This window comes from Bufo gargarizans, chromosome 8, assembly GCF_014858855.1.
Source record: "Bufo gargarizans isolate SCDJY-AF-19 chromosome 8, ASM1485885v1, whole genome shotgun sequence".
NCBI classification, from domain to species: Eukaryota; Metazoa; Chordata; class Amphibia; order Anura; family Bufonidae; genus Bufo; species Bufo gargarizans.
In genome coordinates, this window is record NC_058087.1 from 66,009,320 (window position 1) to 66,081,408 (window position 72,089).

General features: G+C 45.5%; 2 long non-coding RNA genes across 2 annotated transcripts; both read right to left on the bottom strand.

Moving 5' to 3' along the window:
• Window positions 1-9,263: 9,263 nt before the first annotated feature.
• Window positions 9,264-18,738, bottom strand: LOC122945777. The gene is made up of 3 exons (XR_006391147.1): window positions 18,637-18,738; window positions 12,589-12,674; window positions 9,264-10,087 (listed from the first exon to the last, which is right to left on the bottom strand). It is a non-coding gene; the product is annotated as an uncharacterized LOC122945777 (long non-coding RNA).
• A 9,303-nt stretch (window positions 18,739-28,041) lies between these two features.
• On the bottom strand, window positions 28,042-58,782 carry LOC122945494. Its single transcript, XR_006391120.1, has 2 exons — window positions 58,696-58,782; window positions 28,042-28,527 (listed from the first exon to the last, which is right to left on the bottom strand). It is a non-coding gene; the product is annotated as an uncharacterized LOC122945494 (long non-coding RNA).
• Window positions 58,783-72,089: the final 13,307 nt, after the last annotated feature.

A 72,089-nucleotide genomic window follows, 5' to 3' on the forward strand; every position in this document is an offset into this window, starting at 1 on the left:
GTGAAGAAGTTCGGGTCTGGGTACCAAACATGCGCGACTTTTCTCACGCGAGTGCAAAACGCATGACAATGTTTTGCACTCGCGCGGAAAAATCGTGCATTTTCCCGCAACGCACCCGCCTCTTATCCGGGCAAAAAACATGACGCCCGTGTGAAAGAGGCCTTAGGCTGGTTTCACACGAGCGTGACAGATTGGGACCGGATGCGTTCAGGGTGCGTTCAGCCAAACTCGCACCATTTTGCAAGCAAGTTCAGTCAGTTTTGTCTGCGATTGCGTTTAGTTCTTCAGTTTTTTCCGCGCGGGTGCAATGCGTTTTGATGCGTTTTTCACGCGCGTGATAAAAAACTGAATGTTTACAAACAACATCTCTTAGCAACCATCAGTTAAAAACGCATCGCACCCACACTTGCTTGCGGATGCAATGCGTTTTTCACGCAGCCCCATTCACTTCTATGGGGCCTGCGTTGCGTGAAAAACGCAGAATATAGAACATGCTGCGATTTTCACACAACGCAGAACTGATGCGTGAAAAACAACGCTCATGTACACAGACCCATTGAAATGAATGGGTCAGGATTCAGTGCGGGTGCTATGCGTTCACGTCACGCATTGCACCCGCGCGGAAAACTCACTCGTGTGAAAGGGACCTTAGGGTGAATAGGACAAGGGATGAAAAGATCCCAGGTTTCCCCTAAGGGGGAAAATAGTTATTAAATAAAAACATCAAAGTATTAATTATAAATCACCCCCTATCCCACATTGACATATCAAATATATAAACATATTACATATCGCCACGTCCGAGAAGTCCAAGCTATTATATTTATTAATACAAAAATAGTCATATGCGGTGAGCATAACAGAAGCGTAACAGAAAAAAACTGCACGATTTTCCATTTTTTTTTTGTCTCCTTGTCCCTCCGCAAAAATAGGAACGGACTGTTCTATTATGGGCCGGACGTTCCATAAAATGCAGAATGTACCCCGTTTTTTGGGGTTTTATTTTTTTCGCGTGGTATCGAGTATCGCAATACTTTTTTATGGTATCGAAACCTAATCAAAATGTTGGTATCGAAACAACCCTAACGCAGCATGCTGCATTTTTCTCTCTGGCCAAAAATCCTGAACACATGCTGGCATTTTTTTTTCCATTGGAATGTATTAGTGCCATTAAAATTGCCGCATTGACAGATCCAGTCTTCCGGAGCAGACCTTTAAAAATGTAAAAAAAAAAAAATACCGGATCCGTTTTTCTGGATGACACCGGAAAGACGGATCCAGTAATGCAATGCATTTGTGAGACGGATCAGAGTTATACTTTTTACCTTAGATTGTATACAGTCTTGGCCCTGCAGCTGCCCGGGACTGCCTGAGTTCAAGCATTGTGGGTTGAAATGGGACTAAGATCACGTGCCCAATGTATGGCATGTGATCCCAGAAGTGCCCACTACAGAATTACAGCGGGAGCTCAGCGCTCATCCAATAAGGATAAAAAAATAATGGTCATCCTGTTCTTGTTGGGCTACAGGCACACGGAGCTTAGCCCCTCTTAGGCCATTGATAATAGTCATGACGTCACTGGGCTTGCGGTAAACAGCGAGAAGGCCGCGACACTACTGCCAGCACTGCTGCCTTCTCAAACAGCTGATCGGCAGGGGTCTTGGGTGTCGGACCCCCGCCTATCAGATGCTGATGATCTATCCAGAGGATAGATCGTCAGTTTAAAAAACTACAGAACACACATTTAGGGATTGAAGTCTAGGGGGGAAATCACTACATATAAAGGTGCAGAATCGCACAGTTGACATGCTTTAGATGTCAAAAACCGCACAGCAGGTCAATTTCTGCATGCAAAAAATATGCAATGTCTGCAGGAGCACAGACTGATGAAGGGGCATGTTACTTCTTTAAAGCATTTTACAGGCTTCCATGCATTGCCACAATGTGGCAATGCAGTGAGCGGTTGAAGCTGACGTGTATACACCTCTGCTAACTGAACATGGCCGTATTGCGGCAGTGCAAGGAAGTCTTCTGGATCAGCCGTGTAGGAGAGGCAGAGGAGCGGTCTTGGAGAACAAGATGGGTGTGAGAGCGGGGAGATGACTAGTATTAAAATAGCCAAGACGGATCCATGGAAAGTCCCGCTTCTCCACCATTACAGAAGAAAAACTCTCCACTCTACTCTCCAGATCACATCTCACCACCTGTGCACTTGACCCGATCCCATCCCACCTCATCCCTAACCTCACCGCAGTGTTTATCCCAGCCCTAACTCATCTCGTCCCCTCTGCTTTTAAACATGCCTCCATTACACCCATCCTCAAAAAGCCTTCACTTGACCCATCTTCCTTGTCCAGTTATCGCCCCATATCACTTCTTCCGTATGCCTCAAAGCTACTTGAACAACATGTCCATTCAGAACTGTCCTCCCACCTCTCCTCCTGCTCCCTCTTTGACCGCCTACAATCCGGCTTCCGAACCCACCACTCGACCGAGACTGCCCTTACCAAAGTCACCAATGACCTACTGACAGCCAAAACCAAGAAACAATACTCTGTCCTCCTTCTCCTTGACCTGTCCTCTGCCTTCGACACAGTTGACCACTCCCTTCTGTTGCAAACTCTCTCATCTCTTGGCATCACTGACCTGGCTCTCTCCTGGATCACATCATACCTCACAGACCGGACGTTTAGCGTCTCCCACTCCCGCACCACCTCCTTGTCTCATGCCCTCTCTGTTGGTGTCCCGCAAGGCTCTGTCCTAGGACCCTGCTCTTCTCAATCTACACTTTTGGCCTGGGACAGCTCATAGAGTCCCATGGCTTTCAGTATCACTCCTATGCTGATGACACACAAATCTACCTCTCTGATCCAGACATCACCACCTTACTATCAAGAATCCCACAATGTCTATCTTCTATATCATCCTTCTTCGCCTCTCGCTTTCTTAAACTTAACATGGATAAGACAGAATTCATCATCTTTCCCCCAACTTGTTCAACCCCCCCAACAGACCTATCTATCACGATCAATGGCTGCACATTATCCCTAGTCAACAAAGCCCGCTGCCTTGGAGTGACCTTAGATTCTGCCCTTTCCTTCCGACCGCACATCCAAGCCCTTTCCACCAACTGCCGCCTCCAACTCAAAAACATCTCCCGCATCCGTGCTTTCCTTAACTTCGAATCTGCGAAAATGCTTGTACATGCCCTCATTATCTCCCGCCTAGACTACTGCAACATTCTCCTCTGTGGCCTTCCATCTAGCACCCTCGCACCCCTCCAATCTATCCTCAACTCTGCTGCCCGACTAATCCACCTCTCACCTTATTACTCCTCTGCCTCTCCCCTCTGCCAATCCCTTCACTGGCTCCCCATTGCCCAACGAATCCACTTCAAAGTACTGACAAACGCATACAAGGCCGTCCATAACCTGTCCCCTCCCTACATCTCTGAGCTACTTTCCCGATACATCCCCACACGCACTCTCCGATCCTCACAAGACCGCCTTCTCTCCTCTTATCGCCTCTTCCCACAATCGACTCCAAGATTTCTCCCGTGCATCCCCCATACTCTGGAACCTCGGTACCCCAACATATCAGACTCTCACCTACAGTGGAATCCTTCAAAAGAAACCTGAAAACCCACCTCTTCAGACAAGCCTACAACCAATGACCCTGCTGCCTCTATACCGCCATGACCAACTTAACCCGCACCTACTGTGTCCTTCTCCCATACCATGTAGATTGTAAGCCCTCACGGGCAGGGCCCTCTCTCCTTCTGTACCAGTTTGTAACTCATCTTGTTTATGATTAGTGCAATTGTCTGTGTTATGTATGTGCACCCCTTATCATATGTACAGCGCTATGGAATGAATGGCGCTTAAATAATAAATAATAATAATAATAAAGTCAATGGGGGATGGATCTGTTTTCTATTGTGTCAGAGAAAACTGATCCACCCCCCTTGACTTACATGTCGTGCTTGCAGTGTTATTCTGCCCGCGATGGGGACGCAACCAAATGGAACGGAATACATTCTGGTGACTCCGTTTCGTTCAGTTCAGTTCAGTTTTGTCCCCATTGACAATGAAAGGGGACAAAACGGAGGCGTTTTCCCCCCGCTATTGAGATCCTATGACGGATCTCAATAGCCGAAAGGGAAAATGCAAGTGTGAAAGTAGCCTAATACGTATATAGTTTTCTGAAGCTCTACAGAGATTCCTCCCTTTTTAAAGGCACATCCTCTTGCCACCCAAGTCTTCTGCCCAGACAGTCCCATTGCTCCCTTACTAATAACAGACTGCTGATTGAGAAAACATTATATAACCACATCCATCACTGAAATGCACCGTACCTGCATCAGTTTCCTGTTTGCTGCAGCACGTTTCAATGGGGGTCACATCAAATAAATATCCATCAGTGGTCATATGCAAGATGGGAGCAGCGGGACTGTCTGGAAGAAGACTTGGATGTCAAAGGGGCGTTGCTTCATAAAATAAGATAACGGAAGAACTTCTGAAGACTATATATTAGTAAGCTGCACATTTCTCCATTAACCACTCGCCTATACTTATTATATACAGTATAAGGGAAGTAGTGTAATGGACTGTGCTATGCCATACAGCATGGATACAATGCCTTAAAGTGGTTGTCTTATTTCAGAAAATGGCATTTATCATGTAGACAAAGATAATACAAGTCACTTACTAATGAATTGTGATTGTCTCCTTTGCTGGCTTGATTCATTTTCCATTACATTATACACGGCTTGTTTCCATGGTTACGACCACTCTGTAATCCAGCAGTAACGGCCATGCTGCACATTAAAGGAGAAAGCAACAGACTATATCGCATTTTCCTGCTGCTGAGTTACAAGCGTGCGCTGGGGGAGAGAAGCAGTGGGCTTAATGACAGTACAGCTGCTCACTTACAAGTGTTGTTTGTGTTTCTGACCTATGGAGTGCGGGGCCACTGGACCTATAAGGTTCTGATCCAGGGACCCGGCTCGCTATTTAAATCCCCTCCTGTCCATTCATCATTGCCAGTGAGAAAAAAAGACACATGCAGCGCACACCAATCACTCATTGGACACATGTGGCACACAAGAAGCTTATACATGGCTCACATGCCACTGATGCATATGTCACATGCTGCACATACACCACTGGTACATAGACCATATATAGCACACCAATCACACATAGGAAACATGCAATGCACACACTAAGACATTTATGCCTAACCCTATTAGGTGTAGCACACTTAAAGGGATTGTCCCACTTCAGCAATTGGCATTTATCAAATCATAGGTGTGCGCACGGGGTGTGCCTGGGCACACCCTAATCACACCCCTGTGCTCCGCCTCCCGCCAGCCGCCCAGCACTAGTGTCCGACCGCACAGCTTCATGTCATGTATGAGAGTGACATACTGCGTGCTGGTCTGTAGTCTAATCCAGACTTCACCCCCACTGCTCCGCTGTACTCCTTGTCTGTCTCCCGGCGGCGTAACGTCACTCACCTGCTCCGCCTGCTTCATTAATAAAGTGGGAGGAGCATGCGCGTGCGGCGTGAGTGACGTCACGTTACGCTGCCGCCGACTGCCAGTGCCTATTTTGAATGTTTGAAGAGCGGGAGCCTGCCCGCGCCCAGTGTGCCTAACTGCCCCAGTGAATGGAATCTGATCTTGTCTACAGTCCTGACTGTCCCAGTAAGTTAGTGAAGTGATAGATAAGGATTATTAGATAGTAGTAATACTAGTACATACTTTGCACAAGTTTATTATTTACAACTTAAGCTCACTTACATAAGGAACGCGGGGTCTGTCTTACAATAGTTGCCGGCCTCCACCCCCCTGTTGGGGGTCAGTCACTGTCAGGGACACTGTTATGGGGTGGGGGGGGTAGATATCTGTGGATGATCATGACACATATAGCACAAGATGCTGGCGCTGCTATATGTGTGTCATCCACAGATCCCCCCCCAGCCCCCCATAACAGTGTCATCCACAGATCCCCCCCGCATCTGTTTCAGATTCCACACAAATGATCATGCCCCCATAATAGTGCCATCCACAGATATCCCCTTAACAGTCTATTAAGGGGATATCTGTGGATCACTGTTATGGGGGGGGGGGGTATCTGTGGATGACACACTGTTAATAACAATACATCATCCACTGATGCCCATAACCGTGCGTCATCCACAGAAGCCCCCATAATAGTGTCATTTACAGAAGCCCCCATAACAGTGCATCATCCACAGATGCCCCCATAATAGTGTCATCCACTGATGCCCATAACAGTGCATCATCCACAGATGCCCATATGTCACGCCCTGCCCTGTGGGTGTTCTGAGAAGATCTGTCAGAGTTGCTGCACGTGACTCGAGCTGACTGTTTTGTGTTTGAACAGAATCCCACCTCCCATCAGGTGTGGTTCGTTTGGTAATTGGTGAGGCTATTTATTCCTCCCGCTCCCTATAGCCTTTGCGGGTTATAGTGCTGGAAGTTTTGGTGGATTGTCTGCGCCAGCTCATCTAAAGTCCTTTTTCCTTTTGTGTCTCTTTTTCCTAGGCCCCTAGAGTGATGCTAACTGCTTTGGTGGTTGAAGGAGCTGGTAGTCTTTTTCCCTTTTCCCTACTGCTGAGGGTTTGGTCCAGTGTGTTTCAGCTTAGGTATGTGGGCATGTACAGTATATATATTTTACACACGCGTGGCGTGTGTTAGTGCTTTAGGGTGCACACCCTAATGCAATAGGCTGTGCACGCCTATGTTTATCATGTAGACAAAGTTAATACAAGGCACTTACTAATGTATTGTGATTGTCCATATTGCCTCCTTTCTATCACATTATACACAGCACGTATCACGTGCCGTGTAATCCAGCAGCAGTGGCCGTGCTTGCACACTATAGGTAAAAGGTGTTGGCCTATGTGCACTTCCAGCCTTTCCCTATAGTGTGTAACCACGGATACGTGCCGTGTATAATGTGATGAAAAGGAGGCAATATGGACAAACACAATACATTAGTAAGTGGTTTGTATTAACTGCATGATAAATGCCATTTACTGAAGTGAGACAAACCCTTTAACCCCTTTAAGCATAAATGTCTGACATGAAATTGACCAAATCTTAACCTTCTACATTATTATTAAAAAGGTTGTCCTACCATAATGACCTTGGAACCAGTTCGGGAAATGTTTTTTTACATCAGTGTTTTATAAATCAATTTCTAAAGTTATTACGCAAAGTCTCGCGAAACTTCGCCAAGTAATAACTTCGGCTCATTATAGCCAATACATTCTAATTCTGTACAGAGCGCTCACTCCATACAGTATTGAAACAAAGTTTTATGCAAATTGACTTTGTATGGTTCATCTGAAGTCTATTCGCTCATCCCTAATGCTGACCAACATCTCAGCACCTTTCATCAGCACCTGTTGCCCTCCAACTGTTGTAAAACTACAATTCCCACCATGCAATGCTGTAGGCAGTCTTTGCATGCTGGGAGTTGTAGTTTTGCAACAGCTGGAGATTTTCAGGTTGGCCATCCCTGATCTATAATCTACAGGGTGCTAACAAACATCTTAGCACATGTAATCAAATGCTGACCAACATCTCCAGAGAACTGATCACCCTCCATCAGTTCTTCTCTTATACTGCCGAACATCATCTATACCACCATTCTACAAAAAGCGGTCCACCACCTATCAGTTCCTCCTACAAATACTGACCACCATCTGTCAGCACCCTTCTGCAAAAATAAATTGTACGATCGGCTCATGCACATGGCCGTAGTAGTTTTTGTGGTGCACAAATTGCGGATCTGAAAAGCACGGATTCAGACCGTGTATGGTCCACATTTTGTGGAGCGGAACATCCTGACCTCTGTAGAACTGTCCTATCCTTCTCCGCAAAACAGACAAGTATAGGACGTGTTTTTTTTGTTTGTGGGGCCGCGGAACAGACATACAGATGCGGACAGACGGTGTGCTGTCCTCATCTTTTGTGGCTCCACTGAAGTGAATGGGTCCACATCCAATCCGCAAAAATTGTGGATTGGACAAAGACCATGGTGGTGTGCATGAGCCCTTATCAAGTGTCATCGCTGAAAAAGTTGAGCATAATCTATAAGTACCTGTTCATACCATCCTCGAGGTACATGTTCTATCACCATCTATCAGCACTTATTCATGAAATAAATTCTTTGACACCAAAGTAATATTGAGAGACTATTGATGGCATCACAACAAAATGTCCCATAAATGTGAACATTTGGGAGGAAAAGGGAAGGTTTGGGGCAGCAGACTGGTACCGGGCTGTACTTGTACATAACTGTATTCCCCAATATCAGTATGAACGGTTATGTACAGCTCGGTACTAGTCTGCTGCACATGTGCCGTACACAGGGGCAGCAGACTAGTACCAGGCACTGTTCATATTGATACTTAGGCTACTTTCACACTTGCGTTTTTCTTTTCCAGCATAGAGTTCTGTCCTAGGGGCTCTATACCAGAAAATAATTGATCAGGCATATCCTCATGCATTCTGAATGGAGAGTAATCCGTTCAGGATGTCTTCAGTTCAGTCATTTTGACTGATCAGGCAAAAGATAAAACCGTAGCATGCTATGGTTTTATCTCCAGCGAAAAAAACTGAAGACTTGCCTAAATGCCGGATCCAGTATTTTTCCCCATAGGAATGTATTAGTGCCGGATCCGTCCTTCCGGCCTGCGCAGACCTGTAAAAATGTGAAAAAAAGATACAAGACGGATCAGTCTGTCCGCATGACAATGCAATGCATTTGTGAGATGGATCCGGATGAGTCTCACAAATGCTTTCAGTCACATCCAGATCGGCGGATCCGGCGGGCAGTTCTGACGACAGAACTGCGCGCCGGATCACACTGCCGCAAGTGTGAAAATAGCCTTAGGCAGGCTGTAGCAGACTAGTACCAGCATTCATATATTTATTGGCAGGAGCCAGACTGTGTATCAGCTGCTTTCCCGACACTGATCTTGTGGGTACAGTGGCAGTGCCCATGAGATCACAGAAAATGTCTATATCCATCCACCAACCAGCCATCACTCACATATATAGATATATACACACATACACAAAAGGGTTAGTCTCCTTCGCAAACACAATTTAGTGTTTTTAAAGGTTTGTAAAAAAAAAAAAAAAAAACACCTTTCATTGTAAAAGCTTTCTATAGCAATTTTTACAAGCGTTTTTCGTGACAATTTTTTACATGCCTTTTATTTTTCTCAAGTTTTTTCCAATTCTATAGAGAACTGCATGAAATAAAATGCCACAAATACATGCCATGCTCATAGCATGCTGAAGGAAAAAAATGTCGCAAACCCGTAAAAGTCCTCGAAGAAACAACTAAAAAGAAATGTACAGTATTTTTAGTAGTTTTAGATACACTTTACAGTAACATCTGGCCACAGTATTTTTGACAAAAATGGTTAAAATCACAAATAAAGATTTGCACATCTAAGGAAGCGAACATGTGTGTAAGACACCGTACTCTGATGGTCCTATACATTGTAGACCATTTTTGTGCATTGAAAGATCTTCATTGTTATATGGATAATTGAGATTTTAAATACTCAGAACTGTTAGAGCCTCATGCTGAAACAAAACGGGCAATCTTTAGCATTCTTTTCTTCACCTTTGTCGGGGCTGCAGGCATTAATACATCTGTATCAGACTGAGTGACTGAACATAGCGGTGGTACTTGCAATCCTTTCCCGGACCTGTCAATGAACCTAGGGCCAATAAGGAACAACAATGGTCCAAATGGAGTTTTCACTTTCCAGTACGAGCGCTTAGTGTCCCAAACCACAAAATAACTTTCAGAACGAAGAATCCAGTATTGAAAACCACAGTCTTCTTTTTGAAGTCCCCAGTTCGAAGGGGGAGTATCTGATGTATTTGCATGGTTAATACGCTCCCATATCATTGCCATTGACCAGCACGCTTCTTGAAATTCAGGCGTTGATAACAAATCCATCTTGGACATCAACTCTTCAGGTCATCTGACGTCCAAGACCAAAATAGAAGATTGTTATAGAGATGATAAAACTGGAACATAAGACACAATTTGTAATTAATAGGTTTCCCTGTAGCACTGCTCATCATGGGCATTAAAAGGCTGGGTTCACACGGGCGAGTGCACATAAGCGGTGATTTTCACGCATGACTTGTGCGTTGTGTGAAAATCGCAGCATGCTCTATATTGTGAGTTTTTCATGCAACGCAGGCCCCATAGAATTAAATGGGGCTGCGTGAAAATCGCAAGCAAGTGCGGATGCGGTGAGATTTTCACGCACGGTTGCTAAGATGAAAGTCTATTCACTGTATTATTTTCCCTTATAACATGGTTATAAGGGAAAATAATATAATTCTTTAATACATAATGCTTAGTAGAAGGTCAATTAAGGGTTAAAAAAATAAATAAATAAAAAACTCACCTCCTCCTCTTGATCGCGTAGTTGCCGATCTCTTCTTACTACTTTAATCATGAGCTGCCGGCTAAAGGACCTGTGGTGATGTCACATCACATGGTCCAATCACATGGTCCATCACCATGGTAATGGACCATGTGATGAGCTCAGTGACATAACCACAGGTCCTTTGACAGGTCCTGAAAAAAGAACAGGAGACCGGCAGCTACGCGATCAATTGGAGGAGGGGAGTTAATTATTTATTTTTTTTACTCTCAATTGACCTACTAAGAAATTCTGTATAACCATGTTATAAGGGAAAATAATTACATCTACACAACCTTGAACCCAAACCTGAACTTCAGTGAAGAAGTTCAGGTCTGGGTACCACATTCAATATTTTATCACGCATGTGCAAAACGCATTGCACCCACGCAATGAAAAAATGAACAACGGAACACAATCGCAGTCAAAACTGACTGCAATTGCGCACCTACTCACGCGGGTTTGCCGCAATGCACCCGGGACTCATCCGGAGCCAAAACGTGACGTCCGTGTGAACCCAGCCAAAGGGTTGTCTGGGTTTTTGTTTTTTTTAGGACGTTGTTCAGCTATTCCGTGCATTGGGGGCCGCAATTTAGCTTTCTGTTCTTCTGATCTGTCAGAGTAAGGCCTCTTTCACACGACCGTATTACTTTTTCAGTGTTTTGTGACCCGTTGTTCCGTTTTTTTGCTTCCGCTGAGTTGCCGTTTCTGTTCCGTTTTTCCGTATACAGTAATTACATAGAACAAATTGGGCTGGGCATAACATTTTCAATAGATGGTTCCGCAAAAAACGGAATGGATATAGAAGACATACGGATGCATTTCCGTATGCATTCAGTTTTTTTTGAAGACCCATTGACTTTAATGGAGCCACGGAACGTGATTTGCGGCCAAATATAGGACATATTCTATCTTTGCACGGAACGGAGATACGGAAACGAACTACATACGGAGTACATTCCGTTGTTTTTTTTTGCGGAACCATTGAAATGAATGGTTCTGTATACGGAACGCAAGAAACGGTATTGTAACGGCAAAATAAACGGTAGTGTGAAAGAGGCCTTAGTCTATCGTGTATGGCTACCTTTAGATTGCTCTGGAGTTTGTCTAGGGTCTTAATGTAAATTAAGTACACTAGGTTGGGGAATTGGGGTATACAGGCAGACCTTTTGCACATGATTCTGTTAAGACGTTTGCCTATGCTCTGCCCTCAAATCTTGCCTCCTGTATTGGTGGATTCAGTTCAGCTTTAAAGGGTTATTTCTATCATAAGAAGCTATGTCACTTTTTAGAAAGGACCCCAGGGCCCTAACAGCAGCCTAAGGGCTCATACACACAGACATACTTTTTTTTGTGAATGGCACACTGATCGATTCTTTTCTATGGGGCCATGCACACATCTGTATGGCCGTTCCGCAAATTATAAAACATGTCCCATTCTAAAACCTTTTGCGGACAAGACTTTCTATTTATGGGAGTGGAAAAGAAAAATGCAGAATCACACTAAAGGTAACTGTATTTCGTGGCTCCTTGGATTACAGACCAAAATACGGATACGGTAATGTGCAGAAGGCCTAAGTCAGAGACACAAATCAATGTATTGGCATGAGTACACTAATACATTATAAGGGCTTATCTCTATAGAGCTGCCCTATCATTGTCCGTAAAACAGACAAGAATAGTACATGTTCTATTTTTTGCGGGGGCCGCAGAAAAGACATATGGATTGAAGAGAATGGGTCCGTATCTGACCCGCAAAAAATGCGGACCACGTTCATGTGCATGGGCCCCAAGTTCACACATCAGTGTTTTGATCAATGATTTCCATCAGTGACTGAACCAAAACTAGGAGTGGGGCCGGAGTCCACAGACATAAGGTATGAGGGAAAGATCTGCACCTGTTCTGTGTTTAGAGCTGTGCCTGGAAATCTTTTGCTCAAAATCACTGCTGGAAATCACTGACCAAACACTGAAGTATGAACTAGACCAGGGTTTCTCATCTCCGGTCCTCGGGACCCACCTACTAGTCATGTTTTTAGGATTTCCCTAGTATTGAGCAGGTGATATAATTATTGTCCATGCATCAGAACTTACCTCAGGTATTCATTCTGTGGGATATTCCCAAATCCTGACCGGTAGGTGGGTCCCTAGGACCGGAGTTCAGAAACCCTGAACTAGACCTAAGTATAAAATAAAGTTGTGAAATAGAAATCCCATAAATGGATTATAAAAATGTAGATAAAAATGAAAAAAGGAATTAAAAAAAAATTCCCAAAAAATAAGATTAATAAAAAAATATATATATTTTGCATTAAATCATGTGTATACATCATGTAAAAACAAAACAAAAACAACATTATTAGGTATTGGCATAACAGTAATTACTGGAAGAATTAATTTAACAGGCTATTCATTGTGAAGCATAACCAGTATAAAGAAAAAAAAATCAACAAAAAGACAATGACAGAAATAGCTTTTTTTGCAGTAGTGATTTATATGTACTAAACAGCTGCAAAAAAAATGGAATTTCTCATTTTTTCTCCAAAAAAGTCCTCACACACAGAAATAGAGTTAGCTAACAATAAATGCAGATAAACAGAAGATAAAATACCAATTAGTATAGTACCACTGAGGAGTAGTCTTTACACATACATTTTGTCTGGCAATTTTTACCACTAATAATAGTCCTAAAAAAATAAAAATAATAATCACTTGCATTTTTTGCATACAAGTGCTTTTTGGTGGTGTGTTTGTGTTACAATGTATAAGAATAGCCTTTTTTATGCTATTGACTGAACATGCTGAGGTAGATTTATCAAAGCTCGCGTAAAGAAATACTGGTTTAGTTGCCCATAGCAACCAAATTCCACCTTTTATTTTCCAAAGCGGGTCTGAAAAATGAAAAGGTGGAATCTGATTGGTTGCTATGGACAACTAAGGCTACTTTTACACTAGCTTTTTTAAATTCCGCAATTGACGGATCTCAATAGTGATGAAAACGCTTCCGTTTTGTCCCCATTCATTGTCAATGGGGACAAAACTGAACTGAACAGAGTCACTAGAATGCATTCTGTTCCGTTTGGTTGCGTCCCCATGGCAGCGTTTTTCTGTCCACAATGTGGTGCGGAGCAAGACGAGAAAACGGATCCATCCCCATTGACTTACATTGTGTCCGAGAAAACTGATCTGTCCTGACACACAATAGAAAATGGATCCATCCCCCTTGACTTTCAATGGTGTTCATGACGGATCAGTCATGGCTATATAAGATATAATACCACCGGATCCGTTAATGACAGATGCATGCGGTCGTATTATTGTAACGTCTACCTCTGGTGCTGGTTCATGCGGATCTACATCAGGACTGGCTTGGGTCTGCCCCGTGCACCGTCACACAGGACGATATAGGTAAGCTGGCTGTAACCTCTTTTTGTCTATTGTAACAAAAGCATTTTTGCACATCCATGACAAATCCGCAAAAAACGCTATTGTAAAAGTAGCCTAAACCAGTTTTCCTTTACACCAGTTTTGATAAATGACTCCAGTGGGGCAACCAATCAGATTCTAACTTTCATTTTTCACAGCTCCTTTCAAAATGACAGATGGAATCTGATTGGTTTCTATGGGCAACTAAACCAGGCTTCCTTTGCACCAGTTTTATAAATCTCACCAGCTGTGTTAAAAAAATAAATAAAAATAATGGCACTAGCAAAAAAAGTTTGTATGTCCTGCATTTGAGAGACTTTCAACTAACATCTGGAGCTGGTGTTTTGTTTTATTTTTTTAGCTAAAAATGCAGAAGTGCTAAAAAATGCCACCACAATCTATGTACTGTATGAAGGGCTCCCTCACACACACATTTCGTCTGGTGTTTTTGGCCATTTTATTTTTATATAGAATAAGGTGGTAAAACTGCAGAAAAAGTAATTGGGGCACATTTACTAAAATCGCTTAAGTCTGGCTTACGGCTGTCTTCAATTTGTGCCTCATTTATTATCCTTTCATAAATGTTGTTTGTCTTTTTTGGTTTAAGTCTGACCTCTAGTGGTTGTTTTCTTGTAAGACCGGTTCAAACTCACTAAAACTGGTCTAAATAAGCGCAACAGGGGCAAATGCCTCTAAAACAGTTGGTAAATGAAACTTAAAAATGAAGACAGTCGTAATCAGGCTTTTTACTCATAAAAACAGGCAGCAAAACTTTAGTAAATGTGCCACATTGCTTCAACATGCCAACACGACATAAAAAAAAACGCAGTTTCCCACAATTGCCTACATGTCCAGTATTTCCTATTTTCCAAAGATTTTCAGCTAATATCTGGCGTTTTTGTAGCAAAAAAAAAAAAAAAAACACAGATGCAAAACACACCACCAAAAACATAAAAGTATAGAAAAACCACCACAAAATACCTGTGTGTGAATCCACCCTAATAAACAAATTATGTCCAGGTAAACCTCACCGTTTCACATCGATCTCCTTTTCCAAGTGTCCTGAATGTTCTTCCAAATCCCATGAAAACACACCACAGCGCTCTACTCACAGTGTGAACAGCCGCCTTCTTTCAACCTCTCTTATATGCAGCTATATGCAATCAGTGGTAGAAGATCTTTGCATCTCAGAGGATGCGGACACAAATGCTCAATATAGTGCAAAACTGTGCATATGCCCCAGAAGAAGGGATTGAAGGCGAAACCCTGGGCTGGGCTACTGCAGGGTGTGCTGCCCTTTTGTTATGTGCTCTTTTACCATTTATCTATGGTAAATAACACCTTTTATCTAAGCACCTGCAGTTTGTTTGGGTGTTTCCGTCTGCAGCCTTTGAGATGCAAAGATCTTCAATTCACTCAGGGGCGGATACAGGCAGCAAAGGATGTACCTACCCCCCAAACCACACATACAAATATAGACATATATGTGCAAATAAAAAATATCTTGTGAATACGCTTACAATATGTATATATATTCTTTTCATACTAGGTCACACCTCTAACTCTGCCCAAATCATAGCTATACACACCCAGTCTCCTTAATGCCCCCACATAGTAATTATTCCCCCTTTGTGCCAGTACATAGTAGTTATGTCCAGATATGTGCCCCCTCACAGTAGTAATGGTCAGATATGTGCCCCCTTCACAGGAAGTTAAAAGAATATACTCACCTAGATTTGATGCTGCCCTAGGGCACTTTAGTGCCAGCTTTTTCCCCCCAATGAAGTCCATAGCTGATGGTAAAATGCTCCCTAGGCCTTCAGCTATCCCTCAGACACTTGGACAATTAAAGGACTGACCTGTTACGTGTGCGCTTGGCAGCTGAAGGCATCTGTTTTGGTCCCATGTTCTTATGTGCCCGCATTGCTAAGAAAAATTATGTTTTATTATATAAAGACGGGGGCGTTACCATGACACCTAGAGGCTGCCGCACTCTCTGCTCTTTAACATGGCCCGGTGGGATGACATTTTCACTGCCAGGCCCTGTCAAAGTAGACAGGGAGCAGCAGTTGCAGAGACAGCAAAACCTCTAAGTGTAATGGTAATGCCCCCATTGCTCCTAGAGGATAATTTACATATATTCAAATATTCATTTTCTTTCTCAATAATGCAGGCATATATGAACATGGGCCCAACACAGACCGGCACTGATGGTTGGCTTTAGCGCTCCCTAGCCATTTTACAGGCTAAGGCAGCGCTAAAGCATGTCCATTAGTGCCAGTGACATCACCGGGCTCACTGCCAGGCGGAAGACTCCCCCAAATAGTATCTCCAGTGTTAATAAGGCTCCCTACAGTGCCCTCGATACTAATAAGGACACCCTATAGGGCACCTCCTATAATCTATAAGGCACTTCTATAGAGCCCTCAGTAGTAGTAATGCCCTCTACCACTGCCCACAGTATTTATAATGTTCCCTGCAGTGCCCCCTGTAATTATAATACCTCCTGCCATACCCCCCGGAGTTATAATCATCTCTGTAGTGCCCCCATAATTTATAATGCCCATCCTCTCCCTCCAGTCTTCTATACTATGCAGTCCCATGTAAAAAACACTAGTTGTCTCCCACCAGTCTTCTATATGATATAGTCCCATGTAAATACCTTATCTTCCTTACAGTCTTCTATACTATGCAGTCCCATGTAAATAACACCAGTCCTCTCCCTACAGTCCCATGTAAATAACTTCAATTCCTTACAGTTCTCTATAACATACAGTCCCATGTCAATAACTTAAATCCCCTCCTTCACCCCCTCAAACACATAGTCCCATGTAAATAACACCAGTCATCTCCCTCCAATCTTCTATAACATACAGTCCCATGTAAAAATCATATTTTTTTTGTAGTCTTCTATAACATACAGTCCTATGTAACTGACACCCCTCCCCTCCCTTTAGCCCCTCTAACATACAGTCCCAGTTAAATAACATATTTACCTCCCACTAAGCAGGGAGGAGGTATGATGGGGAGAACCACATCTCCCAGCATTTCTCTGGCACTTACATTCATTCCATGGGATCACAGGTCTCCACTGCTGAGCGCTGCCTCTTTCTGCACTGGTCACATGACGGTGACCTCATCACAGGTCCTACCTCCACTTCTATTGCTGAAAAGATCACATGACTTTGATGTCATCGAAGGTCCTTCAGCTATGGAGTAGCAGATTCACAGTAAGTGCTAATCAGCCCCCCCCCCCCCCCACAAAAAAAAAAAACTCAGCCCCTCCCAGCCTCCACACCAAAGTGCCCAGGTTACACTGTTGGCAGAGGTAGGGAATGAAAAATATGATAAGAAAAAAAAAAAACGCCTCTGCTGGCACTGGAATGGGCCCCCTTCCCTTGCTGGGCCCCTGTGCATCTGAACCAGCTGCACAGGCGGTATGTCCGCCGCTGCATTCACTGACTACATTTTTAAATCAGCAGCCAGTTCCGATGCACATAAGGGGACATGCACATGGCCATAGCCGTTCTTGCGGTCCACAAAACACGGACACCGTCCGTGTGCATTCCACATTTTGCAGAACGTAACAGAGCAGTCCAACTCTTGTCCATAATGCGACACGTTCAGTATTTTTGTGGATGCCACGGAACGGATGTCTGCATCTTTTGTGGTCGCATTGAACGGGTCCGCAATACAGAAGGTCGGTGCGGAATGGAGGCACGGAAGCACTACGGAGTGCTTCCGTGTGGTTTCTGTCCATGCCTCCACACCGCAAAAAAATAGAACATGTTTTTCTTTTTTTGCAGTGCGGACGGATCACGGACCCATTCAAGTTGAATGGGTCTGGATCCGTTGCGGCAGCCACACAGATAGTGTCCGTGCAATGGGGACCGCAAATTGCAGCCCCCAATGCATGGAACGGCTGTACAACGGCCGTATGAATGAGCCCTTACACCTTATGTCTGTGAAGCCTCCACTCCTGGTTTGGGCTCACAATCACTGACGTGTGAATGAGGTTTTAGACTAGGGCTACACAGCAACATGCAACATATGGCGCACAGCATTTTTTAAAATAATGATAGTCAATGGTGTCGCGCTGCGACTGTGATGCGGCAGTCGCACAAAATTACAATTTGGATGGATTTTTTTGAGACTGTCGTGTCACAGCATGGTCACAGTGAGATTACTATTGAGTATCATTATAAAAATGTCGCCGTGTAGCCCTAGCCTTTAGCCTCATGCACACAAACATATTTGTTGTCCGCATCTGCTCCACATTTACTGCGGGTCGGATGCGGACCCATTCACTTCAATAGGGCTGAACATCCATTCCACGGGCCCACAAAAAAAAAATTGTATCACAAACAAGGATAGGACTGTTCTATTATAGGTTGGACGTTCCGTTCTGCAAAATTCGGAACGCACACGGCCGCTATCCGTGTTTTGCAGATCCGCAATTTGCGGACCGCAAAAACGGCTACAGCCTTGTGCATGAGCCCTCACTATGTACCCATACATCTGCTCCTTTTTTAGGTTGACAGGCTTGTACAGATATGTTTCAAGCAATCCTAATTTTAGTTTTCCAGCAAGGTTCATGTCTGCAACCCACGCTCTAAACACATTACTCTACACCAGGACAGCAGAAAACAATGGGTTACAGAGAAATGGTTTGATTAGAAAATTTGCAAAAAAGTGAATGGAAAGCTTTGTACATACGGTGTTCCTATGGCTTCTCCTTGGACCCTGAGGACATCTGCAGCTAAATAAGGCATTCTGGCCAGGCCACCACGTCCTGCAGCTGTTCAGGAGAAGGAAGTGTCATCTGATTGAAGGTCTTTGAAAAGAGGTCACCCTCCCCCCAGACACCGTAGTGTATTTATTGCAATAAATACATTTGTATATTAAGAGTGGGCTTTCAAAGCAAGTATATGCGTGCAATATTCACACTTGCCTGCAAAAACATATGAACATTTTGCAAGGACTGTACTTCTATGATCACACGGGGGAGATTGATCAAAATTGGTGTAAAGGAAAACTGGCATAGTTGCCCATAGCAACCAATCAGATTCCACCTTTCATTTTCCAAAGGAGCTCTGAAAAATGAAAGGAGGAATCTGATTGGTTGCAATGGGCAACTAAACCAGTTCTACTTTACATCAGTTTGAAAAATCTCTGCGCACTGTGTGATGCTGCCACCTACTATACACAATGGGGTATATTGACAAATGCCTGTGCATGCACTAGTTTTACTTGCGGTGCGCAGTGCAGTTCAATGGAGGCCACTGATGGACAGACTGGGTTATATTTATGAAGAAGCTGCACACACAACAAATCTGCCCTTTGTGAATACACCTTAAAGGGGTTGTCCGGGTTCATACCCATAATTTCACCCTGGCAGCCCCCCTGACTTGAGCATAACACTGCCAGGCGGAAGCTTCTGATGGGCGGGCATTAGCGCTGCCCTAGCTGTTTTACTGGCTAGGGCAGCGCTAAAACCCCATCACTGCCGGTGACGTCAGCGGGCTTCCTGGCAGCCCCATGGGCGTAGGAAGCGTGGGGGGAAGGATCCCCCCCAGGAAATAATGCGGGGGGGACAGGTTTGGTCACATCCCCCCCAGCGGCAGTGTGTGCGGTGGTGGCGGGGCAGGCACTGAGATGAGCGCTTCCATTGTGGAAGTGAAGCGCTCATATCCGTAGTGATCTGACTGTTTGTATCGCCGTCCTCAGGACAGCGATACAAACAGAAGGCTGCGGAGGAGCAGGGCAGGGAGGTGTGTCCCTTTCCTGTTCCTCTGATAGGCTGCCGGCCTTACTAGTTTTTTTACTGGCACATAATGGGGGGGCTATTACTGGCACATGATTGGGGGGGCGGCCTGTAATTACTGGCACATAATGGGGGGGCTATATAAGTTAATTCACGTGGATAGCTCACCACCTTTCTCAGGATGAAAAAGGTGCTCTAGTCTTAACTGATGAGCCAATCAGTAAAGTATGCGTAATGGAAAGGAATTATATATAAGACCGTCACTCACTATGTGGGTCACATCAACACAATTTAATATTGCAGCAGAAAGTACATTTGCTAATAACACTATAAAATTCACTTAAAACAACTCTAAACATCCACAGTTCCGGATAGATGTGTATATGTGGACGAAATAGAGTGGAAACAATCACATTCAATCACAATATAAAACACCCCAAAAAAAAACATAAAAAGCGCAATACGGTCGCAGCATAAAATGCAATCTAAACACAATGCAGGGCCCTATAAATAAAATCCCTTCGATCTCTGTAATGAGGGATATTATGTTACTCAAACAACAGGTGTCCGGCAAGGCTATTCCCTAACCCTGGGTTCAGACCTGAGCGTTCCGAAAGGAGCGCTCTGTATGCGCGATTGTACTGGCGTTTACAATCGCGCATACAGAGACAGGCAAACACACATTGTCGCGCGTTCCCGAATATCTATGTACGGGAACTCGCGACAAAACGCCCCAAAAAAGCTTGTACGCGCTGTAAAACGCCCAGGTGAGAACCATTCCCATAGGGAAGCATTGGTTTCTCCTTGTTGAGCGTTTTAAAACGCTCAGGTGTGAACTTAGGGTTAGTCTTGCTTGTAAGATGGCAATGAGTATGCAGTGGTATATTCAAATCCTCAATTGTACTCCTTTAAGGGCAATGTTCACACTATCCGTGTGACAGTTACGCTGGGTTCAGACTTGAGCGTACTTGAACGTACGCTTTGTATGCGCGATTGTACGGGCATTTGCAATCGCGCATACAGAGACAAGCGAACGCCCATTGTCGTGCGTTCCCGCTGAAGTCTATGTACGGGAATGCGCGACAAGACGCCCCAAAGAAGCTCCTGTACTTCTTGGGGCGTCGGGCGTTTTACAGCGCGATCGTACGCGCTGTAAAACGCTCAGGTGAGAACCATTCCCATAGAGAATCATTGGTTCTTGCCTGTTGAGCGTTTTACAGCGCGTAGGAACGCGCTGTAAAACGCTCGGGTCTGAACCCAGCCTTAAATCCGGCAGAAAGCAATGCCCGTCTGTATTCCTAGAGCGGAAAGTTCACACTGGACATATGACAGTAAAGTCTGACAGAGAACAGTCTTTCCTCCTAAAGTGAAATATCCACGCTAGGTGTATAGTGGTTAGGTCCGGCAGAGAGCAAACACCGTGGTCAAAATAACACTATGCCCAGTAGTATTGTTGGCAATTCAGTGTAGTGGTAAGTAATGGTGAGAGCCACTGAGGAAGGGGAGAGAAGTCCCCGAAACGCATCTGGCGTCATACCCCTGCATCTACAAGAAACTGGACACATCGCGGACCACCTAAGAAAGAGTGAAGATTGGAGTGCTCCAAAATGTCTTCTCTTCGTGAGTACAGTCTGACCTATGAAGCGGACCAAAAGACCAATCTCGCAATATCTCTAAGACAGTCACGTGAGACGCACTAGAGAGCGAGGACGCCGAGGGAAGAGCAACAGCCGTGCGGTGGTGAGTAGAAAGCTATCAAACGGGAGTCCCAATTGCCGGTTTACTGATCATCTACCGGTAAGATTTCCATTCCCGCATTACTTAGCACTACTCTGAATTGCCAACAATACTACTGGGCATAGTCTTATTTCGGCCACGGTGTTTGCTCTCTGCCGGACCTAACCACCATACACCTAGCGTGGATATTTCACTTTAGGAGGAAAGACTGTTCTCTGTCAGACTTTACTGTCGTATGTCCAGTGTGAACTTTCCGCTCTAGGAATACAGACGGGGATTGCTTTCTGCCGGATCTAACTGTCACACGGATAGTGTGAACATTGCCCTTTAAGGAGTACAATTGAGGATTTGAATATACCGCTGCATACTCATTGCCATCTTACAAGCAAGACTAAGGGAATAGCCTTGCCGGACACCTGTTGTTTGAGTAACATAATATCCCTCATTACAGAGATCGAAGGGATTTTATTTATAGGGCCCTGCATTGTGTTTAGATTGCATTTTATGCTGCGACCGTATTGTGCTTTTTATGCGTTTTTTTGGGGTGTTTTATATTGTGATTGAATGTGATTGTTTCCACTCTATTTCGTCCACAGATACACATCTATCCGGAACTGTGGATGTTTAGAGTTGTTTTAAGTGAATTTTATAGTATTATTAGCAAATGTACTTTCTGCTGCAATATTAAATTGTGTCGATGTGACCCACATAGTGAGTGCCATTCTTATATATAATTCCTTTACATAATGGGGGGGGGGGGGGCTGGTTATTACTGGCACATAATGGGGGGGGGGCTGGTTATTACTGGCACATAATGGGGGGGCTGTTATTACTGGCACATAATGGGGGGGGGCTGGTTATTACTGGCACATAATGGGGGGGGAGGGGCCTGTTATTACTGGCACATAATGGGGGGGGGGCTGGTTATTACTGGCACATAATGGGGGGGGCTGGTTATTACTGGCACATAATGGGGGGGCTGGTTATTACTGGCACATAATGGGGGGGGGCTGGTTATTACTGGCACATAATGGGGGGGCTGGTTATTACTGGCACATAATGGGGGGGCCCTGTTATTACTGGCACATAATGGAGGGGGCCCTGTAGTTACTGGCACATAATGGGGGGGCCTGTAATTACTGGCACATAATGGGGGGGGCCGTTTATTACTGGCACATAATGGGGGGGGGCCCGGTTATTACTGGCACATAATGGGGGGGGGGGCGGTTATTACTGGCACATGATTGGGGGGGCCCTGTTATTACTGGCTGCTGGAGAGGCGCTAGGGGGGCTGATGAGAGGCATGGGGCTCTTATCTGAGGTCTGATTGGGGGTCATTCATATTGGGGTCTGAGCTGAGGTGTGATCTGAGGTCTTATTAACATTGGGGATCTTATTGGGGCTGTTAGCTGAGGTCTGATTAACATTGGAGGTCTGACCTGAGGTGTAATGAAAAATATTTTTTTCTTATTGTGCCCACTTCCAGCCCGGACCCCAGCTGTCCAGAGCACTGATCCGGAGCAGCTTGGAGAAAAAGGCCTCACAGTCTCCCACACTCCTTCTGCCCGGCCAAGCCAGCCAGCACCCCTGAGTCTTCAGAACTGTAAGTAAATTATATATAAAGAGAGATTATTGTTTCGGCGGGAGGCAGAGAAAGTACCCGGAATAACTTAAATATATACCAAACGTTTGGTTAATTTCTGTGACCTGATAAACAAAGAACTGTTCCTTTTGCATATTTTTTTGTTGTGAGATTTTTCACACACACACACTTAAAATTTAACGATATAAACAACTCGCAGTTTACTGAATAAGAATATACCCGGCGAGCAAAAATGCTGCCCCCCACAGATTTGTGGGGGTTCCTACACCCATGCCCATGGAGAACCTGTTACGTCACCGGATCTCCAAAAAAAAATGCCTTTGCCCTGCGCAATTTAGCGCAGGGCAAAGGAGAGCTGCTCCTATGCTGAAGTGGGGGTAAAAATGAAGGTACTGTATGTTCGGGTTCAGCTCTGAACCCGGACAACCCCTTCAAGGGCTTGGATGCTTTGTGGTCTGCAAATAGTGGATTCGCAAAACACGGATACCAGCCATGTGCATGCCACATTTTGCGGAACAGAATGGCCGGCATAGTGCAGTTCAACCCTTGTCCATAATGCAGTCAATAATAGGAGACACAGTATTCTATTTTTTTTATGGAGATATGGAGAGGACATACAGACATGGAATGCACACGGAGTCATTTCTGGGTTTTTTGAGGCCCTATTGAAGTGAATGGATCTGCATACAGGCTGCAAAAAAACGGAACAGACACTGAAACAAAAATTTGTTCATGTGCATAAGCCCTAAGTTTTTTTGTCCGCATTCGGATGCAAACCCATTCTCCTCAATGGGGCATGCTGTCTGCATCCGTTTGTCCATTCCGCAGCAGCTGCAAAAAAAAATAAAAAAAAAATAGAACATGTCCTATTCTTGTCCATTTTATGGACAAGGATAGGACAGTTCTATAGAGGACACGACTTTCCGTTCCTCAAAATGCGGAACGTACGTGGCCAGTATCCATGTTTTGCGGACTGCCAAAATGGCTACGACTATGTTCATGAGCACTAAAGCTGGGTTCACACATGACCGATTAGCTGCGGATTTACCGTTGCAAATTTTTGTGCTGCAAATCTGCAGTGTTGTACGGTACCAGCAAAGTGGATGAGAATTTCCGAATTCTCATCCACATGCTGCTTGAAAAAAAACGCAGCAGAAAGTCCGCTTCAGACCAGCGTATTTGCAATGCGTATATAGTCCAGATTTAATGTACCAGAATCCGCTGCTAATATTAATGAATGGAGCTATTCACATGGGCGTATCATTTCCATCAGTGTTTGAAATCCGCAGATTGTCCGAGTTTGTGCGGATTTGTTTCCAAATACACACATTACAGTCTGTGCAGTGCATAAATAATGAAGGAAGGAAGAAATCCGCATGCAAATCCGGATGACAATACTGACGGTATATCATCAGGATCCTGCCAGCCAGAATACTGACGGATTTCAATACGCTCGTCTGAAAGCGGCCCATGGCTGCCCCCACCTCCGGGCAGGTTTCTTTCCTGATATGCATAGGATTCATTTCTGACTACCACCACAGAAGTGACTGAAGTCAGTGGGTCTCGGTGAGGACAGCACAGTGCAGCTGACAGGTTCCCTTTAGGACTCATGCACACAAACATGTGCCAGCCGGGCACGTATTGCGACCCGCAAACAGCGGGTCCTGGCCGTTTTTGCACCGCATCAGGGATGTGGACCCATTCAAGTTAATGGAAGGTGCGGTGCGGAAGAGAGGTACGGAGAGAAGCCCCACAGAAGCACTCTGTAGTGCTTCAGTGGGGTTTCTCTATGCGCCTCTGGACCACAAAATAATAGAACATGTTCTATTTTTTTACGGTGCGGACGGATCACGGACCCATTCAAGTTGAATGGGTCTAAATCATTCTGTGGCAGCCGCACAGATGTTGCCTGTACATTGAGGACCTCAAGTTGTGGTCCCCAATGCACGGAACGGCACGGGCCCCTCTCTAGATTTCTTAAAACATATGCTTATATGTTTCTTTAAACATGATGAGGTCATGAGCATCATTACAATGCAGTATATGGGGGGAAAAAACACATTAATCTTAACCCCTTCCTGCTGTATTGCGCAGCTTGCCAGTTATTCCTGTGTACTGCCATAAGCGCGCTGGTGGTGCAGGTTCTGGAGCCGAGCCTGCACCTTGCTAGGATCAGAGACAATTCCAATCCTGGGAGTTTAATGTCTTGGGTATCATGGCCCCTTAGGGGTTAAACAGAATTGTATCCTAGAAGTTATAGCAGCAAAGAACAGTTGTAGAAGCGTTGTTTAAGCTGGACACGTTTTGTGAATTTTGTACCACTTTGTAAACAAACAAAAAAATTAAAACCCTTTAAAAAAAAAATAATGTTCCGCTTTTTATACGTGTGTTTATAAATAAAGGCCCTGAGTTCTCAATACCCGTGTGTGCTATACCGCTCGTGATAGAGCCGGCACTGCCAGAGGCGGCAGGTAATTTAGGCACAGGCCTCCTCTGGCAGTCCATGCACTGGAATGAAATCTACGGCAGATTGAAATCTGCGGCAGTTCCAGTCATTATTTACTCCAGTTTCTAACATAAATAATAATGAATTATCCTGGGCCAATGGCCTCGCCCTCTTTTTTTCTCTTTTTGAAATTTATGACAATAATGACTATGGTATAAGAAAAATTTATAAGAAAATATAGATTGGCACATTCTTATTCATTCATAAATTTAGAATGATCCCCATTTCTCAGCTTCACTGCTTATATGTGTGTGCAGCCATTATTTTTTTTTATCAACCATGTTTGCTTTATGGATATGCACCTTTGACTATGAATAAGAATGTGCCAGTCTAAATTTTCTTAGGCCCTTCACACGGGCGAGTATTCCGCGCGGATGCAATGCGCGAGTTGAACGCATTGCACCCGCACTGAATACCGACCCATTCATTTCTATGGGGCTGTTCACATGAGCGGCGATTTTCACGCATCACTTGTGCGTTGCGTGAAAATCGCAGTATGCTCTATATTCTGCGTTTTTCACGTAACGCAGGCCCCATAAAAATGAATGGGGTTGCGTGAAAATCGCAAGCATCCGCAAGCAAGTGCGGATGCGGTGCGATTTTCACACACAGTTGCTAGGAGACGATCGGGATGGAGACCCGATCATTATTATTTTCCCTTATAACATGGTTATAAGGGAAAATAATAGCATTCTGAATACAGAATGCATAGTACAATAGGGCTGGAGGGGTTAAAAAAAATAAAAAAAATTTTTTTTACTCACTTTAGTCCACTTGTTCGCGTAGCCGGCATCTCCTTCTGTCTTGATCTTAGCTTTTTGTAGCAACAAGGACCTTTGGTGATGTCACAGTCATCACATGATCCATCACATGATCTTTTACCATGGTGATGGATCATGTGATGACTGTGACGTCACCAAAGGTCCTTGTTGCTACACAGAGCTAAGATGAAGACAGAAGGAGATGCCGGCTACGCGAACAAGTGGACTAAGGTGAGTTAAATTATTTTTTATTTTTTTAACCCCTCCAGCGCTATTTTACTATGCATTCTGTATTCAGAATGCTATTATTTTCCCTTATAACCATGTTATAAGGGAAAATAATACAATCTACAGAACACCGATCCCAAGCCCATCTGTGAAGAAGTTCAGGTTTGGGTACCAAACATGCGCGATTTTTCTCACGTGAGTGCAAAACGCATGACAATGTTTTGCACTCGCACGGAAAAATCGCAGGTGTTCCCGCAACGGCCGTGTGAAAGAGGCCTTAGGCCCCTTTCACACGGGCGAGTTTTCCGTGTGGGTGCGATGAACGCACTGCACCCGCACTGAATCCTGACCCATTCATTTCTATGGGGCTGTGCACACGAGCGGTGATTTTCACGCATCACTTGTGCGTTGCGTGAAAATCGCAGCATGCTCCTCTTTGTGCGTTTTTCACGTAACGCAGGCCCTATAGAAATGAATGGGGTTGCGTGAAAATCGCATGCATCCGCAAGCAAGTGCGGATGCGGTGCGATTTTCACGCATGGGTTCTAGGTGACAGTCTATTCACTGTATTATTTTCCCTTATAACATGGTTATAAGGGAAAATAATAGCATTCTGAATACAGAATGCATAGTATAATAGTGCTGGAGGGGTTAAAAATAATAAAAAAGTTAACTCACCTTCTCCTCTTGTTCGCGTAGATGCCGGTATGTTCTTTAGCTGTGGGCTGAAGGACCTGTGGTGATGTCAGATCACATGCTCCATCACCATGGTGATGGACCATGTGATTGGAGCATGTGATCTGACATCACCACAGGTCCTTTAGCCCACAGCTAAAGAACAGACCGGCATCTACGCGAACAAGAGGAGAAGGTGAGTTAACTTTTTTATTATTTTTAACCCCTCCAGCACTATTATACTATGCATTCTGTATTCAGAATGCTATTATTTTCCCTTATAACCATGTTATAAGGGAAAATAATACAATCTTCAGAACATCAAGCCCGAACTTCTGTGAAGAAGTTCGGGTTTGGGTACCAAACACGCGCGATTTTTCTCACGCGAGTGCAAAACGCATGACAATGTTTTGCACTCGCGCGGAAAAATCGCGCATTTTCCCGCAACGCACCCACCTCTTATCCGGGCAAAAAACATGACGCCCGTGTGAAAGAGGCCTTATAGTATTTGAGGCTAGTGCCTCTTTTAGACTGAGCAAACGCCCATCTGCCTGGGGCTTCTGAGCAAAGTATAAATGTAGCTGGTTCCTACGCTGCTGTGAAAATAGGGACTTGGATAAGTCAAAGAAAGGCAGTATGTTAGTGATAGGGACCCGTCTGCGGAAGCCACCTTGACGCTTGGTAGATGGGGCCGACACAAGTTTGATCAAAATGTGCGCTAAGAGCTTCCATTGATCCATTTATAGTAGGTATAATACCACTTGAATTTAGAATGATCCCCATTTCTCAGCTTTACTGCTTATATGTGTGTGCAGCCATTATTCTTTTTATCAATAATGACAATGGGTTACAATATTTTTTTATTTGAGGTTCGAAACATGTGGTTTAACAACAAAATGGGCAATTTCAAGCATTTTTCCCCTCACCATTGAAGCACGGGCTGGTATTAAAAAATCTGTATCTGAATTATTGACAGTAAATAACGGAGGTACTTTTAATCCTGTCGCTGATTTGTCTATAAAAAGAGGTCCAACAAAATACAGACATCGCTCAAATGGAGTGTCAACTTTCCAGTAGGAGTAACTAGTGTCCCAGAGCACAGTATATTTTTCATTGTGGGAACAAAAAATCCAGTTCTGGAAGCCACAGCCGTCTTTTTGTAGCCCCCAGTCCTTCGGAGGAGAATCTGATGTATATGCATGGTTGATTCGCTCCCATATCATCATTATTGGCCAAGAAGCATCTTTAAAAATAGGCAACGATTCCATTGTCTCCCAATGGCTACCAATATTTATTCTTCTTTCCAAGTGCTGTATTTTAAGATGGAATAAACCTGCAAAAAGAAACAGTTCATGTTCAAAACACTGCACATATAGATTATACTAAGGATATCTAATAGATATGTATCCCTTAGGCCTCATGCACACGGCAGTTGTTTGGGTCTGCATCCGAGCCGCCGTTTTGGCGGCTCGGATGCGGACCAATTCACTTCAATGGGGCGGCATAAGATGTCCGCATCCGTTGCTCCGTTTCATGGCCCCGCAAAAAAAATATAATCTGTCCTATTCTTGTCCGCGCTTTGCAGACAAGAATAGGCATTTATATTGACGGCCGCTCGTTCCGTTCTGAAAATTGCGGAAGGCACACGTGCGTCTTCCGCAAACCGCGGATGCGCAAGAAACGGAACGCAAAAAACAGAACGGTCATGTGCATGAGGCCTTAGCATGTCCTGTGTCAGTTTGTAACCGAAATTCTGCCACCGTGTGGTTGGATGACCACATGACACGCATGATAAGGCATTTATATTTGTGGACCAAAAGAGGGGGACTTGATTGGGACCTAATTGTTTCCAGGGATACTCAACTGGCAGTACTCAACTGGTTGCCAGCTGTCTGGACCCCTGCACTGGCGTACTAAGTCGGGGCGGTCCGCCCCGGGGGCCACAGTCCAGAAGCAATGATCGCTTCCATCAATACATTGCACTGAAGCTCCACTGGACCATAAGAGTCAAGTGAGCATGTGGACACAAGGCGCAAGATCACAACCAGATGTAGAATGTCATACAGTTTATTGGAAGACAACACGTTCTGGGGTTCTACGGACCCCTTTATCAAGTCTTTGAGGCTGCAGAGGAAGAGACGAGAATTACGGCCGTACACTGCCGGCACGTGGGGCATCACTCAACGCTCAGCTCCCCGCGCTCCTCCCCTCCTTTAAGGCAGGCGGCGCTCTGAATGGTGAAGCAGGAAAACTTTTCCCTGCTCCACCATACAGCCTGCAGACACAGATCGCTCTGCTGGTCTGTGTGGGCGGAGCCTGCAGCCCAGAGATCTGCCTAAGCTCCACCCACGCAGTTCTGCAGAGCGATCTGTGCCTGCAGGGTAGAGAGGACTGTGAACTTCAGGAGTGGGACAAGGTGAGTATGTACTGTGTTGTTTTTTTTGTTTTTAACACAGAGGGGGCACAATGGGCATTTCTACTTTGGAGGGTGCACAATGTGCATTGCTAATGTGAAGGGGAACAATGGGCATTTCTACTATGGAGGGGACACAGTGTACAGAGGGCATTATTACTGTGAAGGGGGTACAATGGGTATTTCTACTTTGGAGGGGACACAATGGGCATTATTTGAAGGGGCATTATTATTGTAAGGGAGGCACAATGAGGATTATTACTATGAAGGGTGCACAATGAGGATTATTACCATGAAGGGGGGCACAATAGGGAATATTACTGTGAAGGGGGTACAAAGAGGGTATTGCAACTGTGAAGGGGGCACAGATGGGGACTTAGGGTATTCATATTCTGTGAGGAGAAACTAAGGAGGCATCACAATGTGTCAGGGGCACTAAGGAGCACCATGGGATCACCCTGCTGTCAGGGTGCACTTAGATGTATCATACTCTGTGGAGCACTAAAGGGATATCATACTGAGGGGCATTAAAGGGGAATCATTATTGTTAGGGAGCACTGAAAGAACATTCTTGGGCCTGTTTCACATTTTTGCGTTCCATATACGGTCCGTATAAGGAACCATTCATTTCAATGTTTCCACTGAATTTACTCTGTATGCATTCAATTTCCGTTCCATTGAAAGATAGAACATGTCCTATTATTGCCTGCAAATCACGTTCCGTGGAATGTACTCCGTATCCGTTAAGTTTTTGCGGAACCATCAATAGAATATTTTATGCCCAGCCAGATTTCTTTCTATGTAATTACTGTATAATGTATATGCCATACGGAAAAACGGAACGGAAACAAAAAAAAAAAAAGAACGGATCTGGTAAAAACGGTCCGCAAAACACTGAAAAAGTTGTGTGAAAGAGGCCTTTTCCCCGGCTATTTTTCCCCGCGAGTGCAAAGCGTTTTAATGCGTTTTGCACGCGCGTGAGAAAAATCGCCATGTTTGGTACCCAGACCCGAACCCGGACTTCTTCACAGAAGTTCCGGTTTGGGATCGGTGTTGTGTAAATTTTATTATTTGCCCTTATAACATGGTTATAAGGGAAAATAATAGCATCCTTAATACAGAATGCTAAGTAAATTAGGGATGTAGGGTAAAAAATAAATAAAAAAATTTTACTAATTTAACTCACCTCATCCACTTGTTCGCGCAGCCCGGCTTCTCTTCTTTCTTCTGCTTTGGTGACCTGGGAGAAAAAGGACCTTTGGTGATGTAATTGCACTCGTCACATGGTCCATCACCATGGTGATGGACCATGTGATGTGCGCAATGACGTCACCAAAGGTCCTTTTCCTCCCAGGTCAAAGAAGAAGAAGAGAGAAAAGAAGCCGGGCTGCGCGAACAAGTGGATGAGGCGAGTTTAATTTTTTATTATTTATTAACCTCTACATCCCTAATTTACTTAGCATTCTGTATTAAGAATAATATTATTTTCCCTTATAACCATGTTATAACCAATATTTGTCCAATTATAACTACCAAATACACAGTACATCAGCCCAACCCACTATACGGGAAAGGGAGGGCAAGCCTACCCATCACAGAACATACCTCCTAGATTATACTCCGCATTTAATCCAAGCGGTTTTAAAGATCCTAATCTATGGATCCAGAATAGTTCCTTTCTCTATTAGAAAACGAAGACTTGATTTACCGGTTTCAAAACACTTTTCTGAGTGTAAGCATAAAGAGAGTGAACTGAGATGCTGTATCATTGACCACGTCCCTATACAAAGGAGAGGTGGCAATAGATCATTATTGCTTAAAAAAAAGGAACTATTCTGGATCCATAGATAAGGATCTTTAAAACCGCTTGGATTAAATGCGGAGTAGAATCCAGGAGGTATGTTCTGTGATGGGTAGGCTTGCCCTCCTTTTCCCGTATGGTGGGTTGGGCTGATGTACTGTGTATTTGGTAGTTACAATTGGACAAATATTTTTTGTATATAAACACAAAAGATAAATTCTTTATGGATATTTCTCAATGAGCTCTATTTATATTTCCTTTTCTCTTCTCCTTTTTAGATACTTGGAGCTACGCAGGTGGACTGGGAGCTGTGGAGGAGCATGCTTTGGCCTGGGTCGTGACGTCCTTATTTGCTGGACTCATTGTGTCACAGGATATGTGCGGCTATATTGGGATCCTTGCTTAAGATACTATAGTTCTATACAGAGGGACAAATAATATATAGGGGGAGATCCCTCCTCTGCACATCTGTGTATATATTGGTCCCATTTGGTGGGCAGGGCTTTGATCCAATGTCGCAGTGACATGCTGACAACGGTAGTGCCTGCCACCCTGTGCGGTATGCTGCCTCTCGGAAGGGGGGTATCGGCCGGCACTGGGACTATCAGAATATGTGCTTGCTATTCTGTCCCATCTTCATAAATAATAAATATGTCTGTTATCTGTACTTGACACTCTTTTGAATAGAGTGAATAGGGCTGCAAGGTTCTTTTCCCTTTATAAACATGGCGGATGTTGCCTCAGGCTTGCTATGCACATGTCAGCAGTGACGTTTCCTTCTGTGCTGCCGATGTGGGTATGTACGTCATAATAGACATGCGCACTTTGTCATCATACGAACCGAATAATGTGGAACTCAAGGTGCTCTCCAGAGGACTCTCATTCTGCCCTACCAAAAGTCTTGACAAAACAGAACTCTGTAGTGACATGGAGGAATATTTTAGGAGATTAAAACTAAAAAAGAGTTCTTCCATGACAAACAGGAGAGAGAATTCTCAAACAGCCAAACACAATTGGCACTGGTAGACAAAAAAACAGTCTGACTGGATGTAGTACAGTCTACAATACTGGACAAACATATAAAAGAAACATTCAACATACAGGAAAGGAGGGCGATTCAAACCTTAAAAAACTCACAGACACACAATACTATATCAAAATGGAAGGAGACCCAACTCAGAAATATTTGAAAGAGTTGAAAAAGGTCATCAGAGGTCTTCCTGCAGGATCCACGCAACTTTTAGACTTGGTACCTGAGAATCCCAGGATTGGAGTATTCTACATGCTTCCCAAAATACACAAAGCATGGAATCCAAGGAGGCCGATCATTTCAGGTGTGGGAACCCTCACTGAAAAAATCTCAGGTTGGATAGAGGGCATCCTCAAACCATTAGTGAGGAACACAAAAAGTTAGGTCCCTTTCACACGAGCGTGATTTCCGCGCGGGTGCCATGCGTGACGTGAACGCATTGCACCTGCACTGAATCCTGACCCATTCATTTCAATGGGGCTGTGTACATGAGCGTTTTTTTTCACGCATCACTTCTGCAATGCTTTGAAATCGCCTCAAAGATCGTCTCAGAGTCTGTACTACAACTGACCAAATTCATCCTCACCCATAACTATTTCTCTTTTGACAAGGAGATATATTTACAGTGCACTGGGACCGCCATTGGCAGTAAAATGGCACCGCAATATGCAAATCAGTTCATGGCAAAACTGAAAAATGACTTTTTGGTATCCTGTCTCAAAAAACCCTTGGCCTACTTCCGTTTCATTGATGACATCCTAATAATCTGGACCAACTCTGAACATGAACTGATAAAATTTCATGAACAATTCAACAAATTCCATCCCACCATAAACCTGACCCTCAACTATTCCCACACAGAAGTCAGCTTTCTGGACACTACCATAAAACTTCAAGACAGCTCAATACAGACATCCCTGTGTCGGAAACCTATTGATCGGCCTACATACCTCAAATGGGACAGCTTCCACCCCAAACATATTAAAAAGTCCATCATCTATAGTCAAGCCGTCAGATATAACCGAATCTGCTCCAGCCCATTAGACAGGGATGAGCATTTACAATATCTGAAAAGGACATTTTTACACCAGGGCTATCATCCTGCTTCGATTGAAGATCAGATCACAAGAGCCACCAAGATCCCCAGAAGTCAACTTCTCCAATACAATGAAAAGAAACAGAACCAGAGCATACCTCTGGTTGTGACCTACAACCCACAACTAGAGGTACTGAGGAAAACTGCCAAAAAATTACATCATGTCCTACGTAAGGATGAACGACTAAAAACAATCTTCTCAGACCCCCCTTTACTAGCTTACCGACAACCTCCAAATGTAAGGAACATTCTGATCAGATCAAGTTCAAGGCCATGTACCACAGAAAAAGGAACCCATCCCTGTAATATAAGATGCAAAACCTGTTCCCATATAATGACAACAGATAAGATCCGGATCCCCAACACACAGCAGGAATATAGGATCCCTGGGACATTCACATGTTCTACATCTAATGTTGTTTATCTGATTCTCTGCACTAAATGTCCTGTTAGAGGCCTCTACGTTGGAGAAACAGGACAGATGCAAGGATGAGGTCCCACCGCCACACAATTAAAGAGAAGAAGCTACACTTTCCTGTGGCTAAGCATTTCTGTAGCCCAGGACACAATGTAGAACACATGAAAGTTCTCATATTAAAAGGCAATTTCAAATCCCAAAAAGCTAGAAGAATTTGGGAATACAAATTTATAAGACTGTTTGACACTTTGAATACTGGACTGAATTTGTCCCCGGGATTTATGACACACTTCAAGATTAGGGATGAGCGAACTCGAACTGTATAGTTCGGGTTCGTACCGAATTTTGGGGTGTCCGTGACACGGACCCGAACCCGGACATTTTCGTAAAAGTCCGGGTTCGGGTTCGGTGTTCGTCGCTTTCTTGGCGCTTTTGTGACGCTTTCTTGGCGCTTTTTGAAAGGCTGCAAAGCAGCCAATCAACAAGCGTCATACTACTTGCCCCAAGAGGCCATCACAGCCATGCCTACTATTGGCATGGCTGTGATTGGCCAGAGCACCATGTGACCCAGCCTCTATTTAAGCTGGAGTCACATAGCGCCGCCCGTCACTCTGCTCTGATTAGCGTAGGGAGAGGTTGCGGCTGCGACAGTAGGGCGAGATTAGGCAGATTAACTCCTCCAAAGGACTTGATTAACTGATCGATCTGCAGCTGTGGATCATTGAGCTGCTGATCCTCAATTGCTCACTGTTTTTAGGCTGCCCAGACCGTTTGTCAGTCACATTTTTCTGGGGTGATCGGCGGCCATTTTGTGTCTTGTGGTGCGCCAGCACAAGCTGCGACCAAGTGCATTTAACCCTCAATGGTGTGGTTGTTTTTTGGCTAAAGCCTACATCAGGGTGAAGCTGTCACACCAAGTGCATTTAACCAGCAATAGTCTGTTCATTTTTTGGCCATATACAAAATCAGGGGCAAGCTGCGCCTGTCACCAAGTGCATTTAACCCTCAATGGTGTGGTTGTTTTTTGGCTAAAGCCTACATCAGGGTGAAGCTGTCACACCAAGTGCATTTAACCAGCAATAGTCTGTTCATTTTTTGGCCATATACAAAATCAGGGGCAAGCTGCGCCTGTCACCAAGTGCATTTAACCCTCAATGGTGTGGTTGTTTTTTGGCTAAAGCCTACATCAGGGTGAAGCTGTCACACCAAGTGCATTTAACCAGCAATAGTCTGTTCATTTTTTGGCCATATACAAAATCAGGGGCAAGCTGCGCCTGTCACCAAGTGCATTTAACCCTCAATGGTGTGGTTGTTTTTTGGCTAAAGCCTACATCAGGGTGAAGCTGTCACACCAAGTGCATTTAACCAGCAATAGTCTGTTCATTTTTTGGCCATATACAAAATCAGGGGCAAGCTGCGCCTGTCACCAAGTGCATTTAACCCTCAATGGTGTGGTTGTTTTCTGGCTAAAGCCTACATCAGGGTGAAGCTGTCACACCAAGTGCATTTAACCAGCAATAGTCTGTTTATTTTTTGGCCATATACTACATCAGGGGCAAGCTGCGCCCGTCACCAAGTGCATTTAACCCTCAGTAGTGTGGTTGGTCAAGCTGTGACACCAAGTGCATTTAACCAGCAATAGTCTGTTCATTTTTTGGCCATATACTACATCAGGGGCAAGCTGCGCCCGTCACCAAGTGCATTTAACCAGCAATAGTGTGGTTATTTTTTGGCCATATCCCAGTCTAATTCTGTCACTAAATCCATACCGGTCACCCAGCGCCTAAATACTAGGCCTCAAATTTATATCCCGCTAAATCTCTCGTTACCGCTGTCCTGTTGTAGCTGGGAAAGTTATTTAGTGTCCGTCAAAGCACATTTTTTGTTCTGGGTTGAAGTACAATTCCCAATTTAGCAATTTCATAATTTAGTGGTTTCTGCTATATCAGAGCTATTTGAAATCTATCCCTAAAAGGGTATATAATATTCAAGGTGCACATTGGGTCATTCAGAATAACTTCACACACACCCGCTACTGTGTATTTTCAAGTCTAATTCTGTCACTAAACCCATACCTGTCACCCAGCGCCTAAATACTAGGCCTCAAATTTATATCCTGCTAAATCTCTCGTTACCGCTGTCCTGTTGTAGCTGGGAAAGTTATTTAGTGTCCGTCAAAGCACATTTTTTGTTCTGGGTTGAAGTACAATTCCCAATTTAGCAATTTCATAATTTAGTGGTTTCTGCTATATCAGAGCTATTTGAAATCTATCCCTAAAAGGGTATATAATATTCAAGGTGCACATTGGGTCATTCAGAATAACTTCACACACACCCGCTACTGTGTATTTTCAAGTCTAATTCTGTCACTAAACCCATACCTGTCACCCAGCGCCTAAATACTAGGCCTCAAATTTATATCCTGCTAAATCTCTCGTTACCGCTGTCCTGTTGTAGCTGGGAAAGTTATTTAGTGTCCGTCAAAGCACATTTTTTGTTCTGGGTTGAAATACAATTCCCAATTTAGCAATTTCATAATTTAGTGGTTTCTGCTATATCAGAGCTATTTGAAATCTATCCCTAAAAGGGTAGATCATATTGAAGGTGCACATAGGGTCATTCAGAATAACTTCACACACACCCGCTACTGTGTATTTCCAAGTCTAATTCTGTCACTAAACCCATACCTGTCACCCAGCGCCTAAATACTAGGCCTCAAATTTATATCCCGCTAAATCTCTCGTTACCGCTGTCCTGTTGTAGCTGGGAAAGTTATTTAGTGTCCGTCAAAGCACATTTTTTGTTCTGGGTTGAAGTACAATTCCCAATTTAGCAATTTCATAATTTAGTGGTTTCTGCTATATCAGAGCTATTTGAAATCTATCCCTAAAAGGGTATATAATATTCAAGGTGCACATTGGGTCATTCAGAATAACTTCACACACACCCGCTACTGTGTATTTCCAAGTCTAATTCTGTCACTAAACCCATACCTGTCACCCAGCGCCTAAATACTAGGCCTCAAATTTATATCCTGCTAAATCTCTCGTTACCGCTGTACTGTTGTTGCTTGGAAAGATATTTAGTGTCCGTCAAAGCACATTTTTTGTTCTGGGTTGAAGTACAATTCCCAATTTAGCAATTTCATAATTTAGTGGTTTCTGCTATATCAGAGCTATTTGAAATCTATCCCTAAAAGGGTATATAATATTCAAGGTGCACATTGGGTCATTCAGAATAACTTCACACACACCCGCTACTGTGTATTTTCAAGTCTAATTCTGTCACTAAACCCATACCTGTCACCCAGCGCCTAAATACTAGGCCTCAAATTTATATCCTGCTAAATCTCTCGTTACCGCTGTACTGTTGTTGCTGGGCAAGATATTTAGTGTCCGTCAAAGCACATTTTTTGTTCTGGGTTGAAATACAATTCCCAATTTAGCAATTTCATAATTTAGTGGTTTCTGCTATATCAGAGCTATTTGAAATCTATCCCTAAAAGGGTATATAATATTCAAGGTGCACATTGGGTCATTCAGAATAACTTCACACACACCCGCTACTGTGTATTTCCAAGTCTAATTCTGTCACTAAACCCATACCTGTCACCCAGCGCCTAAATACTAGGCCTCAAATTTATATCCTGCTAAATCTCTCGTTACCGCTGTACTGTTGTTGCTGGGCAAGATATTTAGTGTCCGTCAAAGCACATTTTTTGTTCTGGGTTGAAATACAATTCCCAATTTAGCAATTTCATAATTTAGTGGTTTCTGCTATATCAGAGCTATTTGAAATCTATCCCTAAAAGGGTATATAATATTCAAGGTGCACATTGGGTCATTCAGAATAACTTCACACACACCCGCTACTGTGTATTTCCAAGTCTAATTCTGTCACTAAACCCATACCTGTCACCCAGCGCCTAAATACTAGGCCTCAAATTTATATCCCGCTAAATCTCTCGTTACCGCTGTCCTGTTGTGGCTGGGAAAGTTATTTAGTGTCCGTCAAAGCACATTTTTTGTTCTGGGTTGAAATACAATTCCCAATTTAGCAATTTCATAATTTAGTCGTTTCTGCTATATCAGAGCTATTTGAAATCTATCCCTAAAAGGGTAGATCATATTGAAGGTGCACATAGGGTCATTCAGAATAACTTCACACACACGCTTCTGTGCATTTCCAAGTCTAATTCTGTCACTAAATCCATACCGGTCACCCAGCGCCTAAATACTAGGCCTCAAATTTATATCCCGCTGAATTTGAATACAATACATTGGGCCAAATAATATATTTGTTGTTGTGGTGAACCATAACAATGAGAAAAACATCTAGTAAGGGACGCGGACGTGGACATGGTCGTGGTGGTGTTAGTGGACCCTCTGGTGCTGGGAGAGGACGTGGCCGTTCTGCCACATCCACACGTCCTAGTGTACCAACTACCTCAGGTCCCAGTAGCCGCCAGAATTTACAGCGATATATGGTGGGGCCCAATGCCGTTCTAAGGATGGTAAGGCCTGAGCAGGTACAGGCATTAGTCAATTGGGTGGCCGACAGTGGATCCAGCACGTTCACATTATCTCCCACCCAGTCTTCTGCAGAAAGCGCACAGATGGCGCCTGAAAACCAACCCCATCAGTCTGTCACATCACCCCCATGCATACCAGGGAAACTGTCTCAGCCTCAAGTTATGCAGCAGTCTCTTATGCTGTTTGAAGACTCCGCTGGCAGGGTTTCCCAAGGGCATCCACCTAGCCCTTCCCCAGCGGTGAAAGACATAGAATGCACTGACGCACAACCACTTATGTTTCCTGATGATGAGGACATGGGAATACCACCTCAGCATGTCTCTGATGATGACGAAACACAGGTGCCAACTGCTGCGTCTTTCTGCAGTGTGCAGACTGAACAGGAGGTCAGGGATCAAGACTGGGTGGAAGACGATGCAGGGGACGATGAGGTCCTAGACCCCACATGGAATGAAGGTCGTGCCACTGACTTTCACAGTTCGGAGGAAGAGGCAGTGGTGAGACCGAGCCAACAGCGTAGCAAAAGAGGGAGCAGTGGGCAAAAGCAGAACACCCGCCGCCAAGAGACTCCGCCTGCTACTGACCGCCGCCATCTGGGACCGAGCACCCCAAAGGCAGCTTCAAGGAGTTCCCTGGCATGGCACTTCTTCAAACAATGTGCTGACGACAAGACCCGAGTGGTTTGCACGCTGTGCCATCAGAGCCTGAAGCGAGGCATTAACGTTCTGAACCTGAGCACAACCTGCATGACCAGGCACCTGCATGCAAAGCATGAACTGCAGTGGAGTAAACACCTTAAAACCAAGGAAGTCACTCAGGCTCCCCCTGCTACCTCTTCTGCTGCTGCCGCCTCGGCCTATTCTGCTGCTGCCGCCTCGGCCTCTTCCTCCGCCTCTGGAGGAACGTTGGCACCTGCCGCCCAGCAAACAGGGGATGTACCACCAACACCACCACCACCACCTCCGTCACCAAGCGTCTCAACCATGTCACACGCCAGCGTTCAGCTCTCCATCTCACAAACATTTGATAGAAAGCGTAAATTCCCACCTAGCCACCCTCGATCCCTGGCCCTGAATGCCAGCATTTCTAAACTACTGGCCTATGAAATGCTGTCATTTAGGCTGGTGGACACAGACAGCTTCAAACAGCTCATGTCGCTTGCTGTCCCACAGTATGTTGTTCCCAGCCGGCACTACTTCTCCAAGAGAGCCGTGCCTTCCCTGCACAACCAAGTATCCGATAAAATCAAGTGTGCACTGCGCAACGCCATCTGTAGCAAGGTCCACCTAACCACAGATACGTGGACCAGTAAGCACGGCCAGGGACGCTATATCTCCCTAACTGCACACTGGGTAAATGTAGTGGCAGCTGGGCCCCAGGCGGAGAGCTGTTTGGCGCACGTCCTTCCGCCGCCAAGGATCGCAGGGCAACATTCTTTGCCTCCTGTTGCCACCTCCTCCTTCTCGGCTTCCTCCTCCTCTTCTTCCACCTGCTCATCCAGTCAGCCACACACCTTCACCACCAACTTCAGCACAGCCCGGGGTAAACGTCAGCAGGCCATTCTGAAACTCATATGTTTGGGGGACAGGCCCCACACCGCACAGGAGTTGTGGCGGGGTATTGAACAACAGACCGACGAGTGGTTGCTGCCGGTGAGCCTCAAGCCCGGCCTGGTGGTGTGTGATAATGGGCGAAATCTCGTTGCAGCTCTGGGACTAGCCAATTTGACGCACATCCCTTGCTTGGCGCATGTGCTGAATTTGGTGGTGCAGAAGTTCATTCACAACTACCCCGACATGTCAGAGCTGCTGCATAAAGTGCGGGCCGTCTGTTCGCGCTTCCGGCGTTCACATCCTGCCGCTGCTCGCCTGTCTGCGCTACAGCGTAACTTCGGCCTTCCCGCTCACCGCCTCATATGCGACGTGCCCACCAGGTGGAACTCCACCTTGCACATGCTGGACAGACTGTGCGAGCAGCAGCAGGCCATAGTGGAGTTTCAGCTGCAGCACGCACGGGTCAGTCGCACTACAGAACAGCACCACTTCACCACCAATGACTGGGCCTCCATGCGAGACCTGTGTGCCCTGTTGCGCTGTTTCGAGTACTCCACCAACATGGCCAGTGGCGATGACACCGTTATCAGCGTTACAATACCACTTCTATGTCTCCTTGAGAAAACACTTAGGGCGATGATGGAAGAGGAGGTGGCCCAGGAGGAGGAGGAGGAGGAGGAGGAAGAGGGGTCATTTTTAGCACTTTCAGGCCAGTCTCTTCGAAGTGACTCAGAGGGAGGTTTTTGGCAACAGCAGAGGCCAGGTACAAATGTGGCCAGCCAGGGCCCACTACTGGAGGACGAGGAGGACGAGGATGAGGAGGAGGTGGAGGAGGATGAGGATGAAGCATGGTCACAGCGGGGTGGCACCCAACGCAGCTCGGGTCCATCACTGGTGCGTGGCTGGGGGGAAAGGCAGGACGATGACGATACGCCTCCCACAGAGGACAGCTTGTCCTTACCCCTGGGCAGCCTGGCACACATGAGCGACTACATGCTGCAGTGCCTGCGCAACGACAGCAGAGTTGCCCACATTTTAACCTGTGCGGACTACTGGGTTGCCACCCTGCTGGATCCACGCTACAAAGACAATGTGCCCACCTTACTTCCTGCACTGGAGCGTGATAGGAAGATGCGCGAGTACAAGCGCACGTTGGTAGACGCGCTACTGAGAGCATTCCCAAATGTCACAGGGAGAACAAGTGGAAGCCCAAGGCCAAGGCAGAGGAGGAGCAAGAGGTCGCCAAGGCAGCTGTGTCACGGCCAGCTCCTCTGAGGGCAGGGTTAGCATGGCAGAGATGTGGAAAACTTTTGTCAACACGCCACAGCTAACTGCACCACCACCTGATACGCAACGTGTTAGCAGGAGGCAACATTTCACTAACATGGTGGAACAGTACGTGTGCACACCCCTCCACGTACTGACTGATGGTTCGGCCCCATTCAACTTCTGGGTCTCTAAATTGTCCACGTGGCCAGAGCTAGCCTTTTATGCCTTGGAGGTGCTGGCCTGCCCGGCAGCCAGCGTTTTGTCTGAACGTGTATTCAGCACGGCAGGGGGCGTCATTACAGACAAACGCAGCCGCCTGTCTACAGCCAATGTGGACAAGCTGACGTTCATAAAAATGAACCAGGCATGGATCCCACAGGACCTGTCCGTCCCTTGTCCAGATTAGACATTAACTACCTCCCCATAACCATATATTATTGGACTCCAGGGCACTTCCTCATTCAATCCTATTTTTATTTTCATTTTACCATTATATTGCAAGGCTACCCAAAGTTGAATGAACCTCTCCTCTGCCTGTGTGCTAGGCCTAAATATATGCCAATGGATTGTTGCAGTGGTGGCTGACGTGAAGCCTCATTCTCTGCTATGACATGCAGACTGATTCTCTGGTGACATGAAGCCAGATTGTCTGTTACGGGACCTCTCTCCTCTGCCTGGGTGCTGGGCCTGAATTTATGACAATGGACTGTTGCAGTGGTGGGTGACGTGAAGCCTGATTCTCTGCTATGACATGCAGACTGATTCTCTGGTGACATGAAGCCAGATCCTCTGTTACGGGACCTCTCTCCTCTGCCTGGGTGCTGGGCCTAAATTTATGAAAATGGACTGTTGCAGTGGTGGGTGACGTGAAGCCTCATTCTCTGCTATGACATGCAGACTGATTCTCTGCTGACATGAAGCCAGATTGTCTGTTACGGGACCTCTCTCCTCTGCCTGTGTGCTAGGCCTAAATATATGCCAATGGATTGTTGCAGTGGTGGCTGACGTGAAGCCTGATTCTCTGCTATGACATGCAGACTGATTCTCTGGTGACATGAAGCCAGATCCTCTGTTACGGGACCTCTCTCCTCTGCCTGGGTGCTGGGCCTAAATTTATGAAAATGGACTGTTGCAGTGGTGGGTGACGTGAAGCCTGATTCTCTGCTATGACATGAAGACTGATTCTCTGCTGACATGAAGCCAGATCCTCTGTTACGGGACCTCTCTCCTCTGCCTGGGTGCTGGGCCTAAATATCTGACAATGGACTGTTGCATTGGTGGCTGACGTGAAGCCTGATTCTCTGCTATGATATGAAGACTGATTCTCTGCTGACATGAAGCCAGATTGTCTGTTACGGGACCTCTCTCCTCTGCCTGTGTGCTAGGCCTAAATATATGCCAATGGATTGTTGCAGTGGTGGCTGACGTGAAGCCTGATTCTCTGCTATGACATGCAGACTGATTCTCTGGTGACATGAAGCCAGATCCTCTGTTACGGGACCTCTCTCCTCTGCCTGGGTGCTGGGCCTAAATATATGAAAATGGACTGTTGCAGTGGTGGGTGACGTGAAGCCTGATTCTCTGCTATGACATGCAGACTGATTCTCTGGTGACATGAAGCCAGATCCTCTGTTACGGGACCTCTCTCCTCTGCCTGGGTGCTGGGCCTAAATTTATGAAAATGGACTGTTGCAGTGGTGGGTGACGTGAAGCCTCATTCTCTGCTATGACATGCAGACTGATTCTCTGCTGACATGAAGCCAGATTGTCTGTTACCGGACCTCTCTCCTCTGCCTGTGTGCTAGGCCTAAATATATGCCAATGGATTGTTGCAGTGGTGGCTGACGTGAAGCCTGATTCTCTGCTATGACATGCAGACTGATTCTCTGGTGACATGAAGCCAGATCCTCTGTTACGGGACCTCTCTCCTCTGCCTGGGTGCTGGGCCTAAATATCTGACAATGGACTGTTGCATTGGTGGCTGACGTGAAGCCTGATTCTCTGCTATGATATGAAGACTGATTCTCTGCTGACATGAAGCCAGATTGTCTGTTACGGGACCTCTCTCCTCTGCCTGTGTGCTAGGCCTAAATATATGCCAATGGATTGTTGCAGTGGTGGCTGACGTGAAGCCTGATTCTCTGCTATGACATGCAGACTGATTCTCTGGTGACATGAAGCCAGATCCTCTGTTACGGGACCTCTCTCCTCTGCCTGGGTGCTGGGCCTAAATTTATGAAAATGGACTGTTGCAGTGGTGGGTGACGTGAAGCCTCATTCTCTGCTATGACATGCAGACTGATTCTCTGCTGACATGAAGCCAGATTGTCTGTTACGGGACCTCTCTCCTCTGCCTGGGTGCTGGGCCTGAATTTATGACAATGGACTGTTGCAGTGGTGGCTGACGTGAAGCCTGATTCTCTGCTATGATATGAAGACTGATTCTCTGCTGACATGAAGCCAGATTGTCTGTTACGGGACCTCTCTCCTCTGCCTGGGTGCCGGAGCCTAAATATCTGAGAATGGACTGTTCCAGTGGTGGGTAACGGGAAGCCAGATTCTCTGCTATGATATGAAGACTGATTCTCTGCTGACATGAAGCCAGATTGTCTGTTACGGGACCTCTCTCCTCTGCCTGGGTGCTGGGCCTAAATTTATGAAAATGGACTATTACAGTGGTGGGTGACGTGAAGCCTGATTCTCTGCTATGACATGAAGACTGATTCTCTGCTGACATGAAGCCAGATTGTCTGTTACGGGACCTCTCTCCTCTGCCTGGGTGCCGGGGCCTAAATATCTGAGAATGGACTGTTCCAGTGGTGGGTGACGGGAAGCCAGATTCTCTGCTATGGAACCTCTCTCCAATTGATTTTGGTTAATTTTTATTTATTTAATTTTTATTTTAATTAATTTCCCTATCCACATTTGTTTGCAGGGGATTTACCTACATGTTGCTGCCTTTTGCAGCCCTCTAGCCCTTTCCTGGGCTGTTTTACAGCCGTTTTAGTGCCGAAAAGTTCGGGTCCCCATTGACTTCAATGGGGTTCGGGTTCGGGACGAAGTTCGGATCGGGTTCGGATCCCGAACCCGAACATTTCCGGGATGTTCGGCCGAACTTCTCGAACCCGAACATCCAGGTGTTCGCTCAACTCTATTCAAGATCTAAAGAGTCTTCTATAGACATAGTCGGGGGGGCACCAGGTCTCTGAGATAACATCAATTTAGAGACCATAAAACTTTCACACCCCTTATCTGTAAGATAATTAAGGACTGATTCTCAAGATCTTTAATATGTCCATTCATTCCCCCATGTCTCTGTTCTTATTGTATATATATTGCTGTTTCTTCATATATTCTTGTAGTACGCCTGATGAAGAGACTGGTGATGTCTCGAAAGCTCGCTATGTAACATCATTACTTCTATTTTTGTTAGCCATTAAAAGGTATCAAACCTGCAATACTCTTATTTTGTTTCTCTTAATGAGAGCACTAAACACTTTGACCCTAGACATGCCGAGTCCGACATGTGGAATTTGCCGGACGCCATGACCCTGGATTCATGAGTTGGTGTATTGCCTCTCCCCTCTTCCCCAGCAGTATGTATCCAAGTATGATGAATTACTAATTGCACTATGCACTTCACACACATGAAATCTAATTGATAATCATTCATAGTTTATGAATTTTGTATATTTAACACTGCATATTATGAATTTAACCATGTTAATTGTTGTATATCACATATCACTTTCACAAGACTATTTGGATTTTTTTATATTATGATTTTGTGAAAGATGTGTTTATTATTTGTGAAGGTTTATGTATTAATTGTTTACTGAATTGATATAATTTTCTGGACTATAAAGTATGTTGCATTATGTCCTCACTATTGCTTGAGAAAGGCTCTAGTGCTGAGCCGAAACGTTGCGCTGCCCATATGGGTGAATAAAAGATGATTGTTTTTTCATTTAATCCTTGAAGTGCTGCCTTTTTTTGATATTTTGTATACAAGGACTGCTTATCCTTTGGGCCGTGCATCCTTCTACTGATTGAATGAGAAGGTGTGTCCAAACTTGGAATGAGGCAGCACAGTGGGTTCAAAGAGTTTTCTTTATTTTCATGACTATGAAAATTGTAGATTCACACCACTGAAGGCATCAAAACTATGAATTAACACATGTGGAATTATATACATAACACAAAAGTGTGAAACAACTGAAAATATGTCATATTCTAGGTTCTTCAAAGTAGCCACCTTTTGCTTTGATTACTGCTTTGCACACTCTTGGCATTCTCTTGATGAGCTTCAAGAGGTAGTCACCTGAAATGGTTTTCACTTCACAGGTGTGCCCTTGTCAGGTTTAACAAGTGGGATTTCTTGCCTTATAAATGGGGTTGGGACAATCAGTTGCGTTGTGGAGAAGTCAGGTGGATACACAGCTGATAGTCCTACTGAATAGACTGTTAGAATTTGTATTATGGCAAGAAAAAAGCAGCTAAGTAAAGAAAAACGAGTGGCCATCATAACTTTAAGAAATGAAGGTCAGTCAGTCCGAAAAATTGGGAAAATATTGGAAGTGTCCCCAAGCGCAGTCACAAAAACCATCAAGCGCTACAAAGAAACTGGCTCACATGCGGACTGCCCCAGGAAAAGAAGACCAAGAGTCACCTCTGCTGCGGAGGATAAGTTCATGCGAGTCACCAGCCTCAGAAATCGCAGGTTAACAGCAGCTCAGATTAGAGACCAGGTCAATGCCACACAGAGTTCTAGCAGCAGACACATCTCTAGAACAACTGTTAAGAGGAGACTGTGTGAATCAGGCCTTCATGGTAGAATATCTGCTAGGAAACCACTGCTAAGGACAGGCAACAAGCAGAAGAGACTGATTTGGGCTAAAGAACACAAGGAATGGACATTAGACCAGTGGAAATCTGTGCTTTGGTCTGACGAGTCCAAATTTGAGATCTTTGGTTCCAACCACCGTGTCTTTGTGCGACGCAGAAAAGGTGAACGGATGGACTCTACATGCCTGGTTCCCACCGTGAAGCATGGAGGAGGAGGAGGTGTGATGGTGTGGGGGTCACAGCATGGCTACCACAGCATCTTGTAGCGGCATTGTATTCCACCTGTGGGTGTTCTCAGAAGGGTGGGTTTAGGAATAACTGCCAATCAAATTCATCCATTTTTTATGTCCGTTTTTAACGGACATGAAAAACTGATGCAAAACGGACATTAAAAACGGACACACTGCCATAAAATGGATGCACACACTGATGCAAAATGGCCATGAAAAACTGACAGTCTGTCCATTTTTTAACTGATGTTTTTTTTTCACTGTCGTGTGCATGAGGCCTTAGGCTGGGTTCACACTGGCGAGATTTCCGCGCAGGTGCAATCTGTGAGGTGAACGCATTGCGCCTGCACTGAATCCAGACCCATTCTTTTCTATGGGGCTGTGCACAGGAGCGTGAAAATCGCAGCAAGCTCTATACTGTGTGTTTTTCACGCAACGCAGGCCCGATCGAAGTGAATGGGGCTGCGTGAAAATCGCAAGCAAGTGCGGATGCGGTGCTTTTTTTTATGCATGGTTGCTAAGATGAAAGTCTATTCACTGTGTAAGGGATCGTCTCTTTTTAGGGGGTCACACTCACAGATATCTTCGCAGACACGATTATAATGTCCAAACTCTTGCTTTATTTCAGACACTTTAGCAAAGCACAGGTTAAGAAGTCACAGCTTCAACCTATCACGTGTGACATCTACACAAAATAACAAACCCTTGCCCGGCTAGGCTCTAACTAAACACATAAGCGTATCCCTGACTAACCTAGAGAGCCCTGTTCACACATGGAACACAAATGCGGCTTTCCTCAGCCATTCAGTCCAGCAACCTCCAGGCTGTGACACTTCAATACCTTTTGGGGGATTGTGGCCCAGTAGTCCTCCCGACTCTGGCGTCGTGATCCTTGTTTCACAGGCGTCACCGCGTACCCCAAAGTTCAGGCTATCGCATTGCCTCGTGGCCCCTCAGCCCACCCGGCTGAGTTCACTCACAGAGAGCCTCACCAGGACTCTGCTTCACAAGACACTCCAGAGTGAGACACACTCAAGATCCAGTAGCAGGATTAAATAGGATCCCTGGACATGAGCATGCCCTAAGTCCCGGACTGGAGCATAGGGGACAGGCACCCACCCAACACATTGCCTGTTCCCAGTAAAAGCCCGCCCTGAAATAGCTGAACCAGCTACACTATCTATATGGTGTCCCCCCAACTACTTTAGTGGACACCTGGACTACAGCTTTTACTCCACCAAGGTGACACGCTCCTGGTGCAAACAACACCTCAATGTTCACATTGCCACAACTGTATTATTTTCCCTTATAACATGGTTATAAGGGAAAATAATAGCATTCTTTAATACAGAATGCTTAGTAGAAGGTCAATTGAGGGTTAAAAAAAAAAAAAAAAAATTAACTTACCTCCTCCAATTGATCGCGTAGTTGCCGATCTCTTCTTACTTCTTTAATCATGAGCTGCCGGCTAAAGGACCTGTGGTGACCATGTGATGAGCTCAGTGACGTCACCACAGGTCCTTTGACAGGTCCTGAAGAAAGAACAGGAGACCAGCAGCTACGAGATCAATTGGAGGAGGCAAGTAAATTTTATTTTGTAACCCTCAATTGACCTTCTACTAAGCATTCTGTATTAAAGAATGCTATTATTTTCCCTTATAACCATGGTCAAAGGGAAAATAATTACATCTACACAACACCGAACCCAAACCTGAACTTCAGTGAAGAAGTCCGGGTTCGGGTCTGGGTACCACATTCAGTTTTTTATCACGCGCGTGCAAAACGCATTGCACCCGTGCAATAAAAACTGAACAACGGAACACAATCGTAGTCAAAACTGACTGAAATTGCGTACCTACTCGCGCTGGTTTGCCCCAATGCACCCGGGACGCATCCTGAGCCAAAACATGACGTCCGTGTGAACCCAGCCTTAGACTATTGTGTTCTGATCCATCACATAAAATTCAGATTAAGAAAACATTAAACTTAAGGCTGTAATGTAACAAAATACGAATAAAAACTGAACAGTCCTGCGAGAAGACAGTGGAGGATCTCAGTTCTAGGCAAATATTGAGTGAAGGGGCATGTAGCATGCACAGAGATGTCTATGACTTATGACTTGAATTTCTGCCCAACCATGTGTGTCTATTGTACTGTACTCATCATGGCAGTGTGGATTTTACTAGACAGAAAAACCACAGCGTACATGGGATGATACAGCAGCAGTTTGTCAGGGAGGGTTGGACGTTTGTCAATGAAGGAAAGCTCTGGATTTACATGCAGCAATCTCCTCCACAGTATGGGAAGGAGCGATCACTAATGCCATTGCTCGTTGTTTGCCGGCAGCAGATGCCGTTTACAAAGCACGATCTGCTGCCAGCAAATGATTGTCCATATGAATGATCTATTACCCATTAGGATTTTCAAATTCACAGCATGTCAGTTGTTTGTGCAATTTCGGACCTTCTGTAGAGTGGTTTTCCCCATAGACGTCAATGGGATAACATAACCAGAAAATAGGCATGGAAATCCATAACAAAAACCACACAAAAAATAATAATAATTAAAACTGTGATAAATACTGTGGATTTCCATTGTATGCAGTTACCCTTACATGAACGTATTTTCTTTCCACTTCCGTTCTTTTTGCGGACCGTATACGGAACCATTCACTTCAATGGGTCCGCAAAAACAACGGAAGGTACTCCGTGTGCATTCCATTTCCGTTCTGCAAAAAAGTAGTGCATGTCCTATTATTGTCCGCAAATCACGGTCCGAGGCACCATTCAAGTCAATGGGTCAGCAAAAAATGCGGAACGCACACGGAACACATCCGTATTTTGCGGATCCATACTGTAGAAATTTTTTGCCCAGCCCATATTGCTCATGTGTTTGGTTATAAGTTACTATTTCTGTTTCCGATGTGCAAAAAATGGATCGCATACGGAAACCATACAGAGATGTTTTTTGGAATAACGTAACGGAGGAGGACTTAAATCAGAAAAAAAAAAAACTCAGATACGGAACGGATCCATGAAAAATGGACCGCAAAACAACGGTCGTGTGCATAAGCCCTTAGGGTACGACCGCTCAATTATCCCACAGCTGTATAGTCTGTCTTCATTGCTAATGGCCATGTGGTATTGAACTTACCAAGCGGCCATTAACAATGAAGACCAACTATATAGTGCGGTCTTCATTAGTTAAATGAAAGGCAGCTACAGGCTAATTGGCTGCGCCACTCTTGACCGCATCACAACCTTAGACTGCGCCAACATTTTGGAGATCCGGGCCAAATGTTGGCTGGACCAAAAAAATGTTGCATAATACAGTTTTTGTCCAGCTGAAACCTGGCATTTATGTTAAAAAACAAACGGATCACCGCCGGACCTCATTGCATTGGTGATCCGGCGGGGATAAACAGGATCTGGCAGGCTGCTCTGTGCCGGAACAGTCTGCTGGATCTCAGAACGGAGATGTGGATGAGGACTTATACTTTCTTTGCGGGTTATGATCCCCTCCTGATTTTGGCTTCCACAACTGTATCAGAATTTGGGGGGTACCATCTCTCCTTGGGGAGAGAACGCCTTAATCGGCGTGAGGAGACTTATAGGCCATTCATGCTCCTCTGGAATTCTGGGAAGAAAGGGAAGCAAATGAGCTCTGCCTCTGCCAGAGGAGCATGTATGGCCTATAAGGCCTCTTTCACACGGGCCTCATGTTTTTGGCCCGGATAAGATGCGGGTGCGTTGCGGGAAAATGCACGATTTTTCAGCACGAGTGCAAAACATTGTAATGCGTTTTGCACGTGCGTGAGAAAAATCAACATGTTTGGTTCCCAAACCCGAACCCGGACTTCTTCACATGGTTATAAGGGAAAATAATAGCATTCTTAATACAGAATGCTTAGTACAATATGGCTGGAGGGGTTAAAAAAAATATATATATACAAATTTAACTCAAGCACCCCGAAACAGGGGCGTAACTAGAGGTGACTGGGCCCCAACACACTACACTGTATGTACAGAACAGTATGACCCCTGCTGTAGCATAGGCGCCCATTCTATGTATTGCTGCAGGGCTGACATCGACTGTACTCTGTCCCCATGGTCTGAGCCCCTGATAACCAGTCGAGTAGCTAGAAATGACTGGGCCCCACAGCAAATTTTTAAACGGGCAGGCAGGCGTCATACAGTGGCATTTGATTCTTTAACATACATGTGTTTTTACTGGACTATGACGTACACGATACAAAAATGCAGTACTCCACGTTCTTGTATCCTGCACAATCCGGTAAAACAAAAATTGATTTTGTATTTTTATTTTTTACAATGAAACTCTATGGTGAACGGATGTCACTGTCATGGCATCAGTATGAGGCATCCGAATAAGTTTTTTTTGTATACGTTAAACGGATGGGAAAAACATGATGTGAACCCAGCCTTAAAGGGGTTGTCTGGGTTCAGAGCTTTTTGGAGATCTGGTGACGTACCGGGCTCTCCATGGGGCTGCCAGGAACCCTGGTGACGTCACCGGCACTGAAGGGCGGGACTTAGCTCTGCCCTAGCCAGTAAAATGGCTAGGGCAGAGCTAAAGCCCACCCCTTAGAGCCGTTAGGTCACCGAACACACTGCCGGGCGGAAATTTCCGCCCGGTAGTGTGCTATTGAAAACAAAAGAGCCGTGCCCTGCGCGATTTAGCGCAGGGCAAAGGAGCGCATCGGAGCATAAGATGCTCCGATGCTAGCCTCAGGGGGGCTGTCTGGGTGAAAATAAGGGTATGTCCGGGTAGAACAATTTTGGCGCCCAACGTGGGGCTCGAGGATTGGACCCTCTGTTCCCGTACCCCCAGAGACCAGACGAGGAGAGGCGCACTAACGGACACCGGGATCGCAACCCGTGATATGAGGTAGGAAAATTGAGTCATCTTGCCTATAAAGTGTCCCCTGGTGTAGCCTCTTGGTGTTCGTCTGAGGGAGGGGTGCGGAAGCAGTCTGGGACGTCCTCGAGGGCATGAAAGTAAGAACCCCATATGTTTTCTTAAAGTCTTGATGTACTGTGTTGTGCCTATAAGTTGTGAAGACCCTGTTGACAAGTATCATTGACTGGAGACACGGAGTTCTCCTGTGTTCCTGTATCGGAGTTCAGCCCGGTGTCTGACTCAAATCTCCATAAAGGGGACGATCACAGATGGGTGGAGAGCGGTTCGCGGTAGCCCAGAGTGTGCTGACCGGAACTCAAAGGTCTTCACGTCCAGTGATTACTCTATGCAGAGGTCTTTAGGCGGCTTCAGTAGGTACGAGAGATAATGGGAAATGAGGAAAGTGTCCCGAAGGGTTACTGTTCACCTGAACAGTACGTGGCGGACAGGAGAGGCAAACGTTTCATAAAAGGATTAAGTAAGTTGGAGAAGAGTTAAAGGTGTCTGTAAAGGAGGCATCCTCATAAAAGGATTAAGTAAGTTGGAGAAGAGTTAAAGGTGTCTGTAAAGGAGGCATCCTATGTAGTGCTACCTGGCAAGTGTTGTTAAACGAGAAGAGAGGGAAGTTAGAAGATGATAAATTGACAGACATGGTCCGTGTGTGGTTGGACTGTAGTAAAGAATTTGAACAGACCGGGGGGAACTAAATTTTGATGAGAAAAGACAGAGATATTTCTGTAAGCCTGGTGTTGCATTGATACATGACTAGCCACCACCCTATAATGGCGCCGGGAAGAGAGCAGGTGGGTGGACCTGCAAAACATGTGGTCAACAGAATCCCTCCTCCCGTGATACGTGCCTTCCCTGTGGGGTTCCCCACCCACAAAACCACACCTTGGTAACTACTCCCCGGCACGTCCCATCACTTCCCGTGTTAGCTACAGCGCCATCTTGTCCCCAGGCAACGCCCATGAACGGACCTTTAATATCATTCGGTCCGGACCCCCCCGTCACTCCTATGTCACCCTTGCCCCTTCCTACTACCTTGTACCCGATGATAAACCCGGACGGTACATTCATGCTACCCCACTCACCTGCCACCCTTACTCCTATAATGGTAGGGGGGCAACCTGATGAAGCAGAACAGGGGGATGCAGACGGTGCTGCAGAATCCACAATGGGCATACAAAATGCACCGGGTAATATGCAGACTCCTTCGCGGGGTACCCCGACAGACTACGGGGATCCGCCAACTTTACCCCTGGCACCACAGTGGACTGTACCCATGACCGTGCGCCCATCACGACGTTCACAAGATCAAATACTGCAGGGTCAGATTACAGAGTTACAAAAGAACTTACAGAAAATTGAGCAGGGAAACCTTGAGACACTGAAAGAAGCCCTAGCACTTAACCGGCCACAGGGACCACCAAAATATGTGTCTTTCACCCCACAACAGTTATTCACCATAGTGAATTTACTGCCTGACCCTGAGACCCATCCCATGCCCTTTTTCAGGAAGCTGTCCCAAGTGCATCAAACCTATGGGTGCACATGGTCGGACCTGCAAAGTATAGTGGAAAACAAGACAGGTGAATACTCCACACTGATAATGGATCAAATCCACATCCCTGAACTTAAAGGTGCTAACTTTGACCCCCGGGATCATGAGTCTGGAGAATTCTTTATAGAACAACTACAGAAATGGACAAAAGCTAAAATTGCAGGACAGCTGCGGGGGATCAGTTGGCCCCCACCTTTTTTTCTTTTCACAGAAATGTTAGTTTCTGCTGTGTTAGTCTGATAAGAAACTGTCTCGCTTCTTGGTCTTTGTGGTTTTCACTCAAATTATGTGACACCCACGGCTGCCGGATGTCTGACAATAAAATTCTGCACTGATTCATATGAGCGAGGGGATTCGCTGCAAACCATTTTGCACCTCATCCCCAATACTCTCTGGGCCAGAGGACCCCAGGATATTGGATACCTCAATGTCCCACCAGTCACTGTGACCCTGAAGGACCCCAAAGTCCTACCATACATAGAGACTGGACCCAGTAGCCAGAGAAGCCCCTTCCTGTGTCAGAGCTATCCCTGCTGCCAGCTCTCTTCTAAACGTCACATCTGACGTTGTGCTGGGTCATCCCCTCACTATTCTGGCTCCCCATGACATTTCTGCCATCCTCCAGCAGACTCAACCTAAACACCTCACTGCACAGCGCCACCTCCGGCTTCAGTGTAGTTTGCTTCTGCCAGATAATGTCACGATTCAGAGGTGCCACATCCTCCATCCTGCTGCACTCCTTCCTCTTCCAAGGGGGGAGTATAATGGAGATTCTGAAGATTTTATTGATCTACAGGCACACTCGAGCTGACACCTCTGAAGCCAGAGGAAACGCCCTAGCTGACCAAGCTGCGAAGGAAGCAGCAGTGAAAGAGGAAAGAGTCCAGTCAGACCAGATTATGATAACACAGGAAGACCTGGGACAAGAAGAAATCACATGGGACCTCCTGAAACAAATACAGAAACAGGTACACGCCACAAGAAAAATTGGATTGGCTAAAAGAGTCAGCCCAAGAAGAGAAAGAATCTGGACTGTGGACCCAAGGAAGGAGAGCATCTCTGCCCAAAGCTCTCTATCCTCTGATAGCTTCAATAGCTCATGGGCCCACCCATCAATCTAAGACCATCATGAAAGAACTAATAGACAATGGCCCCAGGTATAACCCCTGTCCTGGTGAGGCATACTCAGTCTTGCCTCATCTGTGCGCAGTGCAACCCGGGAAGACCTGAGCCTACACCAACCAAATGTCTCCCCAAAGCCCAGTACCCGTTCCAACGGATTCAAATTGACCACATCCAGATGCCAATGTGCCAAGGGTTTCAATATGTGCTAGTAGTGATAGACTTGTTCTCTGGGTGGCCAGAAGCCTACCCCGTCCGAAACCAGACAGCAACCACTACTGCAAAAAAACTGATGCAGGAGCTTGTCTGTAGGTTCGGAGTACCTGAGGTCATTGAGAGTGATCAGGGCCCAGCATTCACTGCTAGAGTAACCCAAGAAGTCTGGAAGATGGTAGGGTCACACTTAGCCTATCACACACCCTACAGACCCCAAAGCGGCGACAAAGTCAAACGACTGAACGGGGTACTGAAGTCCAAGATGCTGAAAATGACTGGGGAGACAGGGCTCAGTTGGGTACAATGCCTGCCAATAGCACTATTTTCAGTTAGACACACCCCTAGGCCTCCACACCAAATTTTGTTTAGGACACGGCCTAGGATGGGACAGTACTTCCCACAGCAATTGCAAATGCATTATGAATCTGTTGCTAAATATGTGATTGCCCATAGTAAACAATTGTCTAATATATGTGCACAAGTTTTCTCTTCCATTCCAGATCCTGACTCCCTAGAGGGAATACACACTCTCAAACCTGGAGAGTGGGTGGTGGTCAAGAAACACGTCAGAAACGCCCTCGAACCACGATACAAGGGGCCTTACCAGGTGTTGCTGACTACCCCGACCTCTGTGAAACTCGATGGAGGCTTACCTGGATCCACACCTCACATTGTAAAAGAGTAAAGGCTGTCCCGACGACCCTGGAACAATAAGCCATGAGGATTCACATACTGATCATGACTTTGACAGTGGGCATATCTGCAGTGTTCACGCCACTGGGTGATGAATGGGACAATTCACTGACACGGCACCATCAAATTCTAGTCCAGGGGTTGAGACACTCAGATTGTTGGATCTGTACCCACAGTCCCGTGAGTTCAACCAGTATGCCTTATGTTGCAATTCCCTTGGAACTTTCTGAACTGATTGACCTGTCTAATTCTACCATATTTCTCACTAGCATACACCAAGTTAAATCCAGTACAAACAAGGACAGGGAAGTAGCCTTACCTGTTGCAGGGTGGGCAGATGCCCCATGGCTCATGATAAACAGATCAGGCCCCTCGGTAGATTATAGCTCTACTCCTTGGCAAGAGGGACACTGGGCTAATGTCACATGTTTTCCTAGCTGGACACACTGTTATTGTCTCCAAGTACAAACCAAAGGTATGACATTTAGTCCACACATACACTCAGGTTGCAATGATTCAAAAACAGACAGCCACGTGCAGTGTATTGGTGTAGATGCTGAGAACGGAAAGGATCTGCCCTGTAACAACCGTACTGTACAGGATCTCCTGACAGGTATATTAGCTAACGACACCGAAAGTCAGTCAAAAGGATATGAGTTGGCGAAAGGGACACAATTAGCCAAACTAATTACCCGATTATTCAATAGCACAGAAGTTCCAGAAGATATATACTTAGTTTGTGGACACAAAGTGTACAAATGGTTATCCCAGAATGTCACAGGACTGTGCACCATCGCCAGGCTTACTCCTGCCACCTTTATAGTACCACACTCTGAAATTGGCATAAATGCAGTACCTAAACACACCTTGTATCATAGGGCCAAAGATAACACACCCAGACCAAATGGCAAGCCACATGTAGTAGAGATGAGCATTACCAACAAAATTGTTAGTTCCATCTTCATATATCCCATGATAGCGCAGATGTGGGATCATCTGGTAGTAGCAACAGACCTGGATGACCAAATATGGGAAGAGATGAGACTTATGAATACCTCAAACATTGTGCAAAACCAGTTAATCATTGTCACCAACCAACACACATTAGTTCTAGATTATGTTACAGCTAAAGATGGAGGTATGTGCCAGGTTGTGGGACCCTCTTGTTGCCATTACATAGACCCGCAGGGTAATTTGCAAGTTAAGGTGGGTATAGAGAAAATGGCGGATTTAAGAGATAAATGGCTGGACGCGCATAAAGCTGGTAAAGATACATGGTGGTCTGATACCTTCTCTTCCCTTAACCCCAATAACTGGTTCAAAGGTATTGGGGGTTGGCTCATGGGAATTGTCCAGGTAATATTGCAGGTAGCCCTAATAATACTGGTGATATATGTAGTGATTAAGCTCGTTCTTATTTGTGTGACCCGCTTTTCAAAGAATGAAGAAAACTGATGAACGAACTATTATGCTCCTCTACGATGAGGAAGGACAGAAGGAAACATCGTTCAACACAGCTCCCCCTCCTCACAATGATGCCTGGCTGAGATAGGGTGAGATGAATGCCAGGGTATTACCACAAGTCCGAGCAACCGGGAGCCTACCTATAAGGGGTAGGTTGTCGCCACTGCGGGTGAAGAGGATACGAATGGTATGCCCAGGGGATTCGCTAGGAGAAGGGAAAGTCTACAATCAAGTCTCCAAGGGGGGACTGTTATGGACTATTGATACAAAATGGATACTTGCTTGTTGAGCTAAGATGGTGGCCAGGCATTCAGCCAACACCTATAAACTAGAATCTTACTTTGTGTTTTTATCATGTGTTTCTTTGTGGTTTCTGTTCAGCTCAAGCAAGCAGCTACAAAGATAGAAGTAACGGTTTCACCCAGGGGGGAGGGAGAAGGAATTTCCTCTGGCCGTCAAGGTTACAGAAAAGTAGAGAGTTCATAGCCAATAGAAAATATATACTTTATCTTTCACCCCCCCTCCCACTCCCTCCTCTCATGAAACCCATGTTGTTTTCAGAAATAAACCAGAGATACTGATTAACTCCATGTAGTGAGTTGTCTGTCTGATCTCTCCGTGCACGTATCTTAATTTGGAGCAGTACATCAAATCGAACTGGCAGCTTTGTCAGAACCAGAACAGGTTCAGCTCTGAACCCGGACAACCCCTTTAAATGTGGGACAAAAATGTGATGTCAACTAGCAGTGCATTGTACAGTTGTGGGAAAAAAACATACTCGCCTGCTCCCCGCCGCTCTGTGATCTTCCAGTCCCCATTCTGGCCTCATACTGGTGTCCCCAAGCTGCACATGGGCGCCCAGAGGAGTGTGGCATCAGATAGATAGGGGGCCTAGAGGGCAGGGCATCAGATAAGTAGGGGGCCCACAGGACAGCAGATGAATGCAGCTAGGAGGGCTACACGAGATGCAGGACAGCTAGTGCTGGCAGGGATAAGCCTGGAATGTATGGGCTCCTGAGAGGGACAGGCACAGCATCTTCTTTCTGCAGCACTTCCTGTCACTATTCAGTCCCCCCTCTACCTCCTGTTACTGCCGACTACAGAGCAGTCTCTGTAGCAGAAGCTGGGCTGTACTAATAGTTAGGAGAGGGAGGGGAGACAGGATCTCCCTGTAGCACACTGTACTGAGCCCTGACTGCACTATTAAGCAGCCAGGCTCCTCTATTAATGGTCCGTGCTGATGGGCGGGGCTTAGCTCCCTGCTCTGCTCCGAGGACATTCTAAGGCTGCGTTCACACGGGCGAGATTTCCGCGCGGGTGCAATGCAGTAGGTGAACGCATTGCACCTGCACTGAATCCTGACCCATTCATTTCAATGGGGCTGTGCACATGAGCATTTTTTTTAATGCATCACTTCTGCAATGCTTTAAAATCGCAGCATGTTCTATATTCTGCGTTTTTCACGCAGCCCTGGCTCCATAGAGGTGAATGGGGCTGCGTTAATAACGCATTGCATCTGCAAGCAAGTGCGGATGCAATGCGTTTTTCACTGATGGTTGCTAGGAGATGTTGTTTGTAAACCTTCAGTTTTTTATCACGCGCGTGAAAAACGCATCAAAACGCATTGCACCCGCGTGGAAAAAACTGAACAACTAAACGCAATTGCAGCCAAAACTGACTGAACTTGCTTGCAAAATGGTGCGAGTTTAACTGAACGCACCCTGAACGCATCCGGACCAAATCTGTCACGCTCGTGTGAACTCAGCCTAAAGCAGCAGTGAAGTGAGTGTAGAGGGGGGTGTGGTCAGTCTGTTTACTACTGCTCTGGGCCCCTTATCAGCCCGGGCCCCGAAGCAGCTGCTTCCCTGGTAGGTACGCCACTGTCTGCAGATGAGATGCTGCCTTATTTATTATCCAAGTCATGTCTCAAGGTCTATTCAAAGGGCAAACATTGACTTGTAGGATAGCTGCCTTCCATCTGTATCAGGAAACCCAAAGAGTAGCTGTACCCTTTGTATGCACAGTTGTACCAACGCTGGAGCTTTACTTCAGGGACTTCCCGAGATCTTTTCAAACATTACTAAAAGTTCTCATGAAAAGACAGTAGAGGTTCACCCTGCAGGGCCAGCTGAGGGAACATAGTTTTATATAAAGTTACAAAAGTGACCCCATCTCTCTGCTTCCTGTGTGCATTCTTTGCATTCCTTCCCCCATCCACCACTGACACAGGCTTTCTGGTACTAAGACATTGAATCATTTGATAAATGTGGTTTTCTTCTATAAAAGCCTGGAGACACAAGGTTTACCAGAAATGATAAGAAAATTCTGTACGTACCGACCGGCCCGGGCTTTGTGTGTACTGCAGCAGGGTTTGTGGAGGGAGGACAGAGGGAAGCTGCAGCTAAAACATAAAGAAAACAAGATATAGTCAGCAGGAAGTGACTGCAGGCAGCTGCACTTAACTCCTTCATGACCTAGCCAGACCTCAGAAAGCTGGAGTGTGAGCCTATGGGCACTTTCACACGCATCAGTATTTGGCCTCATGCACACGACCGTTGTTGTGTTCCGTTCCGCAAAATGGGGTTCCGTTGTTCCGTGATCCGTTTCTGTTTTTGTTTCCGTGTGTCTTCCTTTATTTTTGGAGGATCACCAGACATGAAGGAAAGTAAAAAAAAGTGTAAGTCAAGTTTGCCATGCAAATGATAGGAAAAAAAACGGACGCGAACAACAATCTTGTGTGCCTCTGCGTTTTTTCACGGACCCATTGACTTGAATGGGTCCGCAAACCGTTTTCCGTGAACAAAATAGGACAGGTTATATTTTTTTGACGGACTGGAACCACGGATCATGGACGCGGATGACAAACGGTGCATTAGCCGAGTTTTCAACGGAGAAAATCATGAAAAACGGAACAACGGACACGGAATGAAACAACGGTCGTGTGCATGAGGCCTTTGCAAAACAAACGTGGAACCTGCAGAGAAAACCTATAAGGGATCCTGAACACGACCGTATCGCTTTTTGCAGTCCTCAAATACTGACCAAATTCTGAGGCCTCAGCACACGTACTCATTGATCCTAATATGTTTGTTCACACATCAGTACTTCTTTTCAGTGACAAAAATCACAGAGACTAGTTTGTGTGCATGAGCCCTAAGGCCTCCTTCACGGATGAAACACAGATTTTTTGGCGGATGTCAAATGGACACGGAAATGTGAACAAGGTCTGACTGTGAAAGTGGCCCTAGGCTAGGTCTGCGCGACACATAGGACACTACAACATTAATATCGCGTGCCAATTTTTATCATGGTAGTCTATGGTGTCGCAACGCGACACAGAAAAATCCATCTTGAAAGGGTTTTTTGCGGCAGTCGCAGTGCAACACCATAGACTACCATTATAAAAATTGTCGCGCAACATTAATGTCGTCGTGATCTGATGAGGTCGCAGCCAGCTGCAGTCAAGAACCACGGGACCAATTAGGCCGCGACTGCCTGATATTTAACTTATGTAGATTGCATGGTGTAGGCGGTCTGAATTCTTAAAGGTTGCGAGGCATGGCCATTAACCCCTTAGTGACCACACAAATATTTTTAAAATCGCATTCCAAGAGCTATAACTTTTTTGTTTTCTCATTAATGTACCTGTATGAGGTCTTATTTTTGGCAGGACAAGTTATACTTTTTAATGTACCATTTTGGGTACATGTAATGATTGATTAAAGCTGTTTAGCTAAAACCCCCTTTTTTTACATTAGTAAAAAGGCGTATTAGTCACTAAGGGGTTAAGAATTCAGACCGCCTATACAGTGCACTCTCCATTGGTTCAGGTAGGAAAGCTGGTGTGGTATTTCAAGACAAAAATCTATGATTTAGGGCTCATTCAGACGGCCGTATGCTGTCCGCAAAAATACTGAATGCTATCCGTTTTTTTGTGGATCCGCAAAAAAACTGATCCGCAAAAAAACGGATAGCATTCAGTATTTTTGCTGACCCATAGACTTCAATAGGGCCATGTCCTGATTTTCACGGACAAGTATAGGACATGTTTCATTAATTTTGCGGAACCTTGGAATAGAAAAGGGCCCCATAGAAGTGAATAGGCCAGCATCTAATCCGCAAAAAAACGGATCCGCATTTTTGCGGATAGCATACGGCCATCTGAATGAGCCCTTATAAATATGCCTCAAAGTATAAACGACTTCACAAAGTCCCATCATGTTACATTTTCCCTACCTGTGAAATCAGCCTAAGGGCTCATACACACAACTGCAACCATTTTGCGGATCCGCAAAACACAGCTCCCGGCCAAGGGCATGCTGCCATTTCTTGTCACACTCCTCTTGAAAAGTCCTATCCTTGTCCGCAAAACACACAAGAATAGGACATGTTCCGTCTTTTTTGCTGGACCACAGAATGGACATACAAATGCACACGGTGTGCTGTCCGCATCTTTTGTAGTTCCATTGAAATGAATGTGTCCGCGTCCAACCCACAAAAAACGTGTTTCCGATGCCGAACGAAACTATGTTCGTGTGCATTAGCCCTAAAGCCACCTGCACACGTTAGGCTACTTTCACACTTGCGTTTTCCCTTTCTTCTATTGAGATCCGTCATAGGATCTCAATAGCGTGGGAAAACGCTTCCGTTTTGTCCCCTTTCACTGTCAATGGGGACAAAGCTGAACTGAACGAAACGGAGGGCACCAGAATGTATTCCGTTCCGTTTGGTTGTGTCCCCATCGCGGACAGAATAACGATGCAAGCAGCATTTTTCTGTCCGTGATGTGGTGCAGATCAAGACAGATCCGTCATGACACACAATGTAAGTCAATGGGGACGGATCCGTTTTCTCGGACACAATAGAAAACGGATCCGTCCCCCATTAACTTTTAATAGTGTTCATGACGGATCCGTCTTGGCTATTTTAAAAGTAATACAACCGGATCCGTTCTGAACAGACGCAGCCGGTTGGATTATCACTAGGGATGAGCGAATCGGCTAACACATCCGAAGTCGACTCGCATAAAACTTTGTTCTTGTAATGGGAGGCGGCGATGCGCTCTATCCCTGCAGCACTGCCAGCATCCCATTTTTGTGAGGAGGAGTGAGGACACGGCCGGCGTCCTTGTTTCCACGGTAACAAGGGGGCGGAGAGGACCCGGCCGCTCTCTTCCGTCATGGCCGGTGTCCTTCGTCCCCTAGACAACGAACAGGAGGGCAACTGAGCGCCGATGTCAATGAGTCGGTGCTCAGGTGTATTGATGTGCTAAACATCGGTCACGTGACTCTGGCCACGTTATGTGACCCATCAATTAGACCTATTTAAACAGGTAACCTGCTGGCCACAGGTTGCCTGTGATTGGTCTTGTTACCTCAGTAGTGTTCTCTGCATGTGTGACTACTTTTGACCTCGGCTTATATTTGACCGATCTTGTGTTACCCCTTGTACTGACGCAACCTCTTGGCTCCTGATCTTGGCTTGTATTGACTTCCATGTTTAATTACCCCTTTGTGCCCTTGTTACCTCCTGGGTCTAGACCTTGGCTTCCATTGGTTTCAGTTGTGGTTTTACCCAGCCTGGGAAGCTTGTTGCTTCTTTGTTTTCTGTCCTTGTCTTTTGTTTTCTCCCCTTGTTGTTTCCTCCCTTTATGCCCCTGCACGTACGTAAGCTAGGGACTGCCGCCCAGTTGTACCCCGTCGGTTAGGACGAACCGTGCAAGTAGGTAGGGATAGGGGAGTGGGTGGAATTTAGGGCTGCACTTATCCCTACCTTTTCGTGACAGTTATAATACTGTACAGAGCAGGAGCTCTGTACAGTATTAGAATGTATTGGCTCCGATGAGCCAAAGTTATTGCTTGGAACCGAACTCGAGTTCGCGAGACTTTACACAGCAATAACCTCGGCTAATCGGAGCCAATATATTCTAATACTGTCCGGAGCTCCTACGCCCCGATCTCCGCCGATGGAGAGCGCATCTGACCTGGACTTTAGTCTCCTCAGACGCCGTGGTTACATTTGACCACAGCACCTGAGGGGTTAAATGTTCGCGGTCGGCATTACCACTGATCGCGGATATTATCTGCCGGTGCCTGCTGTATGAAACATGTCATCTATAAAGAAGGAGTTCAAATACAGGATTCTGTTTTCTGTTCTTCTGATGTGAACGGTTAGACTAGGTGATGTGAACCCAGCCTAACCGTTACATAAAAAATATAAAACCATGTGTTGGAAATATTCAATACCAGAAATCATAGTCCCTGATTTTCAGAAACTGGCAAATTTGTGCTGGGCTAACATAAACTTGTCCATAAGTGGGTGTTCCCACGTGGGGTTGTAGCTATGCTTATTTGCCCTGATTTTACCAACAGAAACATTGATAAGTATGCGAAGTACCCGGTTTATTCATTGAATTTCTTCCAAGGTGAGGTTACTGGAAATTTGAGGGAGCTCTCTTTTCCAGAATTTTTCAAAGTGAAGTTAATCATTACTTGACTTTATATTTTTGACTTTAGATCCTGAAGCTGTAGTGGCGGCTTAGGCCGGGTTCCCATCGGCGTTGTGAACTCCGACACTCTGTTGCGGTCACTGTATATGGCTTATACTACATTCTTTGTTCGGCCGAAAGCAGGCATATGTGCCAGAAAGTGGACAGAGCCTATTATAGTGAAAGGGGATCTGGCGGTGTACGGTGACTATGTCGGATACAGTGAACTCCGGCAGTCTGTTCCTCCTCCAGAACACAGATGTGACCGCGTCTTAGAAGCTAAGACCAATAAACATGGCAGGGGCGTTGCTAGGGTCTCAAAAGATCCGGGGCACAAGCCCCAATAAATATGTCCCGTCCCGTCCCCCCCCGCACTTTGCTGTACTTGCTATACAACGGCACTTACCTGTCACATCCAGGGCCTCTAGGTGACGTCTCCTCTCTGTCATCATCTTCTCCACTTGGTCTGGACAACTTCTCTCAGCCGCCTCGTCTCTGCAGAGTGTGACACACAGACATCTTAGCTTCCTCACATTCTATCATTATCCCCCAACTGGAGTCCCCACAGTCTTATCCTGCTGCTTGCTGTGCCAAAACCTCAAACCCCCCCCCCCCCATACCCCCAAATACTATCCTAAAGAAACATTACTGCCCCCCATAGTAATAGTGCTCCTCATAGTCCCACCAATAGTAATTCCCTTCTAGAATGCCCTCGTTAGTAACACTGCCCCAACCATGATAATGCTCCTCAACAATGCCCCCATTATTAGAAGAGCCCTCCCATATTAATAATACCCTCACAGAGTACCCAGTAGAAATAAGGCCCCCTATTGTTCCCCCAGTGGTGATAAAGCTCCCTACAGACCCCTCAGTAGTAATAAGACCCCCATAGTGCACTTAGTAGAAATAAGGCAGATCTATAAGACCCTCCTATAGAGCCCCCAGTAGTAATAAGACCGCCTATAATGTCCTCTGGATCTGCAGTGCCCCCTGCAGTTATAATCCTCCCTCCACCATACAGTGCCATGTAAATAACATCACCTCCTCCCCAGCTGCCTCCAACGCACAATCCCATGTAAACATCACCCCCTAAGGCTACTTTCACACTTGCGTTCGTGCAGATCTGTCCTGTACTTGTACAGGACGGATCCGCATCGATAATACAAACGAATGCATCCGTTCAGGACCGATCCGTTTGTATTAGATTTGAATTTCTAAGTCCCAATACGGATCCCTCCTGACTTACATTAAAAGTCAATGGGGGACGGATCCGTTTACAATTGCACCATTTTGTGTCAATGCAAAGGGATCCGTTCCCATTGACTTACATTGTAAGTCAGGACGAATCCGTTTGGCTCCGCAAGGCCATGCGGACACAAAAACGCTGGGGTCCGCCTCCAAAATGGAACGGGGGGCCGTACGGAGCCGAACGAATGCATTCTGAATGGATCCGCATCCATTCAGAATGCATTGGGGTTAAACTGATGCATTTGAGGCTGCTTGTGAGAGACCTGAAACGGATCACCAAACGCGAGTGTGAACGTAGTCTAAACCAGTGTTTCCCAACCAGTGTGCCTCCAGCTGTTGCAAAACTACAACTCCCAGCATGCCAAAGGCTGTCGAGGCATGCTGGGAGTTGTAGTTTTGCAACAGCTGGAGGCACACTGGTTGGGAAACACGGGACTAAACATTAAGTCCCATGTACATAAACATCATTCCCCCCACCATCCACTTTCCACATACAGTCCCATGTAAATAACATCACTCCTTCCCCAGCCACCTCAAGCACACAGTTCCATGTCAATAACATCCCTCCATTCAGCCCTAACATAATTCCCAGTTAAATAACTACAACTCCCAGCATTGCTCTGCCTCTCCCTTCACTTACCTCTCCTGTACAGACATCAGCATATTAGGCTCCTTCTCCGTCTTCACTCCGGTCCAATCCTGCACTGGTCACATGATGGTGACATCATCCAGGTCATCCTATCACAGCCTGTTTTGCTGATCACATGACCTGTGATGTCACCAAAGGTCCTTCGCCTCTTCCTAGTGTAAGATTCAGGTTGAGACTAGAATGGAGTTGTTACAATGAGGTCCTCCCCCTGGAGTCAGTAATCTAGCCTGTTCAGTGTAGAGCAGGCTAGAATGGAGTTATTAGGAGGAGGTCCTCCTCCTGGAGTCAGAAATCTAGTCTGTTCACTATAAAGCAGGCTAGAATGGAGTTGTTAGGAGGAGGTCCTCCTGTTCTTCATGTTACTTATTATATTCTTTGCATTCTTAATTCTGGAAACTGTTTTACTAGATTTATGAATTTCCTACATCATTTTTTCATATATATTTTTATTGATGCAATAGAAAAAATTCCATTCTGCTTGTTTTCACCAATACATAAAAATAGAACTAAGGGGTCATTTATTTTCAAATATATACGACCTTTTAGTGTATATTTGGTGCAGATTTTTTCTCAAAGGTGATTTGCGGCAAAATCTAAGACTTCTTCCCCTTCCAAGTCACTTACACCAGTTCTAAATAAGGAGGAATGGCAGGGAAGGGTGGCCCGGCTCATTTATCATTTCCTACACCAATGATGTAATTCTAAGTCGACATAATCAAATTCAGAGTTTTACAGTTGTGTTCACACAGCGCGGCCATTTTTTGTTAAAACTCTCATTAATGGCTGTGTGGTTTTGCCAATAAAACACAAGTGTCAATCAAAATACCACTTCTAAAACCACGCCGACCGCTTGAGCACACCCTTCATGTATTTTAATTTCACAGTTTTATCTGCCACAGCCGACTAGATTAAGGACTTCTCAGAGAGGACCAATATTAACTCAATAAGCCACAGCAAATACAGGAGGACCTCCTTCTGCCCACTCCATTCTAGCCTGCTCTGTATAGAAGAGACTAGGTTACTGACTCCAGGATGAGGACCTCCTTCTAATATCTCTACAGCTTATATTACTGATAATAGAGGAGGACCTCCTTCTAACACCTCTACAGCTTATATTACTGATAATAGAGGAGGACCTCCTTCTAACACCTATGCAGCTTCTAGCAATGATAATATAGGAGCACCTCCTTCTAACAACTCCATTCTAGCTGATTCTATAGTGAACAGGCTAGATTACTGTCTCCAGGATGAGGACCACCTTCTAATATCTCTACAGCTTATATTACTGATAATAGAGGAGGACCTCCTTCTAACACCTCTGCAGCTTCTAGCAATGAAAATAGAGGAGTACCTCCTTCTAACACCTCTGCAGCTTCTAGCAATGATAATAGAGGAGGACCTCCTTCTAACAACTCCATTCTAGCTGATTCTATAGTGAACAGGCTAGATTACTGACTCCAGGATGAGGACCTCCTTCTAACATCTCTACAGTTTATATTACTGATAGTAGAGGAGGACCTCCTTCTAACACCTCTGCAGCTTATATTACTGATAATAGAGAAGGACCTCCTTCTAACACCTCTGCAGCTTCTAGCAATGATAATAGAGGAGCACCTCCTTCTAACACCTCTGCAGCTTCTAGCAATAATAATAGAGGAGGACCTCCTTCTAACAACTCCATTCTAGCTGATTCTATAGTGAACATGCTAGATTACTGACTCCAGGATGAGGACCTCCTTCTAACACCTCTCCAGCTTATATTACTGATAATAGAGAAGGACCTCCTTCTAACACCTCTGCAGCTTCTAGCAATGATAATAGAGGAGCACCTCCTTCTAACACCTCTGCAGCTTCTAGCAATAATAATAGAGGAGGACCTCCTTCTAACAACTCCATTCTAGCTGATTCTATAGTGAACAGGCTAGATTACTGACTCCAGGATGAGGACCTCCTTCTAACACCTCTCCAGCTTATATTACTGATAATAGAGAAGGACCTCCTTCTAACACCTCTGCAGCTTCTAGCAATACTAATAGAGAAGCACCTCCTTCTAACACCTCTGCAGCTTCTAGCAATGATAATAGAGGAGGACCTCCTTCTAACAACTCCATTCTAGCTGATTCTATAGTGAACAGGCTAGATTACTGACTCCAGGATGAGGACCTCCTTCTAACACCTCTCCAGATTATATTACTGATAATAGAGGAGGACCTCTTTCTAACACCTCTGCAGCTTCTAGCAATACTAATAGAGAAGCACCTCCTTCTAACACCTCTGCAGCTTCTAGCAATGATAATAGAGGAGGACCTCCTTCTAACAACTCCATTCTAGCTGATTCTATAGTGAACAGGCTAGATTACTGACTCCAGGATGAGGACCTCCTTCTAACACCTCTCCAGATTATATTACTGATAATAGAGGAGGACCTCTTTCTAATACCTCTGCAGCTTCTAGCAATGATAATAGAGGAACACCTTCCTCTAACAACTCCATTCTAGCTGATTCTATAGTGAACAGGCTAGATTACTGACTCCAGGATGAGGACCTCCTTCTAATACCTCTGCAGCTTCTAGCAATGATAATAGAGGAGCACCTCCTTCTAACAACTCCATTCTAGCTGATTCTATAGTGAACAGGCTAGATTACTGACTCCAGGATGAGGACCTCCTTCTAACACCCCTCCAGCTCATATTACTGATAGTAGAGGAGGACCTCCTTCTAACACCTCTGCAGTTTATATTACTGATAATAGAGAAGGACCTCCTTCTAACACCTCTGCAGCTTCTAGCAATGATAATAGAGGAGGACCTCCTTCTAACACCTCTGCAGCTTTTAGCAATGATAATAGAGGAGCACCTCCCTCTAACAACTCCATTCTAGCTGATTCTATAGTGAACAGGCTAGATTACTGACTCCAGGATGAGGACCTCCTTCTAACACCTCTAAAGCATATCCTACTGGCTCCAGGAGGAGGCCCTCCTCCTAACATTCCTATTCTACCATATTACTGGCTCCAGAAGGAGGACCTTATTTCACCCACTATTCTAATAAGGGTCCATGCACATAAACATATGCCATCTGAGATATACAGTCCTTGAGCAGGACATATGTCCCAGAGCGCATAGCTTTGTAGTTTACTAGAGATGTTCTCCTCAGGACTAGGAGACCAGGAAGCTTGGTGACAATCCATGAGAGAGCTGGAAGACCCCTCAGTATTCCTGGGGTAATTCCGATGGAAATATTTTCCACAGAGGATTACCTGTTGTGGATTTTTTATCAAACTCTACATGTAGCGTGTGGAATTAAGCCACGATCAGTTACACATAGTGAAATCCTATATTACCGCGGTGCAGCTTGGAAATGTGCACAGTACGTTCATTTCCGTGTGGATTTTATGAAGTGTGAGGATTTTTGGTAAAATCTTATCCATTTTGCTGGTATTTGCTGCAATACGCTGTGGATTTCATAGCTGCAGTTCTAGGAGATTAATGAGCCCGGACCAAACATCCTGGGGAAGGGATCTCCGTTCTGCCAGCTGCAGCGCAGGGATTATACACGCAGTGACGTCACAGCGCAGGGATTATACACGCAGTGACGTCACAGTATACTGATAATAAACAATGCCCATGTTGTTTGGTTCTAGACTTCTTTATATGTTAATTTAAGAGGTGTTATTTTTGTCACTGAAAATAAGGCTTTAAAGGTAAAAAAAAAACTGCTCCTAACTTTTTTAGCTGGCTCCTAGATTCCAAAGAAATTTGTCAAGCCCTGTGTTAACCTGCGATTTCTGAGGCTGGTGACTCGGATGAACTTATCCTCCGCAGCAGAGGTGACTCTTGGTCTTCCTTTCCTGGGGCGGTCCGCATGTGAGCCAGTTTCTTTGTAGCGCTTGATGGTTTTTATAACTGCACTTGGGGACACTTTCAAAAAGTTTTCCCAATTTTTCGGACTGACTGACCTTCATTTCTTAAAGTAATGATGGCCACTCGTTTTTCTTTACTTAGCTGCTTTTTTCTTGCCATAATACAAATTCTAACAGTCTATTCAGTAGGACTATCAGCTGTGTATCCACCTGACTTCTCCACAAGGCAACTGATGGTCCCAACCCCATTTATAAGGCAAGAAATCCCACTTATTAAACCTGACAGGGCACACCTGTGAAGTGAAAACCTTTTCAGGTGACTACCTCTTGAAGCTCATCAAGAGAATGCCGAGAGTGTGCAAAGCAGTAATCAAAGCAAAAGGTGGCTACTTTGAAGAACCTAGAATATGACATATTTTCAGTTGTTTCACACTTTTTTGTTATGTAGATAATTCCACATGTGTTAATTCATAGTTTTGATGCCTTCAGTGTGAAACACACATATATATATATATATATATACACACACACACACACACACACATTAAAGTCACATACTTGATTTATTAAATATATGCTTTATTTAAAAACTTTTCAATAAATACCCTTTGTCCTGTGTGTGCATAGATATAATTGCAGGGTGTCTGTATATCTGAGAACACTGCACCTTAATGTAAATTGTTGACATGTTCTGAGAGACCAATAATAACATTTGGTTGTCTATTTTCAGCCCCCCAACACCAAAGAAAAAAAGTGACAAACCGTTTATTAATAAAGTGTTTGTTACCAACATTTCAGAACCATTTACAGTTTTATACATTAAATACAGACTTGCATATGAAAAGAGTAACGCCACTTTTACCAATTTGATCAGTTTGTTTACCCACAAGAAATAAAAAATAAAGTTAATGATACTCTAAGTATATAAAATTGGCTATTTGCCTCTTGTTCCTGGTAACCCGGCCTCTATACACAAGACAGCTGAAGTGACTGAAATATGAGGGATGTCGTTATTAAACCAAGTGCATGTAGGCCAAGTTCAGTCGCTGTATTCACAGTGCGCTAACGCACTCGCCCATTGGGGAGACGGCACAGACAAGCCAGGATACCTTTCTACTACGTCATCTGAACTTGGCTTTAGAAAAATACAGCCCCCACCCCCACACATTGGCCTGTCTGTCCTGCTTATCAGTTCACCTGTCTGTGTGCTCTCCAAAAGGACAGACAGACGTTCTTTCAGGCTGTTTGCTACTTCAGCAGGTAAAGTAGGGCGGCCAGAGGTCCAGTTTTAGGCTCCCTGTCCTCAGTCTGGGGCCCTGTGGGGCGCGCCGCTATGGCGAGGGGGCCCTGTGCCCAGATCCCCCTCCCCATAACAGCCCCGCTGCTCACAGCAGACTAATCACTGCATCTTTATTTTACCGTACAATGACGCTCCAGTAACAGGCAGAGCTGACGGCGGCGTAATGTCACTCACGTGACGCACCTGCTCCGCCCACTTTATGAATGAAGGAGGCGGAGCAGGCGTGTCACATGAGTAAGTGATGTTACGCCGCCGTCCGCTCTGCCCGTTACTGGAGCGTCATTGTAAGGTAAAATAAAGATGCAGTGACTTAAAGTAAACTGCCCGCATAGCAACGAACCGGACGATTATTCGATAACTGGATTCGTTGGCAACGAATCCAGTTATCGATTAATCGTTGCAGCCCTACACGGGACTTCAGCTCTTCTGACACAGTCATGCTGTGTCTTTAGGACAGATTCTGTTTACTGACTGCCACCGAGACATGACAAGCAGTGACAACAACCCCTTAAATATAGTGTGTAGTGGTGCATACAGCATCCTTCCTGCCATCAGACTGTACAGCGGTGGGCACTGTGTGCTCGTCTCCATGGCAACCCCTCTGCTCGGCCAGTCTGCTCTCAAGAACAAAATCTATTGGGTGAATACACATCAGTGTTACCACACACCAGCTACAAGATACACCCAGCCCCATACACAGAGGCTTACACCCCCCCTTATTGATCTGCCCCCTCTCCAATACACCCCATAAAGCCCCCACCCCTCCCACAGATCTGCACCATCATGTCCCCAGAATACACCCACATGCCCCCCCTCACAGACCTACAATCACATGGCGCCAGAATACACCACATGCCCCCTCACAGATTAACCCCCCCCATGTCCCCAGAATACACCACATGCCCCCTCACAGATTAGCCCCCCTCCCCATGTCCCCAGAATACACCACATGCCCCCCTCACAGATTAACCCCCCCATAATACACCACACGCCCCCCTCACAGATTAACCCTCCCCCCCATGTCCCCAGAATACACCACATGCCCCCCTCACAGATTAACCCCCCCCCATGTCCCCAGAATACACCACATGCCCCCCTCACAGATTAACCCCCCCCCATGTCCCCAGAATACACCACATGCCCCCCTCACAGATTAACCCCCCCCCCATGTCCCCAGAATACACCACATGCCCCCCTCACAGATTAACCCCCCCCATGTCCCCAGAATACACCACATGCCCCCTCACAGATTAACCACCCCCCATGTCCCCAGAATACACCACATGCCCCCCTCACAGATTAACCCCCCCATGTCCCCAGAATACACCACATGCCCCCCTCACAGATTAACCCCCCCCCCCATGTCCCCAGAATACACCACATGCCCCCTCACAGATTAACCCCCCCACCCCATGTCCCCAGAATACACCACATGCCCCCTCACAGATTAACCCCCCCATGTCCCCAGAATACACCACATGCCCCCTCACAGATTAACCCCCCCCCCATGTCCCCAGAATACACCACATGCCCCCTCACAGATTAACCCCCCCCCCCATGTCCCCAGAATACACCACATGCCCCCCTCACAGATTACCCCCCCATGTCCCCAGAATACACCACATGCCCCCCTCACAGATTACCCCCCCATGTCCCCAGAATACACCACATGCCCCCCTCAGATTAACCCCCCCCATGTCCCCAGAATACACCACATGCCCCCCTCACAGATTAACCCCCCCCCCATGTCCCCAGAATACACCACATGCCCCCCTCACAGATTAACCCCCCCCCCATGTCCCCAGAATACACCACATGCCCCCCTCACAGATTAACCCCCCTCCCCATGTCCCCAGAATACACCACATGCCCCCCTCACAGATTAACCCCCCTCCCCATGTCCCCAGAATACACCACATGCCCCCCTCACAGATTAACCCCCCCCATGTCCCCAGAATACACCACATGCCCCCCTCACAGATTAACCCCCCCCCCATGTCCCCAGAATACACCACATGCCCCTCTCACAGATTAACCCCCCCCAATGTCCCCAGAATACACCACATGCCCCTCTCACAGATTAACCCCCCCCATGTCCCCAGAATACACCACATGCCCCTCTCACAGATTAACCCCCCCATGTCCCCAGAATACACCACATGTCCCTCTCACAGATTAACCCC